Below are 72,089 nucleotides of genomic sequence, written 5' to 3' on the forward strand. Positions count from 1 at the left end.
AGTGTTTTTTAAGATATGGCCATTTTAGTGCAAGGGTGTTGGTTTTGGGCCGAGTTTTAGTGTTTTTCTCATATCTTCTTCATTTTAATCGGAATTGAGCTTATGATATACCTTTGGAAATCTTATTTCAAGACCTATCCAACCAAATAATATTTGGATCAAAATCATAGGGCCACAAAATCAGTTTTGCTCGGTTTTGTGATGTGGACACGCAAAGAGGAAAATAAGTTATGGTTTGGGAAAATGAGCTACGAATTGGATTGGTTTATGAAATGTATTGGATTGAATATGGATTTAAGTACTCCAAAGATTAAATACTTGAACCGACCAATAATGGCAGTGAAAGGTTGTTCATCATCGGGTTTTGGTTTTGGGGAGACTTTTTTAGGTGTTTACAGTAATCAATATACTTTATCCTTCAAATGATGTCTTTGAAATAAGTTAGTTGTAACCAAAATGAGCGCTTGAGGGGATCGATCCCTTGACCACTATGAGTACAGTGTTAGAGTATAGATACCAGATATGGATCATTTGGACAGTACATCGACCGTGTTAAAACTATAATAATAAAGTATTCTTATCCGTAACCATTGAAAAGTTGAAGGTTTTTTTTTTTTTTTTTTTCTATAGCAATTGAAGAATAAAGAAAACCAAAAAAGTTTAGGTACTAGATATTGAATAATATATTTTGATGTTCAATAATGATTTGAAATAAGTACGAGTAGTACCGAAATATATTTTTAATAAGTACTAGTAATGAAATAGATTTAACTAATTTAATCTATTTTTATATTTCATCACATAAATAATTACAAACGATCATTTTTAGTATACATGCAATGACCCGGACCGTCCCTGGTCAAAAACTAGCTTCCATGTGATTACATATCCCAACACATAATTGTTGCGGCAGTTATATAAATTATTTACCATTGAAAAATTGAAAATTTGATAGTCAATAGTAGTCGTATTTTGAATAATACTCGTATTTTTATTCGCAAATACGGGAGTAGGAACGTCTTAAATGATTCGAGGCACACATAAATTAATTAACAAGTAATTGTTGTGGCATTTATTAAATTAATTTGATCATTGAAAATGAATTTAGGATTACTGTAGGCGTCATTCGAAGCGCGCCTACTTAAGCATGTTGTGAATATACTTGGCACTCATAGGAAGTAGGAATTGACATACGATTTGGGACACAATTAGGGACAAAGCAAAGTAGGGAGCCGCCAACAAGTTTTTAAGGAACTTGTAAACCCTTCACAAATCATAAAAGGCAACCACGATTAAGGGACAATGAAAGGCAACAACGATTGATCCGTGAAGGTTATACCCCATTCATAATCCATGAGATTACTAACTCCATATGGTTCAGAACCACAAAAGGAGGATCGGGGATGATGGTACGAAGTGAGTCATGGAGTTACATTCGCCCGTATTGGCCTCTACTCGATTCTTTTTGTGAAAAGTAATTCCTACGATCTCAAGGCATACAAACAAAGATTCAATTTGCTCCAAACTATATTAGCCAAATTGGTTGAATGTTAATGCAACATACAATTCTAAAATATTAGTGATCACTTGATTAAACAACAAAATTAAAAAGGAACCTAAACGGGTCGTCCAAATTATCTTATTACGTGTTATATGCAGTTACATATTCCCTTTAAACATGCAATATGGTGATCAATATATATAATAAAAATCATCATCAACATTGGAAGCAATTTAGCCATAATAACGTTAGTCAAATCAATTCATAATAACTCTAATCATGATACTAGCAATATAAAATAAAATAAGTAATTAAATTAATTAATTACTCATGTTAGGTGCGCTTCTTTAAATTGCTTCATCATGAATAAATTGTTAGTAACTTCAATAAAAATAAATAATAATGGAAATTAAATTAAATAAAAGTAGAGTTGATTTGGGACCAAACCCTCAAACAGTTCTACATTTCACGCCTTGGTTTAAGTATGGAACTTCGGGTGTTGTATGGACTCCTTGGAGTGCTTAGGGAAGGAATGGTGTAATTAGAAGAATAGGTTTAAGGCTTAGAATAAGAGAGAGAGGAATTAGAATATGTGTTGGTGCCCCGAGACTGAGAAATCAACCTCGTATTTATAGAAAAAATATGAGGGGTGAGGTACGGAAATCTGAAATTGAAGCGCCGCGAAAATAAAACCCTAGAAAGTTGTCGTGACGCGGCAGATTTTGCCGTGTTGCGTCAGATAATGCCGTGTCGCACCAGATTTGACGTGTCGCGACAATTGTGTTTTCTGCAATTTCGTCTAGGTTCATCTTTATCTTTTATATTGCATTAAGTACGGGATAATTGTGAGCCGTTTCAGCTGTTCTAGGTTTAATTAGGTTTAGGGTTTTCATGTTTATTAATCGGGCTCAATTAATAAATAATAAGAAATGGATTAAAAAAGGGTTAGGGCTGAAATATGGATTGGACTATGTTTAAATGAATGTTTGGACTGATTTGTTGATTGATTTGCAAGCTATATTTGACTGAATATGGATTTTAAGCACTCTCGAAATTAAATACTCGACCCAACCAATAATGGCGGTGATTGTTCATCATCGGGTTTGGTTTTGGAGACATTTTTAGGTGTCTGCAGAAGCCCCCACTTTGACTTAGTACGTAGGAACGTAAGTTTCGTAAACGATAGTCAAAGTAGTCGATTGGGACGGAGAATGATTTAAGACGTTCTGCGATCCTAAATCACTTTGTATACGTCGATACATGCAGAAAAGTGTTAGTTCCACAGATAAAAGAGTAAGGGTATTGAATGCATATCTGACTCCAGTGTATCGGTGGCAAATATGTTTAATAGTTTTCAACGCCTCGAGAAATTCACTGGATGATAATTTTCCATTCCTCGGGAATTCTGTTGTGAACAACTATGCCTCGAGCGATCCACTAGAATAAAAGGTGACAAGCTTCCACGCCTCGGGAAACATGTCGTAAACACCTACGCCTCGAGCAGCCTACTAAATGATAAATGATCACTGAGTATTTGAAGAATGATGATGGTTCGATTATCCCCGAACGTGGGCCGTAGATGGTTCGCTTATCCCCAAATGTGGGTCGTAGATGGTTCGCTTATCCCCGAACGTGGGTTGTAGATGGTTCGCTTATCCCCGAATGTGGGTCGTAGATGGTTCGCTTATACCCGAACGTGGGTTGTAGATGGTTCGCTTATCCCCGAACGTGAGTTGTAGATGGTTCGATTATCCCCGAACGTGGGCTGTAGATGGTTCGACTATCCCCGAACGTGGGTTGTAGATGGTTCGCTTATCCCCGAACGTGGGTTATTGATGGTTCACTTATCCCCTAACGTGGGCTATCGATGGTTCGCTTATCCCCCAACGTGGGTTATTGATGGTTCGCTTATCCCCGAACGTGGGTTGTACCTGAGACTTGTAAAATGGGATTTTCCAAAGGACTCGCATAAACTGTGATTGACTTGACCAAGCTTGACTTGACACGACATGACATGTGTATGACTTATGATTGTGTGTGTATGTGTATGATTTGAGTGCGTGTACAGACACGAGCAAAATATTTCCGTCATTTTTTTCATGTTTTGTCATGAGTGGAGAGTACCGACTTTTTCTTGAAAAAGAAAGACGTGAAAAAAGGAGTAAGAGTTTTTGAACTTCCCTCAATAAAAATTTTGAAAAAGTTTTTGAATTTCCCCAAAAGAAAAAAAAGATGAAAAATAGAAGAAGTTTTGTACTTTCTTGCTAAGAAAATTTTGAAAAAGTTTTTGAACTTCCCCAAAAGAAAAGACATGAAAAAGGAAGAAGCTTTAAACTTCCTCAATGAACAAAGCGAAATGAATCTCTTGGATTTTCTTCTTATCAAATAATGTATGCATGATGAATGTTCGCAGGCCAGGAGGCTAAGGACAATTACATCACGTGACACGATCAATGAATGAACTTAGGTCATGAAGCTAAGCACAGTATAATCGTAATTTATTGTCGATGTATGTTGCTATCGAATGATGACCACTTTGCTGGATGCTTTTGTGAAAGATAATGAAGTGTACGTGGTGTTGCAACAAGATTTCATGATAAGGGGTTCCTAAGGGAAGGAGGATATGACAATGTATGTGTGAATGAAGTGTGTGAAAGTGATACTAAGGCTGGCTGCAAAGGCTATGATGATGGAAATAGATGTGAGAAGAGTCAATGATGATAACTCTTTAGGCTAGGTAAGCTAAGTGATTTGGGTCCAAGCCCCCAAGTCTAGCTCTAGATGGATAGGGATGAGCATTGGAAATCTCTTAACGCGATCATATGTGAATGTGGCCGTACCTCGATGTGAGGTTGCCTACGTATCCATTAGGAATCAGGTCGAACGTAGCTTTAGCCGAACTTTGCACAAGTGTATGTACACCTCAAAGAGGTCTTTCAAAGGCTGTAATGTGGTTAAGCTAATGGTTTAATAAAGAAAAAGGTAAAAGGCAGACCCGAGAGAAGCCCCCCAAAATGTGTAATTGTGTTTTTGAAATTTGGACTTTGCAAGTTTTATTTTTTCGCATTTTTTTTAGCTTTATTTTTAAGCAATGTGAGCAATCCCAGATCATGCGGTCCATCACTCACTTAGCATTCATGTTTCTCAGGCACGGTACCAAGCACTCAATGAGAGACGCAATTCAAGACATGTTCATATCAAAGACATTGGAACACTTTCCCTTAGACATTGTTTTACTATTGCTTTACTTTTTTTTCTTTCTTTTTTTTTTTATTTTTTTTAACTTGCTTTTGAATGTTTCACAAATCACACACCTTCCCATCCCAAGATTAGGTGGATGTGGGTTGAAGAAATGAAGACCAAACGTTAGACGAGGCTCAAAATGGTTAGTGCAGAAATGAAATATATGTTTGAATGGTTTAAGGGGAATGAATGGGTTGCAAAGATGCCTCAAATCATTGGCATACCTTGTGTTTGGTTCGGCAATTGATATTTTTTTTTATTTTTTTTTGTAAAAAAAAAAGCAAAAATGACATGATCGAGATGTAAAGGAAATATGCTCATTTTATTGATGGAAATGGTGAATAAACTAACAAAATGCTCAAATAACAGAAAGGGAGATCTATGCTAGACTTGAATTGGGGAAAGGGAAATGATAAAAGAGAAAAAAAAAAAACATCATGAAATCTTGCACGAAGGACTCGCCGCGCGCTTTATCTTCACTACTTCTTGTCGCCTGGAGGGACATGAAGTTTGTTGGCATCAGCTAGATCCTGGTTGGCATCTTTTAAGTTCCAACATTGCTCGGTAGAGTGACCCCTTCCTTGGTGGAACTTGCAGTGGGCATTAGGATTCCACCTGGCACTCCTTTGTTCAGGTTTTGGCTCTAAGAATGGTCCAATAGGTGTAATCAAGCCCTGACCGTAAAGGCAATCAAAGGCGGTGTCATACCTCATTCCCAAAGGAGTGTAAGTTCTCCTTTTCTTTTGAAGGGGAGTATCAAGAGCTAGCACTTCATTGATAGCAATTCATTGATATCTCATTCCCAAAGGAGTGTAAGTTCTCCTTACTTTTCTTTTGAAGCACGCCTACTTAAGCATGTTACTTTTCTTTTGAAGCACGCCTACTTAAGCATGTTTTGAATATGCTTGGCACTCGTAGGAAGTGGGAATTGACATACGATTTGGGACATGATTAGGGACAAAGAAAAGTAAGCAGTCGCCAACAAGTTTTTAAGGAACTTGTAAACCCTTCACGAATCATAAAAGGCAACCACGATTAAGGGACAACGAAAGGCAACAACGATTGACCCGTGAAGGTTACACCCCATTCATAATCCATGAGATTACTAACTTTATATGGTTCGGAACCACGAAAGGAGGATCGGGGATGATGATACGAAGTGAGTCATGGAGTCACATTTGCCTGTATTGGCCTCTACTCGATTCTTTTTGTGAAAAGTAATTCCTACGATCTCAAGGCATACAAACAAAGATTCAATTTGCTCCAAACTATATTAGCCAAATTGGTTGAATGTTAATGCAACATACAATTCTAAAATATTAGTGATCACTTGATTAAACAACAAAATTAAAAAGGAACCTAAACGGGTCGTCCAAATTATCTTATTACGTGTTATATGCAGTTACATATTCCCTTTAAACATGCAATATGGTGATCAATATATATAATAAAAATCATCATCAACATTGGAAGCAATTTAGCCATAATAACGTTAGTCAAATCAAATCATAATAACTCTAATCATGATACTAGCAATATAAAATAAAATAAGTAATTAAATTAATTAATTACTCACGTTAGGTGCGCTTCTTTAAATTGCTACATCATGAATAAATTGTTAGTAAGTTCAATAAAAATAAATAATAATGGAAATTAAATTAAATAAAAGTAGAGTTGATTTGAGACCAAACCTCAAAAAGTTCTACCTTTCACGCCTTGGTTTAAGTATGGAACTTCGGGTGTTGTATGGACTCCTTGGAGTGCTTAGGGAAGGAATGGTGTAATTAGAAGAATAGGTTTAAGGCTTAGAATAAGAGAGAGAGGAATTAGAATATGTGTTGGTGCCCCGAGACTGAGAAATCAACCTCGTATTTATAGAGAAAATATGAGGGGTGAGGTACGGAAATCTGAAATTGAAGCGCCGCGAAAATAAAACCCTAGAAAATTACCGTGTCACGACAAAATTGCCGTGATGCGGCAGATTTTGCCGTGACGCGGCAGACTTTGCCGTGTCGTGGCAATAGTGTTTTCTGCAATTTCGTCTAGGTTCATTTTTATCTTTTATATTGCATTAAGTACGGGATGATTGTGCGTCGTTTCATCTATTCCGGGTTTAATTAAGTTTAGGGTTTACATGTTTATTAATCGGGCTCAATTAATAAATAATAAAAAGGGTTTAGGCTGAAATGTGGATTGGACTATGTTTGAATGAATGTTTGGACTGATTTGTTTACTGATTTGTAGGCTATATTTGACTGAATATTGATTTTAAGCACTCCCGAAAAATATTTGACCCGACCAATAATGGCAGTGAAAGATTTTTCATCATCGGGTTTGATTTTGGGGAGAAATTTTTAGGTGTCTACAATTACAATAACATTGGAACATAAAATTAAGTGCGTATTTAACCCACCCAAAAAAAAGTTTAACCAAGTTAGTACTTACTTATAATCGTGGATAAGAGTTAAAGGATGGCGATATTGTTATGGGTTAGTTTATACATTTTGTGGTCCCTATATGGCAATATAAACAAATATCGGGCCACAAATAAGGCTAATCTTAATAAAATCAACCGTAATATATATATATATATATATATATATATATATATATATATATATATATATATATATATATATATATATATATATATATATACGGGGAGGTTCCGGGCTTATGGTGAAAACTAAAAACAGAAAATCTCAACCATCCATTATTACTAACAAGATCTAACGGTTTAAAAGCCAAATGATCTTTACAACTTTTCCTTATACATACTCAATGGTTTAGAGGTAACAACATAAAAAATAACACAATTTTATCCAATTTGACAACGTTTACATAAAGGTAACTATGTATAAAAATAATGTAACTTTATTAATTTTGATCACATTTACATAGAGGTCACTATATACAAAAATAGGGTAACTATATTAAGTGACAGCATTTATATAGAGGTCACTATATACAAAAATAGGGTAACTATTTCAATTTTGACCATATTTACATAAAGGTCACTATATACAAAAATAGGGTAACTATATCAATTTTTACAACATTTAGATTAAGGTCACTATATACAAAAATAAGGTAACTATATCAACTGAGTTTTTGACACCAATTACATAAAGGTCACTATATACAAAATAAAGGTCACTATATATAAAAATAAGGTAACCACATCAATTTTGATAACATATACATAAAGATTGCTATATACAAAAACAAGGCGACTGAAACAAAATTTACAACATTTCCATGATTCTAAGGTCATTATATCGAAAATAAGGTAACTATACATAAACTTCGGGTAATTATAGCAATTTAACACCATTTACCTAGAGGTCACTAAATATAAAAATAAAGGGTATTAAAAAAGTCTATGTAGGATTTGAACCTACATCCTGTGATTACACGGTGCTCGACTGATTGAGCTAATAGGCTTTCAACATGCCAAAAACATAGAGGCTTAAAACCAACACATATTTTAGATTCATATTTTCCACTAAAAAAAATAAGGCTTCTACAAGCTAATTGAAATAGACATATCATGAAGAGGCAACAACAGGTAAACAAACACCATTATTGATTATTCACCTATGTTATTGTAACTTTGTAAGACACCCCCCAAAGCCCCAACTAGCTCCATCTTTCCTAGATACTATATAATTGTAACAAGTTTATAATAATCATTCTTAAAAACAGATATAAGCCTATGAGGCTATGATTCACAAAGCAATACATGTCTAGCTCCATATCAGAGTGCACTTAGATTTTGGTACCATTACTTCAAAAGAAAGTCTATAGTAGGATAACAATACAATTGACCACTTGGTACTAACATTCAACTCTCCAACTCTTTGAGTGGAATAATAACAATAACTCACATGTCTAGACTGTCATGGATGATCTGCACTAATGTTCGAATAAAATCTTAAATGAAAATGTACAAATCTACTGCAGAATTAAGCAAAATATCGTTCACAATCACAAGCAGAACTTAACCAATCACATTCTTTCTTATACACAGCATATAACAACCCATTAATAGGCAAAATCACATATCTGCACATCACAACACACAGGAGTGAAATCAACACGCTCACAATCACAAACAGAACTTTCACCCAATCACACACCTATACACAAACGAACAACTTACTGTCCAATTATAGGTTGTATATATAAACAATTTCTACGGCAATACAAAAGCAAGGAAATCACATTTCTGACAATCAGACTAAATACATCAATAAAATGCAGCAAAATTAGAAAATTATCATAAAAAATAATCGAATAAAATACAAAGTTTAGAAAATTTGATGATGAAATTGAAAATCGAACACAAAGTGATAAACTAAGCCGAAAATCGAGCACAAACTGATAAACTTAAAATTAAAAAATCAAACACAATTGAGAAAAAATAAAGCCGAAAAAATCGAAATCAAATTCAAAAAATTAAGCCGAAAAATCAAACACAAATTGAAAATAAAAAATTAAGTGGTAAAAAATTTAATAAATTGATCAATATACAATGAAAAGATCGATTAACGTAGAAAAATTTGATGATGAAATTGATGAGCTCAGAATGCCAAACGAAGAAATTAAGTTGAATTATAACATAATTAAACTCATATGAAACTCGATTAAGAATGAAATACCTAAAATAAAGTTACGAAACTTACAAAATTTGCCAAAAATTACAAAATTAAACAAAAAAACAGAAGCAAAGTACTCAAAAAATTACACAAATCGGAAACGAAAAACTCAAGAAATTACTCAAAAAACAACGATATGAAGAAATTATGAAAAATGCAAATTAATAACTCAAAAAACAATAAAAAAAATTAGAAACGAAATACTCAAAAATTACACAAATCAGAAACGTAAAACTAAAAAAAAATGCTAAAAAAACATTGATTAAAAGCTAAAATAAAGCAAAATTATAAACGATTTCCTTAGATAGATCGTAGACGATATTAGGAACCAATTTGATGAAGAATCGAATCAATTACAACTATGCATTGGAGAAGTAGTATGAAGTTTGAGGAAGAATGTAGAAATGAGGAGAGAGAAACTAAAAGGTTGGGAAAAAAACCCCTACGGTAGGATAAGATGAGTTTGAATCTATGGTTAAGATTTTGTGTTTTCAGCTTTACTTAAGGGTAGTTTTCACATGATCCAACTCCTATATATATATATATAAAACCGACTTGGGCCAACGGATCTAAATAGAACAAATTGGGCCTACTAATATATTAAAGTAATCAATTCTATAAGGCTATTAAAATGTGGTCGATTATATTTTACATGGTCGATTAATATTAAAGTGTGGTCGATTATATTTTAGGTGGTCGATTATATTATATTAAGCATCTTTCACAGTCGTTAACTTGAATTGCATAGAATACATCATACGATACAACACAGAAAAGTTTATAATCATATTACATATCCAAATTACAAAGCATTATTGACATAAAGCTAAAACAAAGGTAAATATCGAGGTCAACAATACACAACCATCAATACTTAGTATACTAAAAGGAACAACAAAGACACGCCGGGCACGGTTATACTGTGTCCGATATAACAGAACACCAACCAATGTCATTGTAGATAAGCAGGTCATCATTAGGAACAATATCGATTTGATGAGACGGGTCATAATGTTGGTTCGCATCAAGATTTCGTCTTACCTAATAGGAAGGGAAGGTACCTTGTTTTGGCCCTTCTTGGTAGTGCTTGGCTTTTTTAATCCGATTTCAACAAAGTCCTTACTTTTTAGGAAGAGGGTCTTTTAACTCGGTTTCACTACCAGATAGTACTACCAACATTGGTTGACTTAAAAATATTGTTGCTGGATTGACAAGCTTTTTACGGATGGCCGAGTCCCAGAAACTTCGGAACTTGGTTAGACTAATGGACCACTTTCGTTTGGGTAACTTAAGGCTATGGTTTGATCTAGCTTTCTCTTCGTGCATTGCTTAATAACATACCCCAAATTTTCGAGAGTTGTTAACACCTTGTCAACCGTTTCATCGTTTACCATAGCTGCCTCTTCACATATTGGTTCAAATGGATGGATAAATTTGTTGTATCTTATGACCTCGGCTGTCTTATTTGGGTCATGGTACCACACCTTCACCTGTGTGTGCTTTCTTAGTATATCCTTATGCCAACGACTAACAATGTATCTTTCTGGAATGTCAAACACAAGATTCAGATCAAGTATCCTCATTATATACTTACACACACTACTAGAAAACAGCCAATCAACGACGGAAAAAATCCGTCGGAAAACCCTGAAATTCCGTCGGAATGCCCATTTCCGATGGAATTCCGTCGGAAGGCACCATCGCATTACATGTCGTAGGAATTTCGCGATATTCCGAGGGAAATTCCGTCGGAAAGGTCCATTCCGACGGAATAGCTTCTCTCAGAGTCCAGTTTGACTTAAATGGATATTCCGCCGCAAGATTCCGACGGACCATTTTCCGTCGGTACAGGATAGGTTCCGACGGAATTTTCCGTCGGAAGGGGTCCACCTTCCTACGGAAAATTCCGTCGAAAAGTGCTTTAATAAAACCAAAAAAAAGGGGTTTCCACCACACCCACCACCCCAGCACCACCACACCTGCCTTACCCATCCCCTGCCCCCCCTACGCACCCATACCCCCTGCACCCCTTACCCATCCCCTGCCCCCCCTACGCACCCATACCCCCTGTCGCCCAGTCACCACCCACCAAACGCACACCACCTACCACACGCACCCACCACCCCTGTAACCACCCAAACCACCACCGTACCATCCAAAAAACATCAAAAAATTCCGACAAAAACCCGGATCTTCCCACCATGCAACCTCCAACATCCACCACCACCACCATAAATTTTCAAAAAAAATACCGAAAAGAATAGCAAATTAATTTAAAATAAAACAATGTACATACCTTAATTCGACCACACAAAACCTCGAAATTGGGTTTACGAGGTCAAATTCGACCATGAAAACTCTAGATCTAGAGTTTTCATGGTCGATTTTGACTTGAAAACCTTGTGTTCTTGATGTTGTTGATGGCGAAAATGACGGAGTTTGACTTGAAAACCTCGAAATAGCGTTTTTGGTGGCGTTGGTGGTGTTGGTGGTGTTGTTTACCTCAGCGTTGGTGGTTAGTGAAGAAGAACGAGAGAGGAGAAGAGGAGGGAGAAGGAGAACGAGAGGGAGAACGAAAGGGGGGGCGTAGAGGAAGAGAAGAAGGATGGAGAAGGAGAGGAAAAGAAGAACGAGAGGAAGAGAAGAAGGAGAAGGAGAGCGTTAGAGAAGGAGGATGAGAAAAGGTGAAATGAGGAAGTCAGGAAGAAGGAGGAGGAAAGAGAAAAATGAAAATGTGAATGAAAAAGAAGGGGCGGCTGGTAAGTGGTGAGGGTCTCAGGGTTTTATTTTATTTATTTTATTTTATTTAATTATATTTCGACGGAATATTCCGTCGGATATTTAAAGTTCTGACGGAATATTCAATTCCGTAGGAAAATTCCTACGGACTTTATTTCCGTAGGAAGTTTGATGTTCTGACAGAATTTTCCGTCGGAACCTTCCGACGGATTTTATTTCCGTTAGAAGTTTAAAGTTCCGACAGAATATTCCGTGAAAAAGCCTATATTTTTTTACGGAAATATATTCCGTCGGAACTTTCTTACAGAATTCCTATGGAGTAGAAAATCCGTCGGAATATCTGAATTTTCCGACGGAAATACATGTCCGTCGGAAACTGTCCGTCGGAATTTGACCTATTTCTAGTAGCGACATGATACCGTGCGTTTCAAATTTGCGGCAATCACACAAAACCTCCTTGGTGTCCGTGTTGAATGTTGCACTATAAAACCAGCGCCTATCAGTGATTACATCCTCACTCATTCCTTCTGGGACTATCCAAACACGGTCCTCAAGGACATAATGAATTAAATTGGTTGATACCCAAGTCTCCTCACGTGGATAACAATACATCATTCTGGTACACTCCGTTTGGACCTCTTGAAACTTTGTGTCTGTGTATAACTTCTGAAATTCCTTCTCAATCTTAAATCCACTAGCAAGTCTCCTAATATACTTTGAGAACTTTGCATTCGCATCAGTCTCATCTCGTACACGCTTCTCCATAGCTTTTGCAAATTCTGTGGGAATTCAAAAAAATTTGTGTGACGGTTGACAAAACCATCAAAAAAAACTGTTAATACTCTCAACTCTTTGTGTTGTCTTCATTCTAACCCAAAAATATTCCTTCATGAATGCAGGTACCCACATATGTCTTTCCTTGTACAGGCTCTCGAGCTAATCGTTGCTTTCCAACTTATACTCAGTAACAAGTGCACACCATCCATTCTCAAACTCTTCTAAATTAAAGCTTTCATATACAACGACCTTTAGCTCGTTTTTGAATTCTTGATACCTGGATTACAACAAAAGCCTATTAGCATAAAAATCATGAGGTACAAAAAATTAAGCAGGATGTTATGTAATATTTCCAATACATATGCATAAAGTATATCCTTGCACCATACCTTTCACATTTACCAAGTTTTTCCGGTATTTTCCTCATTATGTGCCATATGTACCATCGATGCCGAGTTGTCGACATCACCTGCTCCATGGGTTTCTGCATAGCAGCTGCCTGATCGGTGAGTATTGCGATCGGTGCTTTGTTATTTATACATTCCAACCTCTATTTGAATATCCATAGAAATGTGTCGCAATCCTCGCGAGAAACCAAAGCGCACACCAACAAACTAAAATTGATTATCCGTGATGATTTACCCAAACAAAATTCATAAAAGGAAGATGATACTCATTTGTCAGATGAGTTGCATTGAAACAGACAACGACCTGACTACGAGCATCAACCCACAAAACATCTTTTAATCGACCATCGTCATCTAGACGTTGTGCATGATAAAAATTTTGGTTCTCTGATTGCATTTGTTGAAAATACATCATCATCGCAGCTGAATTTCCACCCACCATCTTCAAACCTTTATTTGTACACATCATGTTAAAGGTCTTTCATGGTCCATGACATGGTATCAGTTCCATTTCCTTCCATAGCCAGACATCCATGAATTTAAGAAACCGGAACCCCGTCATCAAAATAGTTTAACAACTTAGCTTCTTCCTAACCCTTGAAGTACAATGCTTCATGCGATACTCTTTAACCAACTTCACCTTACCCGGTGTCGGTGTGTGGTTCAAATGCTCCAACTCTACCTTCTTCAATACCCACTCGCGTTCACGGTTGATACTAGCATAGATCATTCCTTTCCATTCACATTTTTTAGACCTCCTCTTCCGTCGGCTTAATTCAAAACTACACCACTAACTACTCCACCGGAACCACACATGTCCATCACCTTTACCCTCTTCTTTGCTTCCCTCTAAGCCCTCATGTCAGGTCTCTCCTAACACTCACATTTCCATGTTGTGACAATACAGTCTCTCCCCTCACCCTTAGAGAACACGCCCTGGACTTTGGTTATTCTAAATCCCTTTTGTTGAGCACATTCTTTGTAATAAGCTTCTACATCTTGCCATGTCTTAAATACCATTCTAGTCTTAGGAGACTCCACATATGATATTATACTAATGTGGTTGCTAGCTACAATCGTTTGCATCGTCTCAACTGTTTTAATTGGGGATAAGTATTGCCTTTATTGCAATGGGACGGTCTAGGAGTACTAATCGAAGGTGGTTATTTCTCCACATAAGGAATAATCAAACCACCATGCAAGTCTGCACATTCATCAACATGATCATGTTGATTAGAACTTATCTCTGCACATAATATGTTAATCTTGAATATCAATGGGCCCGGCTAAAAAAAGAGTGTAATCAGGTTTTGTGTTAATTATGAGGTTTTATTTACCAAAAAAAGTATGATGTGTGATCACATGGTGACATGGCAATGTAATAATAAGATTGTGATACAATCGAGCAAAGAAAATGACAAACAAAATTGAGTAAGGGAACAAATAATGAAAAGAAAAGTTGAGTATTTTTGAAATTTCAATTAGTTAATAAGTGAAAAAATATAGATATGTCAGTTTTATCAAAGTGTTCAAAAAGGAAAGAAATGAAATGAAAAACATTTGAGACGCTTGAAAAGGAAAAGGAAAACGAGAATTATAATGAGATGTCCATCTGTTTCAAAATGAATGTCTAAATTTGAATGAAACATTTGCCAACAATATAATATTTTTTTTGGTGTTTAGAGAGCCACAAGGACGGACGATGAGAATCGATCCCAAAACCACTTGCAACTTGGAGGGAAGCTTTAACCACTTGAGCTATCTACCTATCCCTCACTCTCGCCAACAATATAATTTGACCAATAATATTTTTAATTTTCAATAATTATAGTAAGAAGAATTCAAAAGCTAGTGTTGGATTCTAGAATATGTAAGGCTTATGAGAGTGCTCCAGGGATTATGAAATAAAGGATGGAAAGTCAATGTTGTCGGTTAGTTTGAACAAAAAAACTTGCATCTGTGGAGCATGACAAAATATCAGAATTGCCTTGCAAGGATGCAATAAGAGCAATAATGTGTGCTAGAGTCCTAGAGAAGACCCTCACAAGTATACTAGCACCTGGTACTACGGTCCGGCGTACAAGCAGACATACTCTCATACCATCAACACAATACCCAACAATGAGAATTGGCCTTATATTAACATGCCCACTATATTTCCACCGCCACTAAGGAGAGGGGTTGGACGACCATCAAGAAATAAGAGAAGGGAATATGGTGAGAAAGTTAAGAAAAGGGAAAAAAGATCAACAACTATCAAATGCACTAATTGTAAGGAATTTGGTCACAACATAAGAACATTTAAAGGTGGATTGACTGCAAAGGAAAAAGCAGCACAAAAGCAAAGTGTAACAGCAAGTAGTGGGGTTGGAACAAGTTCAGAAGGTGCCAACATGAAGAGAACACATGAAGAAGATGCATTACTAAAGCCTGAATTAATTTTCGAGATATTATCACTAATGTTGACAAATTTCATGCATATTTTATTTAGTTTTGGAGATTTACTTAATTTTAGATATTATGCTGACTGATTTTTTAATTTTTTAATTTTTGAGATTTTTTTTGTTGTCAGATTTTATTTTAGGAAATTTTCACTTTTGCTACCACCAAAACACATGTGTTTCACTTTTGCTACCCCTTAAATTTTTTTTTTTATTTTACTACCACCTAAAAGCACATTTGTTAAAATTTGCTACCAATTTACGGATTCAGTTACTATTTCCATTAGTGAGATCCAGCCACCCTCAATGTCACCTTGCGGCCACCCCTCCCTCCTTAGCCACCCTAACTGCCTCCCTGTCAGCCACCCAAAAAAAAATAAAAAAAAAATGTTGAAAAATCAGCTGGCTCTTCTTCCTCCCTGCCTTCTTCTTCTTCCTCCCTTTCCATTATTTTGGCTGCTCCCATCAGCCATCCCTACCTGCCGGTGGCCGGCGCCCCAAGCTTTGGCCACCAGTCCACCACCCTAACAACCACTTGCCCCCTGAACTACATCTTGCCAACGCCACCTCCACCTCAGTCACGCCAGAAAAACCCTATAACCACCCCCAAAAACCCAACCTCATCCCCGAAAATTCTAAACCCTAACCCTTTCTCTTTCCTTCCTCACTCCTTCCTTTCTCTTTCCCTTCACTCTCCATTAATTCCGATCCCCTCCACCCTCTTTGCTGCTGCTGCTTCACAAGCTGAATTCCAAGGTGGGTTTCGTAGTGTCTCGGGTTCCATGGTCCCTCCTTATTCTCTCTCGTTAAAGGCCAAAATCGGGTGTCCTCTATTTCTCTCTCTTCGTTTTCAATTTCCGGCCGCCGCCTACCCTCTCTAACACCGAATCTCAGCTCGCCCCCCTTTTTCGATTTCTAGGTTTTCGGTGTTTTAGGTTCTGGGTTAGGGGTGGCTGTTTTGGGTGGGGGGGTCGATTCAGGGTGGGGGAAGGGGAGGGGGCCGATTCCGGTGGGGGGGTGGGGAGGGAGGGTTGTTCTCCGATTTCGGGGTGGGGGTTGTGGCAGCGAGAAGGGGATAAGGGAGGGGGTGGGATGCGTAGGTGGAGGAAAGGGAGGTAGATTGGAGCCATCGGCACCGGCAGGGGGAGGGTGGCTGACGAGAGCAGCCAAATAATGGAAAGGGAGGAAGAAGAAGAAGGAAGGGAGGAGGCAGCTGGTTTTTTTTTTTTTTATTGATTTATTTAATATTTTTTTTTTTAAAATAAACTTAACGGAACTCTAACGATTTCTGTTAAGTGGTAGCAAATTTTAACAAAGGTGTTTTTGTGTGGTAGTAAAAATAAAAAAAAAAAAAATTAAAGGGGTAGCAAAAGTGAAACACATGTATTTTGGTGGTAGCAAAAGTGAAAATTTTCTTTATTTTATGCATGCTAGAGATGTAATGTATTTAGTTATATTTGGCATTTGCTTGAAAGTTCATAATAACTAGTATGTCTGACTTTCTTGTGAATTAGGTGCATTGGTTGAACTAGATTGTCCTATATCTAAGACATTTCTTAGTCAATTGGTTTATTAAAATGTACTACTCCTAATTATATTGTTGGTGAAGATTATACTAATTAAGAAGGTGTATAGATTTTCGTGCAAAATAAAATTATAAAACATGGATGAGCCTCGTTTTAAGGCTCTAGTTCCAGACTTGTGACATGCAATGTCATTATGTCATCTAGCATTAATTCCTTACAATTTGTTTAAGGCTTAATGTCATTTAGTTATCTAAAAGGTTGCACAACATCCCCTAAAAGCATAATAAGGCTGCATCCATAGTGTCCTCCGCGGCCAACCTGTGGTCAGCAGCCAAACTCCGCGGCCAACCTGTGGTCAGCAGCCAAACTTGCCTGCCTATACGATCTACGCACTTGCTCCTCCTCGCCACCAATGGCGTTTCCAAGAATTTTTTATTATGGGTTCGAAGTTTTGGAATGTAAGATAATATACTCCCTTCGTTGTTTCTTATTTGACCTAATTTGACTTTTGCACTATTCATACTCACCTTTGATCGCCTTTTGTGATTTATACGTAAGTTGCGTAGGTTTTTATTTAAATCATCTCAATATATCTTATCACAATATCTATTGATTATAATTTAACCTTATTAGGAATTAATATATTGATTATAAGATTTATGTATTGGCAAACATGATGAATGAAGCAGGTCAAATTAAAAAGAATGAAAGAATTAGTTATCAATTACAAGCTACAACCATAATTTGGGGGTGACAACGTGCCATTCATGCAAATTTACAATTAAAATTATTAAATAAATCCAATGACTAAGTAAAACAAGTGAATAACAATAAAATTAAATAAGCTAGCTAAAAAGAATATATATATGAATGATTGAATAGAGTTATATAGTGAAATTTCAAGGTAAAATGATGCGGAAACGGATATGGGTTAAGGTGTTTGGGTGATGGGTTATGCGTTTAGGCTAGGTGTTTCTGTGGGAACTAGGTAAGGAAAGAACGAAGTTCTTGACAACGAGGAACTCGGGGGTTGATTAGCAAGGAACACTCGCAATACTAATCAAGGATAAGTATGGTTAGAGTTGAACACTCACTCTACTAACCATAAACAAGCTAATCCCGAACACTCCGGATTAAACTCACAAACTCGAATCCACGAGTTTAAGCTAAACTTGAATCCACAAGCTTAAAACAAATAAGACATAAAATATCTTGAATTGTTGTATTTCATTAAAATGTTTGATAGATGAATGAATTACAACCTAGCATAAAACTTCCTTTTATAGGCTAAGGAAGTAGCTAGTTACATTAATTAACTATTAACTAACATAATTAAAAAGGAACTTTAAAAGTCACCAACAAAAAACTCAAAAAGTCACCAGGTATACTCAGCCCTCATGTGTAACGTTTCCCTTGGAAATCGTCACATAATAAAGACTAGTAACTGCCGAAGTTCCTTTAGGTGAGTTCCTGAAGGAACTCGTTGTAGCTGCGTCCAGCTTCTTCCTTGTAACAGCTGACTGTTACAGCTTTATTACATCAACTATAAACTTAGCTAATTACTCCTAACAACTGAAAATTAAACATATAATTAACTAGTAATAAAAAGCAATAAAACTAAGGAGTTTTAAGCTCCAAGAGTGGCGTCCAAAAGGGTGTGTAACATCCCTCTTAAATGCCCATCAAAACCGAGCGTAACCTCCTCTTTATTCCCTTGCTTTGGCTGCCTCCTAAACAGCAAGTATCCAAGAAGATCCTTTCCCCAAAGCAAAGAAAGAATCCAAGGCATCCAAGTAAACACCTTCTACGCCTAGTCATCTATCCAAGTCAAGCATGACTTGTATAATGACGAAGCAACATCAAAGCCCATGCGTTGCACTTTGTCTAACTTGGACCCATGAACGAACAACCATGGACAATAGGAACTTGATCTTTTTGGACCCTTGAACGTGTGTTTGGCCCTTTTGAATTGTTAAGTTCATTGGCTTGTATGAGTTCCGGATCATGGATCAATTCCGGATCATAAAATTATATAAATGATAAGTAAAAAGACATAAAGGGAAAGAGGGTTCGAACTCAACCCCTTTGAAATGAATTTGGTTTATTGGACAACTCACCAGCAATGCAACAGAGCAAAGGTTTGATCCCGCGCTAGTGTGTAAGGAGCAAGTCTTGCACGCGGGCCTTCGACCACTGATCTATCTCCGCCTTAATAGATATTATAAGCGCATAAATTAATACTAAATGAAGCCCGTGCGATGCACGATTTATTTGTATTTTTTAAAATAAATATTTTTGTATTATTATTTTATTGGTTGTACGTAGTAAACGTAATATATCATTTAATATTTTTATTTTAAAATAAATTGTGAATTTCCTCTCATTCTTTATGTATTTAGAAATTTCTAATATCAAAAAATAATGTACTATATTTAATTAATTTAAACTTTAAAGTCGTTTGTGTCGAAAAAAAAAAAAAACTTTAAAGTCTCATTCGCCAATTTTGCTTATGTGGCATTTAAATTATTTTATTCTAAAAGAATTTATAAATCTCTTATTTGATTGGCTATAACTAAAATTTATCTCATACATGACGCGTTAAGAAAATTTTATCTCATGGCTCTCTAAAAACTCGGGAAAAACATCCTACTGAACCTACTGAACCCATACTAGAATCGCCACTGCTTGCCACGACCATTGGGCACTTGGTGCTGTCTAAAAGGTTGGATTTTCAGTATCCAACCTTGTTTGGTGTTGTGTTAATCATTGTTGATTTTAATTAGCTTATACCTTTCCAATGTTTTTTATGTGTTGTAGTGGCTGAGAATTCTTCTGATAGGCATTTTCTTTCAAATTTGACGGATATGAGGAATTTAATTGCAAAAAAATATGATGTTCAGGGATAATATGATTGATTTCAAGAGATGGGATATTCATTTGGAGAAATATTTGAGTCGGGTTTGGTCTCGAGATCAAGATCTCAATGCCACCAAGAAAGAAGAGTGAGTTGTGGAGGTGTTGAATGTTTTTTTTTAATTATTGATTTAACTAAGGGGTAGGTTAGTAATTAGATATTTTACCAAAAATAAAATAAAAAATAGATATTTAATGATTTTTTTTACGGTAAGGAAAAGGGTCCTTCCGGGCCAAAACCTTTCACAGGTCCAACCCGACCCGAATTAGCGGGCAAGACAATTTGGAAGTGGGGGGGAAGGGTAAGAGAATCCCCACCACAAATTGCCTCTAGTGAGGTGACAAACTTTACCACTATATATTAATGATGGGTTAGTCATTAAATTAGCTAATTGGGTCACTATGTATATTAATAAAATGTAGGGTGTCACTTTATAGAACAAATGTTTTGCCCTGCCACCATATAGAATTTTTTATATAATTTAATAGTCAGATTTGCAAATTTCACCACAATCTTCCAAATCCCCAATGCTCAAATTCTATTCATTTCACCTTTTTATTTTATTTTATTTTTTTTTTTTAAAAAAACACCAATAACTAACTTTGTAATGTTTTCTTTTGCTTATAATATATCTCGTGCATTAGCACGAGTATGCTCTATTTTTGAAACTTGAGGGATACCGTATACAATTTCCTATAACTTATTTATAAAGTATAAATGACTAGATATTTGATGTTAGATTTCGGGAAAAAAAATCTCAAATTGGAGTGTTTACCATTGATCAATATATATAGAGTTTACAATACTAATTCTATTCAAGTTAGGAAATTTAGTACGATAAGGATACAAAATATACACAAGTATTTTAATTTGCGACATATATATTATCGTAAATATAATTAGGGCTGAGCAAAACTACCCAAAAAACCGAAAACTTGATCCGTAACCGTTTCAAAAATTAGGTTACCCGATCCGATAACAATAACGGTTCGGGTACCCGTTCCGATAATTTGTTATTGGGTATGGTTATTAAGTATCATTTTAAAATTAATGGTTACCTGATTCGATCCGACTAGCAATTTTTGTTTTTTTCCTACTTAAATCTATTTTTCCAAAATCTAAACTCTTACTTTACTTCATAATCACTTTATAATATTAATGATTAGTGATATTATTAATAATTTGGTCAAGATCATGTGGTATTGTTGTTAATTAGTGTTAAACCATATCATAATAACTACATTATTAAGTTTAATTATCATTATTAGATATCTTTTGGATACCCGATAACCGATCCGGAAATTCGGATACCCGAACTTATCGGTTTGGTTTATGGATATTACTTTTAGTGATATTGGTTATTGGTTACCCAAACCGTAAGTACTAACTGTATGGGTACCCGTCCCATGCTCACCCTAAATATAATACTCCCTCTGTGTTTTAATAAATGTAACACTTTGACCGGAACATAGTTTTAGACAATTTAATTCACTTAAATAAAATAAGAGGTAAATGGGGTTGTTGGAGTATTAGAAAATTATAAAAGAAAGGTAGTGAGGTTAATAGTTTATTGAAAAGTAATGAATGTGAGAGGAGATAAATAATAAAAAAAATGTAGTAGTAGTGGGTTTAGGTAAAAACCATGAGAGGAGAGAGATATAATATAAAAATGTAGCTTTTTGCCAAAAAAAAAAAAAAGTAATGTAACACTTATTTAAATACAATCGCATTTAAAAAGTGTAACACTTGTTAAACATGGATGGAGTAAGTAGTATCTAGTTAAGAGTTATCAATTGAATACTCACAATTAAAGTTAAAACCCTGATACCCCAAACGCAAAATCCCTAAAACCCTTGAATTTTACACAAACATTCAATTTGTCAAATTCTGAACATACAACAGAAAAGGGCCGACAAGCAAAGCTCCAACCGAAAAACCCTTTCTTTACTCGCCGGAAAAAATGGTGAAGTCGTACCTTCGCTATGAGCCGGCGGCAACTTTCGGGGTGATTGCTTCATTGGAGTCCAACATCAGCTACGACAGCTCCGGCAAGTTCCTTCTCTCTCCTGCTCTTGAGAAGGTCGGCGTTTGGCAGGTTCGCCAAGGTGTTTGCTCCAAGACACTCTCTCCTTCTGCTTCTTCTCCTGGTCCTTCTCTTGCTGTCACCTCTATTGTCGCCTCGCCGGCTTCCGCATTGGTAATTACCCTCTTTCTTTCTCTTTGTTTGTCATTTAGTTTGTGTTTTTGAATTGGGTTTTGGTGGATTTGAGAGAAATGTTATCTGGGTTGATTTTGTTGGTGATTTGTTGTTCAGTTTGTTTTTCAGTTTGCTGAATGAAATGGTGTTTTATTAGGGAAATGTTGATGCTTTTGATTTGGGTTTGTTGTTGGAAGAAATGGGTATTTTAGTTGAGTTGCTGTAAGATGATATTTTGTTGTTACTTAATCGAATGTAGCGCGTTTCGCCAGTTTATAAAAAATGCCAAGTATGTACGTAGGAGCTATGTCTTGCTAGTATGATATTGATGGCAATTAAGGTATAAGAAGCTTGAATAAAAGGCAGGGAACAGGATGGAATTCGAAATTGTTGATGGGTATTCACCGACTTATATACCCTTTGTGGGAGGGGGAGAAAATGAATGTGTTTAGCTAATCTGATTTGATAGTTTTGTTCTGGGGGTTCTTCATTTTTGCTAATTTTTGTTCCTTCAGGTGGCAGTTGGGCATGCTGATGGCAGTATAAGAATATGGGATTTGAGTAAGGGAACATGTGAAACAACATTGAATGGACATAAAGGAGCTGTGACTGCTCTTCGTTACAATAAGATTGGATCGATGTTAGCGTCTGGTGGAAAAGATAATGATATTATCTTGTGGGATGTGGTTGGCGAGACTGGCCTTTATCGTCTTCGTGGGCACCGTGATCAAGTTTGTACATCACTCTTTTATCTATTTTTCTAAAGAATTGGTACTTCAGTACTTGCTTATGTTTGTTCTTTTGATTTCTTTTGAGAAATGATATGCTTTTAGTAGTTTGATAGTCTATGTAAGCATTGATGTTTATGTATTTACCTTGTTGGTGTGTTACAATGTTTAGGTGACAGATCTTCTTTTTCTTGATTCTGGGAAAAAGCTAGTCAGCTCCTCAAAGGACAAGTTTGTTAGAGTTTGGGACACAGAGACCCAACATTGTATGCAAATAGTTAGTGGTCATCATAGTGAGATTTGGTCTATAGATAGTGATCCAGAGGAGAGATATGTGGTCACAGGCTCGGCAGACCTTGAACTTCGATTTTACACCGTAACCAAGCATGATTTGGGAGATGGAGAAATAGGTAGTTCTGATCATAAGGAGTCTGTAGACAACGATCTTTCATCAGCTCGTAACAAATGGGAAGTCCTGAAGTACTTTGGGGAAATTCCGAGGCAGACTAAAGACCGAGTTGCAAATTTAAGATTTAATAAGCTTGGTAATCTTTTAGCATGTCAAGTGGCAGGTAAGACAGTGGAGATATTCCGTATGTTAGATGAGGCTGAGTCCAAGCGCAAAGCTAAGCGCAGAGTTCATAGAAAGAAGGAGAAGAAAGACAAGAAAGAGAAGAAAGAAAAAGATCCCTCCAAAAATGTGGCTGAGGGTACAGATATTGGAGATGGAAAACACACTTCTCTAGAGGAGAGCAATCCAACTATTGTAGTCTCTGATGTCTTTAAGCTTCTTCAAATTGTAAGGTCTGGAAAGAAGATATGTTCTACCTCTTTCTGTCCAATCAATCCAAAGAACTCCTTGGCCACAATAGCCTTGTCACTGAACAATAATTCTGTAGAAATATATTCCATAGAAAGTGATTCAAGTACACAGACACTGGCTATTGAGCTCCAAGGTCATCGTTCTGATGTTAGAAGTCTTAGTCTCAGCCCGGATAACTCTCTTTTACTGTCAACAAGTCACAATGCAGTGAAGATTTGGAATCCAAGTACCTGTAACTGTCTTCGAACTATTGATTCTGGCTATGGACTGTGCAGCATGTTTGTTTCTGGTGACCAGAACAAGTATGCACTTGTTGGGACTAAAGGTGGAAAGATTGAAATCATAGATGTTCCCAGTGCTACATGTGTGGAGGTAGTGGAGGCTCATGGAGGCTCTATTCATTCAATTGCTAGCATGCCCGACAAAACTGGTTTTGTTACTGGTAGTGCAGACCACGAGGTTAAGTTCTGGGAGTATCGCCGATTGAAGAAGTCTAGTCACGTGAGTCCTCTTTGCTCTTCATCTTTTCCATTCTTACCTTAAAATTTCATCTTGCCCATCATGATTTGTCAGTTGTTATCTTGATAAGGACTTTAGGTGTAATAGCACTTTTGGATAAATATTCTGTATGTTTTACCTTAGTGCTCTTTGTTTTTGCTGTTCTTGCGTATAATTTTATTTGTTATCACAAACATGTGTCTGCGACTGAATAAGTTACCCTGTAGTGTATATATTTGTGCAAACCTAGCTGCCTCTTTTCTTGTTTGAATATAGAAGTTGCTATTCTTACTCACAGGACTTGGAGCGCTTAACAGTGTCTAATGTGAGGACAATGAAAATGAACGATGATGTTTTGAAGATTGCACTGAGCCCAGATGCAAAGTATATTGCTGTTGCGTTGTTAGATTGCACAGTAAAGGTCAGTTTGCCCTGATTCTTTCATCTGCTTGCATTTCTAAGTGCAAGCGTACATAATTATTTTTACATTGCTTATCGGATAGGGTATAGGATGCAATTACATCGTTACCTCTTCTATGCTTTCACGTTATCTATTGACTTCTCATTTGATATTATCACCCTTTTATTTTTATGAGGCCTTCCCTGCCTTATTTAATCATTTGTTATTTTTTCTGATGTGTGTGAAATTTTTTAGGTCTTCTTTGTGGATACACTGAAATTCTTCCTTACACTATATGGTCACAAATTGCCTGTATTATGTATGGATATATCATCTGATGGGGATCTGATAGTTACGGGGTCTGCAGACAAAAATTTGAAGATTTGGGGTTTGGACTTTGGTGACTGCCACAAATCGATCTTTGCTCATGCTGATAGGTACTTATCTTAGCCTTTTTTTTTTTTTTTTTTTTTTTTTGAAGTAACTTATCTTAGCCTATTTTGACAAAACACACAAGGCATTTTATAATTCCCTGGTGGTTTACTTGACTAATAGTCCTCTTTTTCCTGTGGCAGTGTCATGGATGTGAAGTTTGTTCCTAATACTCACTATGTATTTAGTGTTGGGAAGGACCGGCTTTTGAAGTACTGGGATGCTGATAAGTTTGAATTGCTTTTAACTGTTGAAGGACATCATGCAGAGATATGGTGTCTTGCACTCAGCAGTCGTGGTGATTTTATTGTCACGGGATCTCATGATAGGTCCATAAGGCGTTGGGATCGCACTGATGAACCATTTTTCATTGAGGTACTCCTCCATATTGGCCACTTTGTCTGATGACGAGCCTTCTGGAAAGCTTTTAGTTTCTTTTTATTAATTTACTGTCATCAACATCTTTTGCAGGAAGAGAAAGAAATAAGGTTGGAGGAGATGTTTAAGGCTGATCTTGACGGTGCATTTGAAAATAGACATGCCCCGAAGGACGAGCTTCCTGAGGAGGGTGCTGTGGCATCAGCAGGAAAGAAAACTCAGGAAACCTTAACTGCAACTGACTTGATTATTGAAGCACTGGATTTGGCAGAAGCTGAAACGAAGCGTATTGCTGAATATGAGGTAATTGTACTGTCAATGATGTGTTGATTAATTTGCATAGTGATCATTCAAAGTACATAAAATCTTGCGTAGCAAAACATTTGCATGGTTGGTTCACTGGCTATGCCCGTGCTAAAAGGGGATCCACCAGCCATAAGATGAGCTGTATGCCAAAAGTTACAATGTCAAATGGCTTTTTTTTCCTTAGTGAATAGCTTTCTTTGTATTTTCCCTTTCCTATGCGTATCAGTGAGTGATTTTATACAGAATTTCAGGGGAAAAAAAAATTAATAAATTAAGTCATTTGATTTATTAAATTGTGATGTACAGGAGGAGAAAACAAGGGGGGCAATGGCCAAGTTTCAGCCGAACATACTTATGCTTGGACTTTCACCCTCTGATTATGTTCTTCGCTCAATTTCAAATGTCCGACCCAATGATCTGGAGCAGACTTTACTTGTACGAACACATCTGATTAACTTTCAGATCTGCAGTTTATATTCTAATATTCTGATGTTGAATATTTTCACCTTCACCAAAGTTTGCGGTTGTTGGATTCTGCCACTGGGTATATGGCTTTCTTAACCTTCTTTTTGAATTGATTGCAGGCAGTACCATTTTCTGATGCTCTAAAACTTCTTTCATATCTGAAAAATTGGACCTCAAATTCTGAAAAGGTCAGATCTCATTCATACTGATATATTCCTATTAGATTGTTTATATCTCATGTTATTGAATGTTTTTTGTTTCTTGGGTCATTTTTGCCCATTTTGTTTATTTATTTTTGTTGTTTTATTTCAATTTTCCCTGAAATTCCATTAATATTTTAGACTTAAAACAGCAGAACAACTTAAAGAACATTTTTTTGCTAATATTAAAATGTTTATCTGTGGGTTGCCCATTGTTTTTTTGCTAATGTGTATTTTACTGCCTAGTTATATTTTTGTTTTTGCAGTTGTACATGTATATGTCAAACAAGGTTATTGACAATATTTTCTGTTTCTAAGTTTATAAAAATTTTGTACAGATTTTCTTAATTTTTTTTTTCTAGATATGGAGCAACTGATACTATTTCCTTAAATGTTCATTGATTGATTAACCCCATCAAATTCATCATTGTGAAGAAAAGAGGACACCAAAGGTATAAAAGAAGATATTAAGTCTTGTGATCATGTTAAGTGCCCAATAAACAAATATCTATTCTTTTCCTCTTCATACACACACACACACACACACACACACACAAGTACATGCTGAACGTACTTGATGGTACTTGGAATGTAATCATGCATCTTGGAACTTTGGAAGTATTTTTCTCTGTTTGTTAACCTCTTTCTGTGAGGTGGTTCACATTGGAAGTAGTGAGGATCAAGCATTGACGCCACACATTGCAAATGCAGGTTGAGCTCATATGCAGGGTTGCAGTTGTATTGCTGCAGACACATTATCATCAGTTAATTAGCACACCTTCAGCAAGACCAGTCTTGACGGTTCTTAAAGATGTCCTGCATTCAAGAGTGAAGGTATCCTATGATCTAATGCTGTTGATTCCTGCAAGATTTTTTGAATGCGTTATTTTAGTGGGCTCTTAGCTTGCAATTCTTATTTTCATTCTGTTCACATTTTTGTACTCAAGTATGGACACAATATAGTTTAACTACTGATTGGTGATGAATAAACTCAGTCCTGGTTTTATCAATAATTAGGTATCTGATTTGTGGCCACCTAACTTGGGTGGTAAAGGTAATAAAAATTTGCATAGCCGTTGAGTTCCAACCTTCTCGTATATGTGCTGCTTGTAGCCAAGATGAGCAGTATAGTGACTTTTGAGTGTTTTGGGAACTTTTATGATGCCTTTTTCAGGAGGTGAGGCTTCCCCCTTTCCCTCAGGCTTGCATACCACCATCGTTTCCTATGCATCACTGACATAGCAAACCGACCTGACCCCGACCTGAACTTGACCTGAAATCGACCAACTTGACCCGAAAAAAAAGGGATTAAGATTGGTTACTTTTTATGATTTGACTAATTTACTATAGACCTGAATATGACCCAACCCAACGTAACCTGTCTCAGCCCGAACTGAAAGACTCATCACCCAAATAACCCATTTGGCACCTTTGTATATGCAGAGCTATCATCTTTCCATTTCTATGGTATTTGGACATTGAGAGTTTGAGATAATCTGCTTTATCCTCTGGTTATTTGTTTCTTCCAAGTAAATGATGCTGATCAATATTTAATTTATGTATCAGGATTGCAAAGATACTCTTGGCTTTAACCTTGCTGCAATGGACCATCTCAAGGTATGTATACACGCAATCTTATCTGTTGAGGTCATCATTATACAGACAGTTGTGCAACAAGCATGTCAAGCAAGGAAACTAATTCTTTCATGTGCTATTTCAGCAACTAATGGCTATGAAGTCTGATGCACCTTTCCGAGACGCTAAATCAAAGTTGCTGGAAATCCGTTCACGACTTGCAAAACGAAATGCTGGAAAAACAGACACGAGAGAGGAACGGAAGAGAAAAAAGAAGCAGAAACAGGGAAGTGATGGGCATGCTTGGACTGTTGTGCGATAAGAGCAGGGTTAAGTCCGGTAGGAAAGTGGCGAATGCATTTGTGCAAGGTTAATTAACCGTATGCCCCTCTGAACACTCAAGAATTCTTTGGGCTATCCTATGCTGTATGGGGAATGTTATGAACTGAAGACATCTCTTTGCATGATTTTCTGATGTGATGTTAAGGAAGACGGAAAATTGAACTTGGCACTGATGATTTGGTGGGTTTTTGGTCAACATTGAGTTTGATACCATACATATTGTACTGGGAGCTTTAAGCCTTGCATGACAATCGGACTTGTGGGGTTTGTGCTTATAATACACAAATCTATTCACCTGCATTTGTGTTTTAGAGGAAATCACCCTCAAAATGGAGTAATGCGAGTGACACAGAATTGAAGTACTGCATAAGTATATGCACACGCGTATTCTTCTTCAAGCCTGAGTTTTATTTATATTCAGTTTTTGCTTTCTCACTACATGAATTCATGTCATCGTGTATATATTGAGATATTGAAGAGTTTTGGTGCTAAATAGAGCATATATTTTTTTCCCCTTTCCCCTTTTCTTTATTTATTTAAATTTTGCATGCAAAGTTACAGCTTTAGAGCAGATAAACTAGTGATTATATATCAGCATCAAACTTCAGAAGGAATTTGGTGTTAGCTGGTGAAGAGCGTAAGCTTCGAGCAAAATTTATCTGAAGTTCTTGCCTTCGTATGTCTGACCAAACTGCCAAGTGTTTGGGACAACATGCCATGAAGTAGACTTCTTGCCATCGCTGGTTCTGACTCTGAAGGTAATGGACTGCCCTACGTAATTGTCATCGCTCTCCCAGTTTTGGCCCCAGTTGCGCTTCATTGGTTTAAATGGCTTACCCTTATCTCCCTTTATCATTACGCTTTCTACATCCCCTGCACCTGCGACATTCCATATCAACACCAGCAGGTAGTACGGGTTCGAATGCGGAGATATGCTGAAACGGATTCCTCCTGTTCTTATGCATGGAACCCTGCATGTCATGCATAAAACATTCGATTCAGTTACTCTGATTCTCTGATCTGTTAGTTTTGCGATATGGAAGGGGGGGAAAAAAAAAAAAAAAAAAGAAAAAAAAAAAAATTGTGGCAAGTCATGTATCAACTTTTCAGCTTTACTAACTAAATACAGTATATATATATATTTTTGGGGGGCGAAATAAATCCATGTTTGAAAGTTCTCAAGCAGATTGATTTCTCTGAAGTTCTGTAAATCATTTCCTAGCTCATTGCTTCATGACTAGCTGACTTAGAGAAAATGCAGCATTATGAGGAGTTAGGATAGTGTGACATATAGTTCCGAACAAATGGAGTGCTTCATGATTTACATACCTGCGGTATTTAATTGGTACAACGCCAGCCTTGTACTCGGCAATTTGAAGAAAGGCTGGTTGAGTGAGATCAAAATGCTCCTGCGGAGGGCTGCACCACCCTCCGTCAGGGCACCAGTTGTTGCCGGTAATGGTGATGGTAGATGCACCAGCTTTGCAGCCCTTTGCAGGCTCTTCACAACTGAGCTCATAGCAAGAGCCACAAGCTGCTCCATTGTTGAACAATGCTGTGCTTATAGCTGCAGTTTGCACCCCAAACCCCCCTTTGCCTTCTTTGGTTGTTATATCTCCATATCCACATGCTCCTTCTGTTTACATTCAAATCCAACTTTATTCAACTTTGTGCACTTTCATATACTCTATGCAGATGCATTCACCCCTAGAATTGAACTTTTAAATAAGACTAATAGATCTTGTTGGGCCGTATATAAATTATAAACTTGTATTGGAGGAGAGTTTGACCACATACAAGTCCAATATGATTGTTCCAAAAACCAATTTATAATGGGAGTGGTAGCGTGATAATAAATTTTTTCTCTATTTATTTAATGTGAGACAAATAACGTCAACTCATACGTGAGTTATGTTCCTTTTAAAAAAAAAATTACTTGCATTATTAAGAATCGTAGCCTTAATATACAGAGTATATAAGGCACTATAATCTTTTATTTTGAAATATTAAAAATAATTTTATATTGAATTGGTGCTAACTTTCATTTTCCATTTCAAAGAGAGAGACAGAGTCACGCCACACATATATTTTCTTAGGAAAAGGTTGATCATTCTCATATTGCTATTTAAATTCACCATGCATGCGTAATCTATGAACATACATGCATATGTACTCAATGGAATCTAGCTATGTAATTTATTAACAATAACAATAATGGTGACATGACTAAAATAATGCTCCCATCTCTATAAGTTCTTTATGCTTTGTTTTTTTAATACAATTATTGCTCAAATAGGAAACTTTTAGAGATGGATAGAGTAATAATATGGAGAAGTAATTACCAAAAGTTCCCGAGCCATCTGAGCCACCGTAAAAGGTAGCCCTACCGATTCTCCACGGACCAGGCCGGAAGTTTGGCCTCTTGGCATGAACATTAGAGACAAATACCACAAGAAATAACACCGCCAAAATGATGCCAAGAAGAGACGACTTCATGGTTGATGGCATAGGATTTTTTTACCCGTAAATGAGGCAAGGATGGTTGAAATAGCTTCATTTGCTATTTATTTTTCTTGTATTATGGTTTCTTTATATAAACGACACTTAAATTTTGCTATATTAAGCTATATTTAGTTAAAACAACACATTATTGGTAAGGATGTTTTAGATCAGCCTTTGTTTGACCATTATTATTGCTGTCTATCTAAATTTAAGCGTTTTCATGCATTACCGAAGTTTGAATGTAGAAATTGACAATTTATAAAATTCAAAATAGTTTTGAGCAATGCTTGGATGAATTGTAATTATAAATAAGCAAAACTCTAGAAATGAACTGGTTATATAATGATAATATTTTTTTTTTGTTTTGTTTTTTTTTTTTTTTTTTTTTTGGACATAATATAATGATAATAGTTACAACACTGCTTAGATGGCACTTAGACTACCATACAAGTAATGTGCAATAGGTGTTCTACGCAACTACCAAAGATGTACAACAATTGTTCCATACTATTAAATTCTGTAATTTTCGAAAGAAAAAAAATGTGTTAGGTGCAAAGAGATGGAAAAGGAAGGAGCATAATAAAGAAAAAAGGAAGAGAAAAAAAAAGAAGAGAGAGGAACCGCAAAAGAGAGAGAAAAAGACAGTCGAGAATATGTATAACTTGTTGGTAAAAACTACAGTGTAGAAATTTAAAAACAGAAACGAGAAGAGTAAAATATATGTTCCATTAAATTTTTTTATTTGCAAGACTAGAAGATTTAAATAGATCTAATAAATGACAATGTAACATAAGATATTTTGAAAAATTTGTCAGAAAAGACCTTTTGAAGTGGTCATTTTTGCGACGAAGGACCTTTCTATATATGAAAAAAGTGGCTAAGTAGAACCTAAAAAGAATTATTATTATTATTATTATTATTATTATTATTATTATTATTAACAAAAACCTACAAAGTCAAACAATTGTTATTATTATTATTTATTTATGAGGAGGGACATTTTTCTCGGATTCCGACCTTTGACTATTATTTTCCGATGTTGACGTGCCAAGCTTGTGACATAATTTTTTCCTCGGTTTTTGTCCCTTCTCCTCCCTAACCACCATATTGACCAACCCACCATCATTTCACCGCCATTCCACCACCATCCCACTTTTTAGTGAGTGGTTCTTGGTTGCGGGAGGCATGCATCGGTGATTTGTATTAAATAGGAAAAGGTGAGAAAGAGCTGGGGTCAGGGAGGAAGAAGAGGCATGGGTTATGGTCCTCTAGGGTTTTGGTGTGGTGGTGGTGGGTGGTGTAGGAATGATTGTGGGCACGGTGGTTGGAGAGGCAAATGGGCGGAAAATAAAGTGAAAATCAAGTCACGTGCTATACACGTGAGGGTCAACTCCGGGAAAAAAGTAATCAAAGGTCTAGATCCAGGACAAGCTCCCTCACAAAAAAAAAATCTTCATTTAAGGTTCTACTTCCACTTCTTTTATAAAATTTGCAGTCACAAAAAACTACTTTAAACGAATAAAAGGTCATTTATTTCTGACAAATTCTCCCAAAAATTTATTCATAAAAGATTGATTCGTTTAATTTTTGCATTATGTTAAACATTTATATAAAAACTTAGGGCAACGCTTGAAGGAATTACTAGTTTAGAACATGTTTTGATGGATATATCCCATTTCGACCTCACATAAATTAAATGAATTAGAACTTGGCTGAAATAAACTTTCTTATCAAAATATATATAGCTTTATTACGCCATTAAGAATTAAACTCAAATATTGTAGTGACTGAGGTGCATAATTTATTTCGATGAGCGTGCATATTAACTAAATGCATGTATGTGCAACTTGTTATGACTCAAATATGATGTGCATAACTTTTGAACAATTTTGATTTCCCAAAGTAAAAGAAATCATCTAAAAAAAAAAGCACGTTCATTACAGTTTAAAAATACTTCCAAGTTCTATTAAAATAATTTGTATGCGATACTTTCATCCTTCATTCATTTAATACGCTCCTTGTTTTGTAATAATCGCAATAATAGGATATGCACAAAGTTTTAGAGAAGTTATAGGGTGAACACCAAAAGAGAATTTTTTATAATATAAAGTATACGAGTTGTTAGTAGGAGAGAGAGAAATAGTAAAAAAGTAATGTAACTGGTCAGTATTGGTAGGAGAGAGAAATAAAAAAATAATGGGAAATTATCTTGTTTGGTTGATTAAACTATTTTTTAATAATAAAATAATTATTTTTTTTTAAAAAAAAAACCCCTCCCCCACCCCACCTAGTCACCAGTAGCCTCTCCTCCTGCCGGCGGCCAGGCGCCCCACCGCCGACCGCACTAACCACCACGAAAACCGGCCCCCTTACCCGACTAGTAACATCAGAGAAATCAACAAGAGTAACAGTATGATCAGAACTCAACAAATCCTTGCTAGTAGCATTTACGGTTTGATCATCAATACACTTAGCATGAAGATGAAACTCCACCGAGCAATACTCGCACTGGCCGTCATCATCGCAGGTGTCGTAGTCGCTGGAGAAGCGCATTGCCATCGCACGCTCGCTGACGAGAGGGATGAGGCCGAGACAGTGAGCGATGAGCTCGTCGTTGAGAATGGAGGAATTGACTTCGATTTCGACGAGATCGACGGCGACGGTTAGCGACGCTTGAATCGGTTTTTGTGAGCTTGAATTTCGTGAAATCGTCTAGCATTTCTCGGATTTTGATTTGGGGAAGCGCTGGTAGAGATTCCCTCCATGGTTAGGATTTTGGAGGTTTTTGATTGCAGGGGTTTTGTGAGGGAGAGAGAAAGAGAAAGCGGAGCTAAAACCCTTTGTCTCAGCGTTCGGGGTTTGCCAGTGTGAGGGGGGTCGTCGGGGAAGGGGGTCGATTTTCGAGGTGTTAGTGCGGTCGGCGATGGGGCGTTGGGTGGGGGAAATGGGAGGGGTCGGGATTGGGGAAAAAGAGGAGGTGGGGCGGGGGAGGCTGGGTGTCGCTGGCCGGGGGTGGGGGAGGTTGGGCGTCGCCGGCCGAGGGTGGGCCGTCTGGCCGCCGGCAGGGGGAGGAGCTACTGGTGGCTAGTGGGGTGGGGGAGGGGTTGGTTTTTTTTTAAAAAAAAAAAAAATTATAATAATTTAATTATTAAAAAAATAAGAAAAAAACAAGCTATAGTTAAGGATTTTTATTAAAATAACACTTATCATTGGTAATCAATAACATAAGATTACCAAAGAGAATTGAAATTTTTGCAATTTACCAAAGAGAAAATGAAAAAAACTTGAGTGTTGTCAAAGGGAATTTGCCAAAAATAATTGTGAAAGTGGAGTTCTCACCAAATAAGAAAGTGTTACAATTATTATAAAACATACGTAAAAGGAAAGTGTTATGATCATAACAAAGGGGAGAGAGTAATTTCCTTAACATTTACTATTTATCCAAAAAATTAAAACAAATGCATGTGAAAGAGCTTAAAAAAGTGAGTGGAAGTAAAAAAAAAAAAAATGGTGGATAACGTAGGGTAAAATGAGTGAGAATGTGTAAATATTATGAGATATTGAAATAAGAATAGTAGTGTTTGATAAGAAAAATAAGGTTTTTTTTTTTTTTTTTTTTTTTTTTTTTTTTTTTTTTTATCAAAAAAGAAAAATAGGGCAATTAAAGAGGCGTGCTACAAATAAAATGAAATAGGTATGTTAATATTACTTTGAAGTTGACAAAAACTAGAGCGTATTTGTGCTAAAGCACGGTATATATTAATGTTTTTTTTTTAATTACTTCATTTAGTTGAGGATTGAGTCCTTTCCCTAAATATTGTTGGGAAAACACGCAGTTTCCAAAATATAGTCAATCTTTGTTTTATTTCCAAATTACCGTCCACATCAGCTAAGGGAAAAAACCAGCTTTTTTTTTTATCGGTCTAGCAACCAACCGCTACTTAAAGTAGCGGTGTTATGGGAATAAACGCTACTTCAAGTAGCGGTTTCAATTTCATACACCGTTACTTGAAGTAGCGATTTGTCTCATCATTCATCAGTCTCCCCATTTTCATCTTTTTCCCTCTCCTCCAAACCTTCCTGCTTCCTTCAATGGCGTCTCTTGCCATCTCCTTTTCATCTTCCCTCTCCTCCACCACACCCACCTCACCACCAACCATACCAAACCATTGAACCCATCAAAGCAGCCCCAGCCACCAGCAGCGAAAACAACAGCCTAATCCCCGAAAACAACCACAGCTCCCACCAGGCCACCTCAATTGAGCCACCACCATCAAACCACCACCGCGACCCAACCCACGACCATCAGCGTTCGCAAAATCGCACCACCTCCAGGCGTCGGTGGCCGGCGGCGATGACCGTCTGTCAAAGCCGACCTTCAATTGAGATGTTGAGGAAATCAATCGTTTCCTCAAAAAACGCCGACCTTCGATTGAATTTTTTTTATTTACATAAAATGGAAAATCGCTACTTCACGGTGTTTCGAGACAAACCGCTACTTGAAGTAGCGGTGTATGAAATTGAAACCGCTACTTGAAGTAGCGGTTTATTTCTAGAACACCGCTACTTTAAGTAGCGGTTTGTTGCTGGACCGATAAAAAAAAAAAACTGGTTTTTTCCCTTAGCTGACGTGGACGGTAATTAGGGAATTAAAAAAAAGATGGCTGTATTTTTAGAATTAGATAATTTCCCAACATTATTTAGGGTAAGTACTCTTGAGGATTTGGGTTTGGAATGTTGAGGATAAAAGTTGGAAAAGAGATTCTTAATAAATGAGTTTATATGGCAATTATTACATAATGCCCTTTCCACAGGGGCTAATCTTGCTCACCATCATTTTAATGTTTTAATTTTATGTCTTTTTGTCAGCTTTGTACTAAGACTCTAGATCACCTTTTCCATTTCTGAGATGTTTAAACATTCTGGAAACATGAAACTACTATCAACTAGTTGGGGATTTTCCCCTTGATATTGGTTTTTTTTTTTTTTTTTTTTGTTATTTATTTATTTATTTATTTATTTATTTTAAGATATGTATGTTTCTTCCTTGTATACTCTATCCCGAGCTCAGGAAATTTGTTTTGAATGGACAATTAGGACTCGTTTAGACTCTCTTGAAACTACTCCTATCTTTGTCAATCCTTCGATTAATGTCATTCATGTAGCTTGGTCCCCTACCCCCGTTGGTGTTGTTAAAATTAATTTTGATGGATCAGATTGAAATGGGTTAGGTGTTGCAGATATTGTTTAGAGATCACTTTGCCAACAATATCTATTCGGTAGCCGCACGTTTAGTTTAGGAACGACGTCTCCCCTAATTGCCGAAGCTATGGCTCTCTGGAATGGGCTCCTTTTGGCCCATCTCATAATTTCTCAAATGTTTATATTAAAGGTGATAACTTGCTTATTATTGAGATTTAGCAAGTCAAAGCTTAGTGCCCCTAGAAGATTCGACTTTTGATGGAATATGTCAACAAACTTCTTCGTCAATTCTTGTACGTGGAGTTCAATCATATTTATAGATAAGCCAATCGAGTAACAGATTATGTTGTTTTGTTGGATCATTTCATGCAAACCCATTAGGATACAAACCCTTTTTAGATAGTAATTTGTTTTACTTTTTTGACAGAAGGGAAACAATTTTATTAATAATAAACTACCCTTTTCTCTAGCAAAAGGTGCTAGATTTTGGGTAGTTTTTACACTACATATTACAACATTATACCCACTACCTATGGACTGTGGCTACTAGCCAATACATGGATTAGTTTTGAGAGATTACTTTTTTAACTTTATAAGAGAGAGAGAGAGAGAGAGAGAGAGAGAGAGAGAGAGAGAGAGGTTTGTTCTTGTAAGAAAAGGTCAAATGATCAGCACATCCAAGTTGTATATTAAATTTCCAACTTACGTGAAACTTGGCCCAATAAGCCATTATCCAATTTGGGCAACGGTAGGCTTCCCACTACCCATCTCTAAGGGTCATATTTGAATGTGCATAGTTTGCATACTAGCCAAAGTCATTGACCAAGATTAATGAGGCAATTCTAGCACCTAACCGATAAGCATTTTATAAGTGTCTAACATGGTATTTTTGTAATTATTAAAAAATTTGCGGAAGTAGTGGTATTGGGTGGTCAAATAAAACCACTAGATATTTATATGGTATAACCGTATAACTGCTCGTAGTGGTATTAAAGATATTTCAAGTGGTACTTTAAAAATTTTCAATGGTACTCTACAAAGTTTCCAATGGTATTATTAGCTTATTAGAGCATTTTTGTAATGCTCCTTTTTCTTTCATTCAATATACTTTTGCCATTCTTTTTAATACGAGTATGAAACTTAAATACTACCTTCATTTCACATTATATGTGACAATCGAATATTTTATATCTCATAAAAATTACCCAATTATTACACATAGTGTGAAGCGGAGGTAGTGTTAAATTTACTATATAGCCTTGTTAAATGCCTAACGACTTCCTCAAGATTAATTACTAATATGGAAATCAACGAAACTCATTTTGATTACCCTCTCTCTCCAGATGATAGCCCAATTGTATTTTTTAAAGTCAAGTTTAAAGTTTTGACCTCAACCATATTTAATTTTTCATTAACATTTTAAATATGAGATCTTATTGTATTTGTTTTAGTGTATAAATTTTCAATCTCAACTTATTAAAAATTTTATGTGTATGAAACTAAAGATATTTATGATTTAAGGTGCGTCTTAAGAGATCATAAAAGTCAAATGAAATAATCTTTAAAATATGAATAAAGTGTTCCGAGACGACTGAAAATAGAGAAAAGCCGTTGTAATCTCATCAAGAGTTACTACATTGATCGTCTCATAACTACATCATCCACTTCTTTTACGTAAAAGCCCATACCATAATGTCATAAATTAAAGCAGAATTTTGTTGTAGTCATTATGTAATCAATTCCAGTGAAATTCCAATATCAAAATGTTTGTAGTGCAACTGTCACACAAGCTCCTCAAAATGAGTTGTTCGTTCCAAAGACAATTTTAACGCAATCCTCTCAAGATATCTTAAAAAAGTACAGATATATGCAAATCTTTAAGACTTGCAAATCTAGCTTAGGAGTATATATAATACGAAGTAATTAATTTAATATATCTTCTAATTTGGTGTTAATTTAGATAAAGGTAGAAATGTATAATAAAATTGCGTGAAATGGTGTTTAATGTTTGATAATTCTAGGTTAATTTGATGTCAATGGCCGGATTCGACAAAAGGCGGAAAATAAAAAATGATATAAAATTGTTTTGTTTTATGTTTTTCCATAGCTAAGCATTTATACTTTTTGACCCTAATTACCGGATATAATTTTTTTTAAAAAAATAAAAAATAAATAAGTGGAGATTTGAGATAAAAAGGCAAGTAAGAATATTTTGTGTTGGTTCTCCGACAATTAAATATATCATGTAGAAATAATCACAAATATTTAAATTCGTATATATTTCATACTAATTTCACTAAAGATCAAGAATTTATCTCAAGCCAAATTTGATCCAAATAACCTGTTTACAATCGCTAACCCAATCACATAAGTGTGTTTATATATATATAACCACAAAACTTAATTAAAATTTTGCTCTGTTGTCTCTTATTAGCATATCAACATCGAACAAAGAGTGAGATCTAAATGAAGGATAATAAAATAAAGAATGAGTCATAAAAATGAATAGGGAGAGAATAATAGCACGTGGGAGTGCATTAATTCCTTGGATGAAATCCTTAAGAAGGTACTAGGCACAACTAATCATGAGCTAATTATAACTTAGTCCTTTAATATTTTAAATTAAAATCATTGGATTAAAGTCTAAAAGTTGCCTAAAAAAAAAGCTTTTGAATAATTATTTTCTTTTTATAGTATGTTGATGAAAGAAAGAAGTAGACATAAGAAAGCAAAGGGTGCAACTTTTCCGTCACTCAAACGAACAAAAAGACGTGAATACAGAACCTAATTCGTACCACACCATCACTTTTGGTATCTATCTACTTCTCTTTGCTGTTATTCTATAACCAACTCTAACCCAACAAATTCTCCCCACTCTCAACCAACATTAATTTTAACTTTTATTTATAAACAAATATTTTATGTTGTTAAGATTTACTTGAAATTATATGTACATATGTAATTTATTTTGTGATAAATTGAAAATATTAACTTGTATTTTGAATTTAGTATATAAATATATTGAAACATGATTTTGTAAAAATATCAATGTATAGGGAGCACCACGTTTACATAATATTATGTTACGATGGATGCAAGAAAGATAAGAAAAATAACAAAACTTAAGAATATAGACTTACGTGTTTCACTAACGATGAGTTTGTAACATGTACGAACATGCGAGTGACACAAGTGAAAGAAGAGAAGAATCACAAGTTTGTTATTTTTGGCGGGAAAAGTGGTTACACAAGTTGTTTAGCTAATTTGTCGTTTTTGCTTAGTTGTAATAAATGCTTTATTTCTATTATTTACTTGTGGTTGTTAGAAGAGCTATATAAGCTAATCAGTGTAATATTTTCTAATTAAGAAATACACTGAATCTTCCCATTTCTCTCTATCTCTCCTCTTTCTCTCTCTATTCTGTTACAACCTTCTTCTTCTCTTCCCTGCTTCTCATTTCTTCTAGACATTGCCCAAGCTATGTAAGTCAGAGCTCAGATAAGGTTTTTGATCACTGGTATTAGAGCCACCGTTGCTCAACTCTGCTACACCACAATCTGGCACCAACTCTCACTACCCGAGTAATTAGGATGGAAGCTCCGTTGACAGCATTGGAGCAGAAATTTGAAGCTCAAAATGCAGCATCAAACCAGAAGTTTGAAGAACTTATGAGGATGATGCAGCTGGTGAAGGATAGCATGCCTACATTTCAACATGATGAACGAGGATCTCAGCCTAAATTGGGGTATAATCCTAAACTTGAGTTCCCAAAATTTGATGGTAGTAATCCTAGGGTTTGGATTAAGAAGTGTTGTAAATACTTCGATTTATGTAAGATACTAGATGATCAGAAAGTTGATCTGGCATCTCTGAATATGACTGATAAGGCTGAGAACTGGATCACAAGCTATCTAGCTAATAGATCTAATGTAGATTGGAGTGATTTTGTGATTGATGTAAGTGCTAGATTCAAGTATGAGAGAGGACTGAATGTGGTTGAGGAGTTCAATAAATTGCAACAAACTGACAGTATTAAGTCTTATGTTGATGAATTTGAGAACCTGAAATCGATTATGATATAGACTAGTCTTTGTTTACCTGAGAAATATTTGCTGGAAAGCTTTACCTGGGGTCTTAAGCCAGGAGTAAGGCCCTTTGTGAGAGCTTTCAAACCTCAGACTATTGCTGCAACTATGGAGTATGTCAGGCTACAGGATGAGTCAATCAAAGCCAATTCTCCAAAAACCCTTAAACCAAGCACTTATAAAAAACCTTACCAGAATCTTTCCCAAACTAACAAACAACCACCATTACTTCCTACACCTCCTACTCCACCTTTAACTTTAACCAAAACCAATTCTAAACCTTACCTAAAACCTAAATATGTTCCTGCTGATGTTAGAGCTGAAAAAATATCTAAGGGTTTGTGCTATTATTGTGATGCACCTTATGACAGAAATCATAAGTGCCAAATTAAGGAACCTCAATTATTCACTGTTGAGATCCTTAGGTTAGATGAAGTTGATACAACAGCAGTGGAGCTGGAGGAGCAGGACATAACACAAGAACTTGACCCTTACGTCTCTTTGAATGCCTTAACTGGTGGATAGAGCTTTCATACTATGAGAGTTAAAGCTATGGTATGAAGCACACCCTTACACACTCTGATTGACTCAGGAAGCACCCATAACTTTTTAGATGTTCACATAGCTAAAAAGCTGGAATATAAGACTGAGAGGATTGAAGGTCAGTCTATCATGATAGCTAATGGTAACTAGTTGGTGTGTCAATCTGTTTGCAGACAATTGTAATTGGATGATAGGGAGACATAAGTATGTGGCTGATGTTATGTTAATTCCACCAGGCAGTTGTGACATGGTCCTTGGAATACAATGGTTGAGTACCTTGGGTCAATTTCATGGAACTTTAGGCAATTGAATATGAAGTTTCAGATGAATAATGAAGATGAGAAGCTCAAGGGTATCCCAACTAAGAAGCTTAAGGTGTTGTGAGTTGGACCTTCTTAGACGTTACTAGATGAAACAGCTCAGGTTTGTTTAATGCAAGCTATAGATCTTGTCAATCTTGTAACTCATGCTTGCCTGTGCAAGTGCGTGGAGATGAGAATAAGCACTAGGAGTTGCAGAACTTGATGCAACAATTTGCAAATGTGTTTGTAGAACCTGTTGAACTGCCACTAAGCAGAGACATGTATGATCATAGAATTCACCTGGAACAAGGTGCAGGAGCTGTGAACATTAGACCCTACAGATATCCATTGAAGAAGAAGGATATTATAGAGAATTTAGTGCAGGAGATGCTTGGAAAGGGGTATCATACAGTCAAGCACTAGTCCATTTGCTTCAGCTGTTATTTTGGTGGGGAAAAAGAATGGTACCTGGAGGCTATGTGTTGACTACAGTGAATCGAACAAAAGAACAATTAAAAACCAGTTCCCTATTCCAATTTTGGAGGAATTAATTGATGAGTTGTCAAGTGCTAGGTTTTTTTTAGCAAACTTGACTTGAGAGTAGGCTATCACCAACTCAGAATTCACCCTAATGATGTGTTTAAAACTGCTTTTAAAACTCATGAGGGTCATTATGAGTTCCTAGTAATTCCCTTTGGCCTTACTAATGCTCCTTATTCTTTTCAAAGCTGGATGAATGTAGTGTTCAAGCCATTGCTCAGGAAGTGTGTCCTAGTATTCTTTGACGACATCTTGGTCTATAGCAAAACCTTAGAGGATCACTAGCAGCATCTAATTGAGGTATTCACCATCATGACTCAGCATTCTCTCTATGCAAAAGAGTGTAAATGTTCTTTTGTCACTTCAAGAGTTAAATATTTAGGGCATTTCTTTTCTGGAAATGGGGTTGAGACTGACCCAAGCAAAATTGTTACTATCAGCTTATGGCTTATTCCTTCTGCTATGAAAGATTTGAGGAGCTTTCTTGGGCTGGCTGGTTATTACAAAAAGTTCACTAAGGGATATGCAGTCATTAGCAAACCCTTAAATGACTTACTTAAAAAGGGAGCATTTGAGTGGTCTGACTCAGCTCAATATGCTTTTGAGCAATTAAAAAAAGCTCTGTTTACTGCACCTGTATTAGCAATCCCAGACTTTTCTAAGCAGTTCATTGTTGAAACTAATGCTTTAAAGATTGGTGCTGTTCTTATGCAAGAAAGCCATCCCTTAGCTTTTATTAGCAGATCTCTGGGTCCTAAGTGGCAAAAACTTTCTGTTTATGAGAAAGAACTTTTGGCTATGGTCTTTGCATGCAGTGCAAACGTGGGAACAATATTTTATTGGGTCTCATTTTGTAGTCAAAACATATCAAAAAGCTTGAAACGGCTCCTTCAGCAGAAGATATCTACTCCTTTTTAGCAGTTTTGGCTTTTCAAGCTAATGGGATTTATTATGAGATCCAGTTCAAGGCTGGGAAGGAAAATACTATTGCAGATGCCCTATCTAGAGTGCCGGGATCTGAAATATTGCTTCATGCAATTACAATACTTGACTCCAATTTGGTGTAGTGTATTACAGGAAGTTACAACTTGGATGATAATACTAAAGCTATTGTGTGTAAACTTGGCCAGGGTGAGACTGTTGCTGGGTTTTCTTCGCAGGATGGGTTACTCAGAAGATATGGCAAAATACTAGTGGGGCCTGATGACAATCTCAGGAAGAATTTGATCAACTAGCGACATGCTTCCTTGGAAGCAGGACATTCTAGAAGAGGCCAGACACTTAAAAAGAATGCATAATCTTTTTTTATTGGAAGGGTTTGGTAAGGGATGTGAGTCACTTTTTTAGAAAATGCATTGTTTGCCAGGATTCCAAGTATGATACTTCTGCTAAACCAGGTGCATTACAACCTCTTCCAATCCTAGAACAAGTGTGGACAGATATTTCTATGGACTTCGTTACTAGGTAGCCTATGTCCATGCATAGGAATGTGATCTTTGTGGTGGTGGATAGGATGAGTAAGTATGCTCATTTCATTGCTTTGAAACATCCATTCATTGTAGTTGAAGTGGCTCATGCATACTTGGACAATGTCTTCAAACTCCATGGTTAGCCTAGAAGCATTGTCAGTGATAGAGACTCAATTTTTCTCAGCCATTTCTGGAAAGGGTTATTCTCTTGGTATGGCACAAAATTCTTACTCTCATCTGCCTACCATCTTGAATCTGATGGTCAGACAGAGGTGGTGAATCGTTGTCTAAAGGCACACTTGAGGTGTGTTATTAGTGAGAAGCCTATTGAGTGGTGCAAACATCTACCAATGGCAGAGTGGTGGTATAACACTCACTTCCATACCTCTGCAGGCATGACACCTTATGAGGTTGTTTACTGTCAGCCACCACCTGTCCACTTACCTTATTTACCTGGTAAGTCTAGTAATGAGGTGGTGGATAGAAGCATGCAAAAGAGAGAAGAGGTTCTCAAGGTTCTTAAGGACAATTTAACTAAGGCTCAGCATAAAATGAAAATGCAGGCTGACAAGAAGAGATCTGAAAGAAGTTTTGTAGTGAATGATTGGGTGTGGCTCAAGTTGCAAATTATAGGCAACAATTTGTTCATTATAGGGGCTACAACAAGCTGGCTGGTAAGTATTTTGGACCTTTCAAAGTCATTGTTGTGGTAGGAAAGGTGGCTTTCAGGTTACAGCTCCCAAGCTCAGCAAAAATTCACAATGTCTTCCATGTGTCTCAATTAAAAGCTTTTCATGGTGACCTTCCTGCTGTAGCTGTCATTCCTGTTATTTCAGACAATTCACTACCTACACCCCTGCTTCCTGAGGCTATTTTGGAGCACCGTTCAGTTCAATTATCTGGTAAGACTCAAGTTCAGGTTTTGGTGCAGTGGCAGAATAAACCTAGACATGAAGCTACTTGGGTGGAGCGATATGATTTTCTAGCTCAGTTTCCTGGTTCAGCTCATCTCTTGCCTTGAGGACAAGTCTTTTAAAAAGGGAGAGGGTATGATATAGGTGAAAGAAGAGAAGAATCACAAGTTTGTTATTTTTGGCGAGAAAAGTGGTTACACCAGTTGTTTAGCTAATTTGTCGTTTTTGCTTAGCTATAATAGATGCTTTATTTCTGTTATTTACTTGTGGTTGTTAGAAGAACTATATAAGCTAATCAGTGTAATATTTTCTAATTAAGAAATACACTGAATCTTCCCATCTCTCTCTCTATCTCTCCTCTTTCTCTCTATATTCTGTTACAGTCTTCTTCTCATCCTCGCTTCTCATTTCTTCTGGAAATTGCCCAAGCTCTGTAAGTCAGAGCTCAGATAAGGTTTTCGACCTTATCAGCGAGAGGGAAATTTTATCAATCTTAAGGATAACAAATATCAAAATAGTGCATAGATTAAACCCTAAAAAAATTAAATTAGTATTCCTAAAACAGAAAACAAATATTAATTAGAAGGAGGCATATTCCTAGGCTGACATTATCATTAGAGACAACTTCTTAGGCTAACCTTGGTTGTTTTAACTTTGCTATACGAGCAAGATAAAGTGATGATTCTTGGGAGTATCTTTCATACAATCGCACACAGGGTCACTACTAGAAAACAACTATTTTCCGACGGAATCAATCCGTCGGAAATACCCCAAAATCCGTCGGAAACGATTGTCGGAAGACTATTTGTAGGAAAAATGACATCTTCCGAGGGAATTTCCGTCGGAATTTCAGGTGTTGAAAAAGATTTCTCCGGCCCAGAAAGTTCATTGGAAACTTGTGACAGACTATATTTCGCCGGGAATTTCCAACGGAAAATCCATCGAAAAATTCCTACCCAAAAAAAAAAAAAACACCCCCCACCCCACACCACCACCACCCCACACGGCCTCACCTCACACCAGCCCCAACCTCCACCATCGCCCAACACTCCACCAGCCCGCCCGCCAGTCCATCCCCCAACCTTCCACCAGCCTTAAACCCACACTACGACCACCACCAGCCCAAACCTCACAACCACCATCCACCAAAAAATAAATCGAAATACCTCAAATAATACGAAATTAGCACCAAAACAAATCGAAACCAGTAGATCTAATTTCAAATTTAAGGTAAAAAAAATTAAAAAAATTGAAATAGGAAAAAAAATCGAATTACAGTTAAATAAAATAAAAAAGCTAAAAATTAAATTAAATAAATATACAATGATCTCATAAAATTTATAACCTAATATTACAATTACTTTAAAAATTAAACATAATTAGAAATTTATTAAAAATAAAACTAAATCTAAAATCTAACCTAATTAAAACAAGATCTACAATACTTGTGCAGTTGACGATTCTCGCGACGGTGGCTGTGCAATTGATGTTGTTTTGCGTTGCCGGTGTTGTTGTGGTCGCTGTTGTTGTTGCACAGTGGTTGTGGTGTTGTGGTCTGCGTTATTGTTGTTGGTTTGGTTGTTGGTGATGGCAGTGGTGTTGGTGATGTTGGTTGTTGATAGAAGAAAGAGGGGAAAGAAGAGGAGAGATGAAAGAGGTGGACAGAGAAAGATGTAGACAGAGAAGAGAGGAAAGAAGGAGAAGAAAAGAGAGGAAAGAGAAGAGAAGAAAGAAGGAGAAGAGAAGAGGCGGACTAGGAGAGAGAAAAAGAGGAAAGAGAAGAGAGGGAAAAAAGAAAAGGGGCGGAAGAGAAAAGGGGGTTAGGGTTTAAAGAAAAATCCTTTTTTTTTCTTTTTTTTTTTTAATTTATATTCCAACGGAAAATCAGTTGGAAATGACCTTTCTCGACGGAATATTCCGTCGGAAAGTACAAATGTTTCAACGGATTTATATTCCGTTGGAAATTTCCGACGGATTATTTGAATTTGTCGGAAATATTTGACGGAAGAAAAATCGTCGGAAATTTCGAACTTTCCGACGGAATTACGTGTCCATCGGAAATGGGTTGTTTTCCTGTAGTGGGTATTCCTTATATTAAGTGTTCATTTGAAAATGTTAACGATCATTATTGATAGAGTATAAAAATCGATCCTGGCGTGTTCAACCATCAATCTTTTGGTTGAGATGGTCTTGATCAAAGCCCAGAATGGATTTATAAACTCTATTAATAATCAAATTTAGAATGCACAATATAGTAGAACCAATTCATCTAAAAGATTAATCTTATAGTTAGAACCCTAGAATTGGATTTATACTTTATTGCACTTCCTCAAATAAGAGTCATTTTAGCTTAAAATGTTGATACAACATAGGTCACATATCGAGCACTAAATATTCCTGTTAAGTAGAGATGGGTGATATTGAACCCATGACCAACATAGAAATTTATCATTAAGGACTTTGGAAGTGAAATTATATTAGTTTAGGTGTTCACTGATTTATATTAATATGGGCTTTTTGTCGGAAACTATCTATTAAAAGCCTTTTTTTTATGAGAAACTACCTAATAAAAAATATATTGTAAGAAAATACCTATTAATAAAATGAAAATATTGTAAAAGACTACCCTTTCACCGGATTTTCAACGTTGATTAATTTTTACGACGTTGACCACCCACTTGCCAATCACGTGAACTTTTAAAACCTTTTTCCCCATGCCCCACCAACAATGCCACCTATCATGTGATTGGCCGAGGGTGGTTAACGCTAGAGAAATTAGTCAAAGACTAAAATCCGACGAATAATAGTTTTTTTTTACAACATTATTTGTTTTAATAGGTAGTTTCTTACAACGATTTTATTTTAATATGTAGTTTCTTATAACATTTTTTTTATTAGGTAGTTTCTCACAAAAAAATTGCTTTTAAAAGGTAGTTTCTGACAAAAAGTCCTAATATAATTAACATAGGAAAATCTTGTAGAATTCACAAATTATTTTGATAATTGATTTAATGTAGTAGAATTCACTAAGTTTCTAGATAGAACCATATACAAGTATATCTTTGTAAGAACTAGAATGTATCTATGTTAATGCACGGGATATGTCCTTGTCGAAAAAATAATACTAACTATATTTTACGATACATGCTACCCACTTTTTTGATTTTTTTACGCTATTTATTTATTTAACTACATTTTTGTTACATATGTGTAATATTTATATAGAGTTGTTTTGTGCTGCAAATTAGAAGTTTGAAGGTGATGAATTGATGATGCTACGAGATGTGAGATGATATGGTGGTGGAACTTGTGTCAAGTTTTGTGTAAATGATTTCTATGATTTGTATTCCATATCAACAGGGTATATATATACAAGCTAAGATTAACCTAAAGCTCAATTAGGAGTTAAGTACATAAACCACTACTATACAAAATATAGTCCAACACCCCCCCTCAAGTTGGAGCATGAAGATCGTAAATGCCCAACTTGCGAAGAAGATACAAAAATTTCCGCTTGCCTAAAGCCTTGGTAAATATGTCGGCTAGTTGCTCATCTGTCGAAACATGAGTAGGAGATATAATCCCTTCCTGAATAGCATCCCGAACATAATGACAATCAACCTCAATATGCTTAGTACGTTCATGAAACACAGGATTTTGAGCAATATGAAGAGCTGACTTACTATCACAGAAAAGGTCCATTGCACGTGGGTGCGCCACTCCCAAACTAGCAAGTAAGGCTTTCAACCATTTTAACTCTGAAGTTATGGCTGCCATGGACCTATACTCGGCCTCCACGGATGATTTAGATACAATATGTTGTTTCTTGGTTTTCCAAGACACTGGAGAACAACCAAGAAACACGAGCCAACCGGTGAGGGACCGCCGAGTCAAAGGGCAACTAGCCCAATCCGAATCACACCACCCGGACAAGAAAAGAGAACCATAAACACGAAGTATTATGCCTTGACTCGGACACCCCTTCAAGTAGCGCACAACTCGAATGGCAGCATCCCAATGTGCTTGCCTTGGTACTTGCATGAACTGTGCCAAGATGTGCACGATGTAGGCCAGGTCAGGACCAGTGAAAGATAAGTAAATCAAATGACCCACGAGCCACCTGTACCGGTCTGGATCAACAAGGACCTCACCCTTAGCGAGAGCAAGAGTGTGGTTTTGCTCAATAGGAAAACCCGAAGGCTTTAAGGCCAACAGACCTGCCTCTGCAATAATGTCAAGTGTGTACTTTCGATGACATAAATAAATACCCTCAGGGCTCCGGGCCACCTCAACACCAAGAAAGTACTTCAATATTCCCAATTCCTTCATATGAAAACATTCACCCAAATATCGTTTAAAAGATGTAATTGCGGAAGAATCATTACCAGAGATGATTAGATCGTCGACGTACACAAGAACATTAAGCTGAATCTTGCCGTGAGTCAGAGTGAATAAGGAGTAATTTGGATATGACTGAAGGAAACCATACTTCTTCAAGGAAGCAGCTAACTTAGCAAACCAACATCTTGGGGCTTGTTTAAGGCCATACAACGGCTTTTCAAGAGACACACCATCCTTGGTTTAGCCACTATAAATCCAGGAGGTAATGTCATATAAACCTCTTCATCTAGGTCTCCATGTAAGAAGGCATTGTGAACATCCATTTGATGCAATTCCCAATTCTTAGCTGCAGCAACAGCTAGAAACACACGAACATCGACCATTTTTGCAATAGGAGCAAATGTCTCATTGTAGTCTATCCCTTCAACCTGATGATTACCAAAAATAACCAAACGAGCCTTCAACCGCTCAATAGTACCGTCGGCATGATATTTGATTTTATACACCCAACTACAGCCAGAGCCCGTTTGCCGGGAGGTGATTCCTCCATTTCCCATGTTCCATTTGCCTCAAGAGCACCTATCTCCTTTTGAATTGCCTTTCGCCAACCAGCATCCTTCATGGCCTCTTTGAAAGAATGAGGCTCATGACCGTCAAGAATAACTGCAATAAAAGTACGGTGTCGCATAGAAAAATTACTACAATCCACAAAATGTGCAATAGGATAGGGAGTACCTGAAGAGCTAGAAGAAGACGGTGAACTTGGGGATGGACTCATAGTGTGAACAGTGGGTGTGACATAATCTTTCAGTAAAACCGAGGGAACCTTAGGACGTAAACCACGGCCCAACACAACTGTGTCATCAACAACTGCAGGCCGGGGCTGCTGCACCTGATGTGTGGGCTCGGACAACAGCTCGGTAGTGGCCTGGGAAGCAGTGGCAGCCTGCTGTGTTGCTGGGGGAGCTGTTGTTGCGGCTGTGGCAGGCTGCTGTGTTGCTGGTGCGGCATTGGCAGCCTACTCCACAGGCTGACCGTGGCCCTCAACCCCCTGTCGTAACCTACCTGTGGCAGCAACCACATCCTCTAGTGGGGAAGCTTGCAAACACCTCCTCCATGTCATCCAAAAAAACTAACATCAACCTCATCATGCCCGGCACATTAGAGAGTAGGGTCACCTAAAGAGCTATCAATCTCATTCCCAAACGAAAATTCATTCTCATGAAATTTGACATCACGAGAAACAAATATGTCACCCGTATCGAGATCGTACAACTTCCACCCTTTCTTGCCATTAGGATAGCCCACAAACACACATTTCCTACTCTGTGGGGCAAATTTGTTCCCTTTTAATTTTTGATTGTGAGCAAAACAAAGAGAGCCAAAGACTCGCAGATGATCAAAGCTAGGTTCCGTACCACAGAGAACCTCATAAGGGGTTTTATTTTATAGCAATCCCGAAGGAGTCCGACAAATTAAATAAACAGCCCCTAAAATACACTCTCCCCAAAAGGAAATTGGTAAGTTACCCTGAAACATCAAGGCACGACCGACATTGAGTATGTGTTGGTGTTTTCGCTCAACTCTACCATTTTTTTGGGGTGTCCCAACGCAAGAAGTTTGAAAAATAATACCATTCTCAACAAAATAATCAAACATGCATTTAAACTCTGTCCCATTATCACTTCTCACAATTTTGACAGTTGTATCAAATTGACGCTCAATCATAGCAAAAAAGGAACGAAACGCTTCATAAACTTCAGTTTTTGAATGCAACAAATACACCCAAATGACACAAGAAAAATCATCCACAATTGCCATAAAATAATGTGTGCCACTAGAGGACGGTATACTTTTTCGGCCCCATAAATCACAATGTATTAACTCAAAAATTCTACTAGCTTTACTATCACTAACAGGAAAACTATCACGAGTTTGTTTTGCTTGCGGACACACACTACAAGCTTTATTCAATTTCTTTTTAGCAGTACTACTACTTTGTTTAACCGGAGGAACTAACTTTAGAACTCGATCTGATGGATGCCCCAGTCGACGATGCCAAAGCTCGAAAGTAGAGACCTCTGTAACTGTCACCGCACACACTGTAGGAATCCCCTTGAAATAATAGAGTCCATCCTTACGTTCACCGGCTCCAATCAGGCTCCCCGAACGTTGGTCCTGTATTGCACATGAAGAATTAGTGAATTGTAAAATACAATTAGAATTATCGGTCAAGCACAAATTAGTCCCAGTAATGTGATGCGAGGCACCGGTATCTATGATCCAAGAAATAGCCTCACCTATCATCTGATCAAGGCCCTGATTGTTTATCATAGTCAAAAGAGCTTGTTTTGCTTCGGTTGAAGAGAGTCTAAGAATGAGCCACTGCTAGTACCCGCATTAGATTGAGGAACAAAAGGAGTGGTGATATTGTCCGCATGAGCAGGGGCAGTAGCAGGCACAGATTGTGATGTACTGTTTTTAGCACCGTCTTTAGCACGACGACCCCATAACTCCTCATACCAAGGTGGGACATCATGCAGAGTAAAACAGGTGCTAATGTCATGACCACGCTTCTTGCAATGGGTACAAGTGAGCTTCGTTTTGTCAGGTTTGTCAAACCGAGAACGATTGTGGTCAGCTTGCAAGGCAAAGATAGCCTGGGATTGAATCTCCTCCTTCTCTGCCTTCCCACGAGCAATCCCTTTAGAGCGTTCTTCTTGAACAAAGGCAAGATATGCCTCATCCAAAGAAGGAATTGGGACCCTTGACAAGAAGCTGGTCCGAACAACAGAGTATAAGTCATCATCAATGCCAATAAGAAATTGATGAATTGAAAGATTTCTTCATCACGGTCAGTTGCAATTTTCCAAGCCAAATCACATGTGCAATTACCACATTCACACGCATGTAAGGGCTTCCATTGAGCCAAATCAGCATATAGGCTTGTTAATTTAGTATAATAATCATCAATGGACATGGTTTTGGATTGCTTACACTCAACGATTTCCCCACGAAGCTGCTGCAATCGCGGACCGTTGGCAATGCAATACTTCTTTTCTAAATACTCCCATAATTTCTTAGCATTATCATGGAAGGGAATAGAAGAGGCGAGTTTGGGCTCCATGCTATGCAACATCCACGGAACAAGCATCGAGTTTACAGTTTCCCAATCAAGAAGCTTCTTCTTCTCGGTGGGCTTGGTAATTGTTCCATCCACAAACACAAATTTGCGACGGGATTTCAAAGAAAGAGTCATCGCTCTAGACCACGCCACATAGTTTCACCACGCAATAATACATGAGTGATTAAGTTTCCCGGTTGATCTCCCGATCCGAGATAGAACGGAGAAGAAGAATCAAGTTTGTTGTCCATTGGTAATCAAGAACAGGCACACTGGTGTTGTTCGTGAATAACATAATGAAGAAAAGAAGGAGAATTTTTTTTTTTTTGAGATGATATGGGTTGCTAGGCTGCTAGGGCTCCGATACTATGTCAAGTTTTGTGTAAATGATTTCCTTGATTTGTATCCCATATCAACAGGGTTTATGTAATACAAGCTAAGATTAACCTAAAGCCCAATTAGGACTTAAGTACATAAAACACTAATATACAAAATATAGCCCAACAACTTGTGGACGTAATATTTGTTATTGATGGTTTTTTTTTTTTTTTTTTTTTTTTTTTTTTTTTTTTTTTTTGGCCATAATTTAGGTGCTTAAAATATCATTTTAACTCGTAGAAATCGCTATTGTTGAAAAAGACTAAACTTATTTTGCTCATTGACCATGAATAATCTTATCCTTAGTCATTTTAATATACATTCAACTTTGAAACGTTTACGATTAAAGCCTTTTAATTACTATATATAGCTTTGTCATCACTCTTTGTTGTTGCTCTTTGTTGATAAATTGTAGTTAGTTAGTTAATTAATTGGTTTTTAACAAACATAAGTACATAACATATCCTTGATAATAAGCGAGAAATTCAAGAAGATAAACCTAAAAACTAATTAAAACATTTCCTCTTATTGATGTTAAATTATTTTGTCTGTAGGACTTTTGTAATTTTGTTGCAGTAATTAAAAAAAAAAAAAATTAAAGATGTTTTTTTCACTAAAACAATTATTTTTTCCGCGTACTCTTATATTATAAGCTACTTCTTATCAACAAAATGTAATAACTCTAAGCTTTGAAAATATATTTATTAGACTTTCAATTCAATTTGCAAAACTCATGCATTGAAGTGAATTAATTAGATGATATATAATTATGTGAAAATAAGTATTTTCTTTTATAATATAACCTTATTTTGTTTGTCAACAGGTACAAGATTAAAATGATGTAGTGTATTACGTACGTATTACTTAAATGTAAAAAATGGAGTATAATTAATAAAAATTAGCTACATAATGTGACTTAAAATTCTAATACAGATAGTTTACAAATGATATGTCTAATAATGAGTTGCATAGTTGAATAATTCTTGTACATTATGACGTATTATATGTCTAATAATCTTGACAACTAAAATTTGGCAGTTCACTTGTAAAATAAATTAGTAAAGGAAACTAAAAACAAGGGAAAAAAAAACAACTAATTTGCTTGTACTTGCTTCCTACACATTGCTTACAGAATAAATAAGGAATATAAACATTTATACCACTTTTTTGGTTTGTTTTACCAAATTTTGGAGATCGAAATTGATACAAAAGAATAAACTCTTTTTTTTTTTTTCATATAATGTCAGCAATTTGAATAAATACAAAGAATCATATTGAGTTGATCAATGAACAATTATAATGTTGAAGAACAATTGAATTGTGTGTATCTAATGAATTCACAAGTATAAATAAAAAGTTAAAAAAAATTGTCTGGCTAAAGTAAGATTTCCCTTAGTTTGCAATAATGATCAATAATGGCAATCCACCAGCTGCGAAGCCGCGGTGAACACCAATGTTTTCTCATTAGACGAGAACACGAACTTTGAGGATGATTCCCTTTGTTGTTGTTGTTGGTGGTGGTGGTGTTCGTCTTCTGGAGCCGGAAGATTAAGGTCTAAGGACAAGAGATTTCGTGTCATCTTCTCGTCCTTGACATTGTTGTTGCTTGCAATGCTATTGGCTAGTGTAACGCTTCGTGATGGACTAGGGATGGTTGTCGTTGTCGTCGTACCAATCGGCCTGTGCCGTCTCATGTGACCACCTAAGGCTTGTCCTGAGGAAAACTCCGCGCCACATATTCCACATTCGTGCACCTTCGCTTTATTAGTATTATTACTAGTACTACTTGTACAAAGGGAAGAATTGGCAATTTGTAACGAGAGTGTCGTGCCATCGTCATTGAAGTGGTGATCATATTGCTTGAGGCCGTGGTGGTGGTGGTTGTCCTCGTTTATAAGGGAGAAAATAACGGAGGAGGACTTTTTGAGCTCAGATAACGCGACTACGTTACTCGTCTTAGGCTTCTTGTGGCTAGCTCTATGACCTCCTAGTGCTTGAAACGAGGAAAATGTTTTGTTACACGTCTTGCATTCGTAAGATGACGACGTAATTCCATTGCTACCCTTATGGTTGGTGCTTGTATTGTTATTGTTGTTGTTGGACCCTTGAGCGAGAAGGATCAAACAATGAGCCATATCCTCTTCCTCCTCAGACGAAGGGGCGGAAACAGGAGCCGCCCACTCCTCGGACGTAGCAGAATTAGCACCTCCTTCGTCGGTGGTGGTAGCCGAAGACATGGTCAAGGCTAAAGGAGACAACGGCATCGGCCGCTTAGTCCTCTTACCCTTAATCATCATCATCATATTGTTTGTATGCTTATTGAACATAGTATTATCCTTCTCACCGACGACGACGTCGTTGTTGTCTCCAACAATGGCTTCTTGTTGATGGGCAACCATGCTCCACTTAATAAGTAATCAACAAAGTTAGTTAAATTCTCCGCCACCAATTTCAATCCCAAGAACTAGAAATAATTCTTGGGGTTACGTTATAATTGATTAGAAAATGATGGGTTTATTTTAGAGAGAGAAAAAAAAAAAAGAAATAGAAAGAGAAAAGGGTAAGTGAATTAATGGTTAGAAGAAGAGGTGAGTTAGGCTATAAGTAGAGAAACCAAAGGAAAGAAAAAGGGTAGGGTGCAAAAGGCGTTTTGTTTTTGTTTTGAGGATTATAATGTGAACTGATCAATAACCGTGAATTTATGATGTAAGTTTATACTCCAAAATAGAATATTTTTCTTTTCTTTTCTTTCTCGCTTAGAGAGAGAATAATGATGCAGACGGAATTCATTCTGATCGAGTCCAGACAATTGGAGAAAATAATATACGAAGCTTAGGATAGGAGAAGTGTTTATATAAAAATAGCCGGCGTAGTATACAGAATATAATAATGAGAAGAAAGAGAGTACAGTTGGAAATTTGGAGAGAGAAAGAAGAAATGGTAACTGTGAGGAGGGGAGGAAAGGGAGTGAGATTCGGTTGGCTTTCAAGCAAACCCATTACTTCTCCTCAACGACTTCTCGTCTGGAAGTTTAGAGTGCAAGCCTGGAACCCCACGGATTTTGCGCTTCTCCTACTTTTTTCTCAATCAATTTCTCACTATTTTTGTTTTTGTCTTTGTTTTGTTTATTTTAAGTTGTGCCACTTCTCTACTTCCTCTTATCATTAACAAACTGTCAACAACTTTGGGTTCTTACCATTTAAAGGTTTATATATATATATATATATATATATATATATATATATATATATATATATATATATATATATATATATATATAATTTTCAAAGTATTACTGAGCTATAAATAGTTGGTAGTATATATTTTATAATGTGCTTGTATTCTATACATGAGTTGTGTAAATGTTTATTGAGATATACCATCATGGGATTTGAAATTTGTAGTAGCTAAATTTAATCCAATGAAGTAATTTACATTAAGGTTTATGATTCAATGTAGTGTTTTTGATTAATGGTTAAGTGGACTAGCTATTGTACTATACTGAGAAGTAATAATACTCCATTCGATGAAATTTATAATTAAATATTTCATCCATTTGTTTTAATCGACACACATGCATTAACTTTTTATACTATTTGCACTTTTCATTTGACTGTATGTCTTTTATGACTTTTATTACTTGCTATCTTGTTATATATGCCAGGACTGACACCCATCAGACCAATGAATTGCAGTCCAAAAATCCAAGCTGATTTGGATCAATTTTAGAAATATTTTTATTTATACATGAATTTTACTATAATAATATGGAATATAAGAAAAAGTAAAACACTGACGCAAAAACAATTGTTAATGTCAATTTTGAAGGCATAATATAAAATAACTAGAAAAAATTAAAAATTAAACATATTTAATGAGAAATAAATCATTTTATAGGTTTTTATGAATGATTTCACACAAAAAAAAAAGGGATCCGATCTAAGATCAATTATTAAGGGTATTTAACCAAATAATACCATATCGGGGTCGAAAAATTATTTATCGACCTAAACATCGAATCAATTATATATCTCTCCTTTCCATTCCATTTTTCTAGTGTGGACCAATTTAGATTACCCCTATTATGAGTTATATTGATCCAAGTTGTCATGATTTTCATATAACACAGTCAAATATTTATTTAAAATCTTCCAAAACATATGACAATTAAATTTAAATTAGATAGTATATTGTTATCAAGCCATTTTTTTCCAACTTATTTCCTCTTATTGAAAGCAAATTATGTTTAAATAAGAGTTATTAAGTTCAGATAAAATAATTTTAGGTAAAACAAGTTCTACTATTTTTAAGAAAGAAGTTAACATAAGTTCTAATAAATGTTAAAAAGGGTTATCCAAGCTCCATTAAAAGCTAAAATAAGTTTAATTAAGGTTAAATACTTTTAAAAAAAAAAGGTTAAATACTTGAATACACTCAAATTAGTGAAAATCAGGAAACATACCCTTAGTATTTCGTTATTACATGTTTTGTGATGTCAATTATGGTCATATATGTGCAACTTTAATATAATATTACAGATACATACTTCAATATAAAGTGACCAATAATTTGGTGGTTAAGTCTTAAGTAGTATGAAAACAATGTTTATTTCATTTCGTACTCCACATTAAATAGTTTAATAGAGGAGCCAAGAAGTGTGACAGCAATATAACTACGACTTGAGTTTAACAAAGTCCATTCAATTCATACCATACACATATATATGAAATAAATCATTCTAATTGGTTGTATTTACTAACTATATTTGAAAATAACTTCCAATATCACAAATCACAATACGTCAAAATCACAAATATCAAATCTTAAAAAAAAAAAGAAAAAAAATGAATATATAAATGTAGATAAAAGTAGGATTTTACAAAAATCAAAAGTGTCTGTATAAAGTTAACATAAATTAAGAAATAAACACTTACTTTGGTTTAAAATATAATATCATATCATATCACTATCACTAATAAATAAAGCCGTTCTCGCAGCCAGGCTACGAGATAGCGACACTTGACATTTCAGTTTTTCACCAAGTGTCGAGTCACGTAGGCGAAATCTAGGTATTATTGTGACACATATAATGCTAAGTAAGCGAATTTTGGTTAGATTTTTTAAGATAAAATTGTTGTATAGAGTTTTATTGTCGATATACTTCTAATATTTCATATATACAAAATTAATCATAATTTTTAATAAAAATCTAATAACTCGGTTCTATTTCCATCATAAAATTCGTTTTAAAAAGTTATTTAAAATAAGATCCATTATAATATATTTAAAATAATAGAGAATTAGTAAAAATAAGTTTTAATCAGTAAAAATACTTTTAATTTAATAAAAATAATTTAAGTATGATATCGCATGTCTAAATATCCTGCATTATCAAAAGTGATTATATAACTGTATTTAACATTCAAGCCAAAAGGTTTATCCTAAAATTCAATAAATAACTTGGGCATCGCCCGGGGCAAAAACTAGTATATGTATAAAGGGGAGTTTTTTCCCGAGTTTTTAGAGCGTAACGTAGGATTTTAATTTTGTAAAAAATATTAGAGCGCCACGTAGGATTAATATTTTTAAAACGCTACAATCGGATTATGCCACGTAAGATTAGTTTTTTAAAGCGCTACGTAGGATTATAATAAAAAAAAAACGCCACGTAGGATTAATATTTATATAACGCTAGGATTATGCCATGTAAGATTAGTTTTTTAAAGTGCTACGTAGGAATATAATAATAAATAAAAATTTATCAGAGCGTCACATAGAAAAATGTTAGATTTTAGCCAATGAAAAAAAGAATTACTATTTATTTTAGATCTAAAATAAAATCAGCGCGTTTTTTGTGGCTGGCCGTATCGTGTGGCTGGCTAAGACACACCAAAACACTGACCGAGTAATCCTTGACCGTCCGAGTAACCCTTGATCGATTAAGTAACCCTTGACCAACCGAGTAACCCCTGACCAAGTAATCCCGGCCACACAGTATGACCAGTCACATATAAAACTTTGTAAAATAAAATATTATATGTCTATATTAGGAATTTTTATCTAAATATGAAAAACAAAATTAATACTACACCCGTTTCATATTTTTTGCAACTTTGAGATATTATTTGTGAGATATAAAATATTCCATAGTTACAAAAAATATGAAATGGAGGTAGTAATTCTTTTTTATAATTAAAAATTCAAGTAGTAAACAAGCGAATATCACAAAGTTTATAAGATAAATGTATATTTAGTAAAATATTTTGTTTGAAAAAATACAAACAAACCGTATATTGCACGGGCTTCATCTAGTTAACTATAATTATAAAGCACTTTTACCAATTTAATCCGTACCAATTCTTTAAGTTGCACTTAAATCTAAGTTGATTCATTAGTTAAACAAACAAGTCGGCCATGTTGTCTCATCTTTAATTAATTTTAATTAAGCTCGTTTTCTCAAGTCCACTCAACTGCGTAATAATTTGCTATGATTAATGGAGTCTCATGTGAATTATACAAAATGCGTGTCTACTTTAAGTTTAAATTGACCTTCGATTAGTGTATTTTAAGGATACAAATAAAGTCAATGATCATATGTTTGTTAATTTAAAAGGCAACAAATGATAATTGTATAATCAAGATTCAAAACTAAATGGAAGAAAATTCAATGCACCTAAATAACTAAATAAATAATTTGTGAAGTTGAACATTCAATTAACTTTGCATAATGCATGTCATTGTGAATATACTTAGAACAATAAATTTGTTAGTAGATTTGAGTTCACGTAGTTTCTTTCCTTTTTTTCACTAGAATTTGTTCATTTGTAAACGATTATTATTGACCAAATCTCCGTTTCGTATTATCTGCAATATTTTTCAAAGATGGATGCTACACATTATCTGCAACAAACCAAAAATTTCCTCTTTTAGTAAATTTTTTGTGTAAAATTACCACTATATCCTTACTTAATTTTACTTAATTTCAATAAACAACATATTAACTCTTTAACCCAAATTAATTTATCCGTAATTGAAACCCTAACCCATATTCTCTCTCCTCCCTCACAACCACATCCACCACCAACATCACCAATTTTTCTCTTTCCTCCCTCTCAACCACCACCAGCAGCAACACTCTTCTCTCTCTTCTCTCACAACCACCACACCACCACCACCACTTAGACCAAGTCGCCGCCCCTTTAACCTTCACCCTTGCAAGTTCGCTGCCGCCTCTTTTTCCCTTTTCAAAGTCGCTGCCCCTCACAGTATATCAAATTACGACTCACAATTTAGGAAAGGTGAAATTCGATGGTTTTTTTTAACCAATAAGGGGTGACGTATTGGTGGTGCTACGTTTCAGATTTTGGTGGTGGTGAGGTGGGGTTTTAGATGTTTGTGGTGGTGAGGTGGGATTTCGATTCATATCCTTGGTGTTGGTAAGCTGGGGTTTCATATCTAAATTAGTGGTGGTTAGTTGCGGTTCCGGTTCATTGGAGGTGGTAAGGTGGTTGTTTTGGTTCGTTGGTGGTGGTTGGCCTGGTAACGTGGGGTTTCGGTTTGTCGGTAGTCACTAGTGAAGTGAGCTGTTGGGTTTTACGGTATCCGACACCGCGCGGAAACAAAACCCGATAACCGGATCGCATGCAAATAATTACAACATAAATAAAAGCATGCAAATAAACATAAACATAAGAGAAGAGAGAGGAAGAATGCTCACCCTTGTAGCCTTCTTCGCTCAACTGTTGAGCTCGGACTTGAAAGCTTCAAGTTCCGCAAATGCAAAACCTCCAACGGCTCACACACTCGCTACCGAACTGTAACCGGCTCCTACCCCAAAGCTTAGCCGGGGCTAGACCAAAAACAACTTATAGTTTACGAACAAAGGTTTTCTCGCTTTTGGAGATCCCTTAAAGTTCACCAACTCAAGTGAAAATCCCAATATCCCATGATGGGTATTTATAGAGAAATGATCCCAAAAATTCCCATCATCTTTCAATGTGGGATAGTTGGTAAAAAGGCAAAAATAAGATTTAATATAATTCTAAATTAAATTAAAAGGCCAAAACAATCACCAAGCAACAAGTGTCACATGGAGAGCAAGATGTTAGGTGAGGACCACAAGGGGAGGACCTCCTTTCCCTTGCTCCCCAAGCAAACCCACAAAACCGGCTCTCCACACGCTCGGCCTATCGCAGCGCACCAGCTGGCGTGGCCTGCCTTAGGCGCCAAGGCTGCCTCGCTGGCAGCTTGGCCCCTTGGCTAGGCCTGCTACCTAGCCTATGCGCATGTGGCCTTGCATCAGCCCACAATAGCATGCTTCGCTTATGCGGGCTGCTAGGCCCTGCTCTTGCTACCAAGGGCCCAGCGGGCTTTTCTAGGTGCTGGTGCCTTGCTAGCGTGGGCTTGATGATGTCCCTTGCGCGCTACGAGCCAAATGCTACCTTGCGGCAGGCCTGCTAGCCCAATCACGCATTGATGCGTGCTGGTACTAGCGTGTAAGCGGCCAAGTGCACCAGCCTCGCAAGCATGCTCGACCAGCAAACCTAGTACGCGCATGCATGCTGGGCTTGCGGCACAACCATGCCTTGTGGCTGGTGGCCTATGCTAACCTAGCCCTCTCATGGCTAGGCCAATGCCAGGCTACGGCTTCGCAATGACTTGTTGTTTGGATGATTTTTCCGTCTCGTCGATTCCTAAATTCGACTTTACTTACGACCCTCAGCTTCGACGCTCTAAACTCGGAATCCGACGTCTTTGTTCGTAAAATCACTATTGACTCATATAATCCTTCGGATTAATTCGTCGCTTCTGTTTGGTTACACAATTGTGTGTGACCCGAAGGGTTCAATCAAGATTAAACTGTAATATTAATTATTCATTAATATTACTGATCGGAAGCGGCCTCCAGCTAGGCATTCCGATCACTTGACCTCACTGAATAATTAGCTTTTTAATTAATTTCGAACCCTCTATCGGAATAATACACTTGTTCAAAGGACACCATTCCTTTCAGGTTTCGTTCGTTGCTTGTGGCTGATTACATGGGGTTTCGATTCGTTGGTGGTCGCTGGTGACATGGGTCTTCGTTCGTTGGTGGTGGCTGATGACGTGGGGTTTCGATTTGTGGTGGTGCGAGTTGGTTGGGTGGGTTTTGGGTGGTTGTTGGTGGGGTTTCAGATATTAGTGGTGGTGAGAGGGTGGTTACAAGGTGGGTGCTGGTGGTGTTTACTTTCTCTCTCATCCAATTAATCATATGCCCCTTTTTTTTTACTGATCTTTGCTTAAGAAATTTTGTGTTGGGTCTTGTACAAGACATTTTGTTGCAGATAATACGAAACGAATGTAGTATTTACAAAAGTTTCTATAAAATTAAAAGAGAAGTAGATCTAGTTACTTAGAGCCGTTCTTAATAATCTTCCAATAACGAACATTTTTCTTAATACCTACAGCTAAATTGCGTAAGTGACATATGTGTTGTTGAAGTGCACACAAAATTAATTTTATCTTCCATAAATTTTTTACTCTGACACATAGAAAGCAAGTGATAGTCCCACGATTTACGTGGAGCTAGATTAGCAACTATGACAAGCAAACGTTGCGAACAACCCATCTGAATCTTGGGTTATAAAGTGAAACAACCTAACTGAATCTTGGGTTATAAAGTGAAACAACCTAACTGAATCTTGGGTTATAAAGTGAAAGTTCTAAACTTTATTTTCAATGTTGAACACTTAATACTCACACATTTGCCCTTAACAAACTTCCCTACAAACTTCCCATAAACAATGAATCAAGACTTTATATAGCTAGAGCAAAGATCTAAGGAGGCTCTCTAAGGGATGAGTCTTGATTAGGGGATTTTGCTCCCACCAATCGGAATGCGCCACGTGGGCCAATCAGGTCCTGCCAAGTGTCCCCCAGTTGGAACTGTCAGGGCTTGCCACGTGGCACGCGCTTATTCGTCCACCTTGGACCTATTATGTCATGACATGTGGCATACTCCATGCCTAATGGAGAAACCGGCCACCCAGGCCCAACTTCCGAGGGAAGCCCAATCAGCCCTAGGTTAACCTAAACCTAGGATGGGCACGTTTCCCAAGGTTATAAATACCTCCCTTAATCCTCATTAAGGGGAAAACGAAAAAACACATTAATTACACACAGTAATAACCGGCTGATCTCGCTAACAAAGCAGATTACCTACATTAAACACTCTCACCTAGAGAGACCCAATCACTTTAATTTCCGCATTAATTACTCCTTAATCAAGTACTAACTTGACCGTTGGAGGCGGAGCTCCCACCACCAGAAGTCTCCGTTATTTTGCAGGTACAGGCGTCCGGTTCCAGTCTCGGAATTGTAACTCTCCCGCAGGACATCAGAAAACCCCGAAACATTTGGCGCCGTCTGTGGGAAGAGTACTTCTGAGATGGCATCCAAGTCTGTACCGACTCCTGAAGAGAGGCGTCCCCTAGACGACCCTCAAGTTCAGTCGGACCATGATACCGAGAGTGAATTTGAAGTTAAAGCTCACACAGCTTCAGACGGGACCCTAAGGGTCCGACGTACCCGTCATACTGAAAGGAGGGAACGGGAACATCTTCAAACTGGAAGTGAGCCAGCAGGCGCACCGTCTGTTCGGCAACAGCCGACTGATGGGTCTGCTCCCATCACAAGGAACAAACTCATGACCTTCATGAGGGACTTCAAGGGAGAGATTCAAGAGTTGATCAACAAGAAGCCGCCTGCTCCAGTCAAGGAGCAGTCGGCTAAGAAACCCTCCACTTCACTGAAGAGGAAGCCAGTTCAAGGGCGAGAGGCGACTCCTCATCCTAAATTTAGGAAGCGGGAGCCACCTGCCCTTGATTTCACAAAATTCTGTTTTCCTACAGGAAATAGGAAACCTGTTCGTCATATTCAGGCGGACGGGTCGAAGCAAACATTCACAGACGCTTGGCTACTGCTAGAGCAGAAGAAGAGTGACCGATTGTCAGAGTCGACCTCTACTTCAAACTTTCAGGACAGTCTGCGAAATGCCTCGATGAGGCATACTCAGTCGTATCATGAGAGTCAGTCAGGCGGCACCTCCCGTCAGTCCGGCTTTCATAGCGACCAGGCGGTACCAAACTTACCATTTGTGCCGCAACAACAGTATTTTTTGCAGCCACCTCCGTTTGGTGGACCTGCAGCAAAAAACGTCCAACCTATGGACTGGCAGCTACGGTTGCTTAGACTTGGTGAACAGCCGTCGGCCTTCTCCAAGGAAATTACTGAAGCCGCTCAGCCGGCCAAAGTGAAAAATGTACTAGTAGGCGCCTATGACGGCACTACTAACCCAGAAGACCATCTGATGGCATTCACCAACCTGATGTACCTTCAAGGGTTGGATGATCCCACCTGGTGCAAGTATTTCCCAGCGACTCTCAAAGGAATCGCACAACAATGGTTCGGCAACCTGCCGACTGGTTGTGTAAATAGCTTCAGGACGCTTGCTTACCTATTCACCTCCAACTTCGCCATGAACATCCCTGCGAAGAAAACGACCCTTGATTTAGGAACAATTCAGCAGGGCGAGAAGGAGGGGCTTCGTTCTTACATCAGGCGGTTTAACCTGATGAGAATACAGATTCAAGGGTTACCGGATGAGGTAGCCTATACTGACTTTTTCAAAGGTCTCAAAGACGGGTCTACCTTCAAATTTGATTTGGTTCGAAAGAGGGTGGCGACTCTTCAAGAGGCCTTGATTGAAGCAGAAGCCTATATACAGGCGACTGATCTTTGCACGGTAAAACAGTCGGACGGGAAAAGGTTCGACAAAAGAGAAGGACGACAGAAACAGTCGTCAAACAAAGATGAGAAGAGAAAAGAGGTCTGGGCGGCTGATTCCTCTAAACAGCCGACCCAGAAAAAGAAAAAAGAATTCAAACCATACTCCCCAAAGTATGCGTTTAACAAGGATAACCAGTTTATCCTAAAAGAAATCAAGGGACGGATCTCAATTGAGAAGCCGGTCCCCATGAAGGGTTCTGCAAACAACCAGAACCAAGATAAATTCTGTGCTTATCATGATGATGTTGGTCATCACACCAATGACTGCATCAGTCTCATGCGGTATCTGGACCGCCTGGCTGAGCAAGGTGATCTTGACACTTATGTCAAGAAATCTACGGGGAACACTTCCTCAAAAAAGCAGTCGGCCAAAAAGAATCCACAGGCTGACAGCTCCGATACAGATGATGCAGTCGTCTACACCATTGCAGGCGGCTTCTCAGGAGGCGGCCCCACTATTAGGGGCAACAAAGACAATATCAGGCGGTTAGATGTAAATTCCGTTCACCAAGAACGGCCGTCCAAATATTCATTTCCTGAGATTGTCATCACTGAAGAAGATCTAGGAGGGGTAAGAGGGCCGCATGACGACCCTATCGTTATTGAATGTAAAGTGGCCAACCAGAGAGTTGGCCGAATCCTCATAGATACCGGAAGCTTCTCAGATCTCATCAGTAGCAAATGTCTGTCGAAACTAAAATATCAGACTGATTGCATACATCCGGCCTCCCACCCTTTAGTAGGGTTTGGAGGAGGAGTCGTCCACCCCCTGGGACGAGTGGATTTACCCATCCGCCTGGGCGAAAAAGGGGAAGGACGACACATGGTAGTCCGGTTCCTGGTAGTAGAAGAAATCTCGGCCTACAACATGATTCTGGGTCGACCAACCCTGAATAATTCCAAGGCTGTTATAATCCCATCTCTTATGTTGCTCAAGTTTGAGAGGGATAATGGAACAGTCGGCTCCCTAAGGGGAGATCACAGGATGGCCCGAGAGTGATATCTCTCGGATATCAAGCCCACTGTTATGGCCACTGGGTCAAGCGGTGAAAAAACAGACCTTGACAATGTCAAGGACAGTGCGCCTGTTCAAGAAGCAGGCGGCAAGAAGAGAAAGGCATCCCAGACAGGGCCCGCAATAAAAGAAAGAAAATAGCAATCATTGGCAGAGGAGAAGTCGGATGAGTTCCGCCCTCAGCCGGCTGGTGAGCATACGGACCTGATCTTAGACGATTCACGTCCTGACCGAACAGTCAAAGTTGGGACGACTGCTCTGAGAGACCTTGGTGACGACTTTCAGAAACTATTGAAAGAATACAAGGACATCTTTGCATTCGAAGTCCATGAAATGCCAGGCATTAGTCCTGATCTGGCGGTACATAAACTGGCCGTGGATCCGAAAAAGAAGCCGGTACGGCAAAAGAAGCGGAACCATGGCGAAGAAAGAAGTCAGGCGGCAGCCGCCGAAGTTAAAAAATTACTTGATGCAGGGTTCATTCGGCAATGTTACTTCCCAGACTGGGTTGCAAATGTGGTGCTTGTTAAAAAGCCGAATGACACCTGGCGAATGTGTGTAGACTACACAGACTTAAACAAGGCGTTCCCCAAAGACAGTTACCCTCTGCCTAAAATTGATAACCTGGTCGACTCAACAGCCGGCCATGCTTTGATGAGCTTTATGGACGCCTATTCTGGTTTCCATCAAATTCATTTATGGAAGAAAGATCAGGAAAAGACGGCCTTCGTCACTGATCAGGGGTTATACTGTTACACGGTCATGCCGTTTGGTCTTAAGAATGCCCGGCTACCTTCCAGCGAATGATAAACACTGTGTTCTTTGATCATATTGGGAGAAACGTCGAGGCATACATTGATGATATGATTGTCAAGACTAAACTTTAGAAAGATCATCTGTCGGACCTCCGAGAAACTTTCGCCACACTCAGGCGGCACCATGTCATGCTCAATCCCAAGAAATGTGTCTTTGGAGTTGAGTCTGGGAAATTTCTCGGATTCCTTATCAATCAGAGAGGAATAGAGGCGAACCCTGAGAAGGTACAGGCGGTCATTGACATGTAGTCTCCTCGTACCATCCGAGAGGTTCAGAAGTTAACAGGTTGTCTGGCGGCCTTGGGAAGATTTCTAAGCCGATCAGGCGACAAATGCCTATACTTTTTCCAGGCAATTAAGAAAAAGGCAAGGTTTGAATGGGGGCCGGATGCTGAGGCCGCCTTCCAGAAATTGAAAGTTCACTTGCATTCCTTGCGAGGCTGGTCAGCCCTTTGCCCAAAGAAGTACTCTACATGTACCTGGCCGTCTCTGATCATGCGTTAAGCGCTGTTCTCCTTGCTGAAAGAGACGGTTGTCAGCTCCCGGTCTACTTTGTCAGTCACGTACTGAAAAATGCCGAGTTGAGGTATCCCTTAGTGGAGAAATTTGGTCTTTCACTCTTCATGGCTGTTAAAAAATTGAAGCCCTACTTTTTGGCACATGCAGTCGTCGTGTATACAGACCAACCTATCAAGCGGCCACTTACCATCATGGAGTCGTCAGGCCGAATGATCAAATGGGCCATAGAAATACAAAGCCTCGAAGTTACTTTCGAGCCTAGAAAAGCAGTGAAGGGGCAAGCCTTTGCTGACTTTATTGTAGAGATGACTCGTCCTCCTGACTCTCAAGTTCCAGACCAAGTATGGAAGGTATATGTGGACGGAAGCTCTACTTCAAATGGTTGTGGAGCAGGCGTCATATGTCAGTCGCCAGAGGGCGACAGGTACGAGTATGCTCTACGCTTCAGTTTTCAGGCTTCAAACAATGAGGCAGAATATGAAGCTTTACTAGCCGGGATCCGCATGTGCAAGGCGGCAGGGGCAAGAAAAATAGACGCATGTTCCGATTCACAATTGATAGTGAGTCAGTACAATGGCGAATACGAAGCAACCCATCCGGCCATGATCAAGTATTTACAGGCGGTCCGACAAGCAGTCGGCTCCCTTGAGGATTTCCATCTGATCCAAGTGCCGAGATCAGAAAAAAACCAGGCGGATGCACTGTCAAAATTAGCATCATCCGCCTCCTCTGATACTCCTCGAACTGTTTTTTGGGAAGTAATGGAGAAGAGAAGCATCGAGGAAAACCCTATTGGAATCCTAGACAGAAGCTCAACCTGGATGGATTCAATCAGGGCATATCTGACAAACGGTACACTGCCGGATGATCCTCAACAGGCGGCAGCACTGAAAAAACGAGCCACCTGTTTTGAAATGATAAAGGGAGAACTTCACAAAAGGGGGTACCTTCAACCCTTCTTAAAGTGTGTTACTCTAGAAAAGGGACGAGAGATACTAGACGATCTTCACTCTGGTTACTGTGCTTCTCATATAGGCGGTAGGACGCTTGCTCAAAGGGCAAGGCGGCAGGGCTACTTTTGGCCTACTTTGGAAGCAGATGCAATGGAGATGGTGAAAAAATGTGACAAGTGCAAAAGGTTTGGCAAACTAATTCACCGTCCGGCTACTGACCTCACTACCATTCATAGCCCACTACCGTTTGCTAAGTGGGGCATGGACATTCTGGGTCCATATACGCCTGCTACAGGCGGAAGGAGGTACATACTTGTTGCCGTTGACTACTTCACTAAATGGGTAGAGGCGGAGGCTGTAAAGGGAATCAAGACGAAAGATGTAATTTCATTCATTTGGAAAAATGTCATCACTCGGTTCGGGGTTCCCATGTCTATGGTTTTTGATAATGGTCCCCAATTTGAGACGCCTGTTCTCAAAAGCTGGTTGGGTGACCAAGGAATTGCAAACTACTTTGCATCTGTCGGCCGTCCACAAGCAAACGGCCAGGTAGAAGCCTTTAATAAAATCATCTCGGACGGTCTCAAGAAAAAGATTGAACGAGCAGGCGGCCTATGGGCGGATGAACTACCACATGTTCTCTGGGCCATTAGGACGACTGAAAAAGGGGCGACTGGAGAAACTCCATTCCTCCTAACCTACGGTGCGGAAGCTGTTCTTCCAATAGAACACTACGAGCCGACTCTTCGAGTAATGCTATATGACGAAGAGGCAAACTGGGAAGCCATGCGCCTGGCATTAGACTCACTTCCTGAAAAGAGGGGCAATGCTGTCTTGCGCCATGAAATCTATCGCCTGAGAATGACTAGATCATACAACAAAAAAGTACACAGGCGTCCACTCAAAGTAGGGGACTTTGTACTTAGAAAAATGGAAGCAGTTGGTAGGGCTAATGAGTCTGGCAAACTAACTCCCAACTGGGAAGGACCCTACCGAATCTGTGAGGAAGTCAGGGACGGTACCTACCGTCTGGAAACACCAGACGGACAACCGTTGCCTCGAACTTGGAATGTAGATAATCTAAAGAAATATTACTTTTGAATGATGTAAATAGTCAAGAGCTACTTAATAAAAGTTTGCACTTACTATTCAATTTTGTACTAAGAGGGGCACGCCTACTAACAAATAGTCGGCTACTCTCCATGTTTAATTTTTATTCTTACTTAAGAGGGGCATGCCGTCTGTACCTTTACAGTCGGCTACTCTCCATTGAGTATTTTTACTCTCTTCAGAGGGGCATGCCGTCTGTACCTTTACAGTCGGCTACTCTCCATTGAGTTTTTCACTCTATCTTCAGAGGGGCATGCCGTCTGTACCTTTACAGTCGGCTACTCTCCATTGAGTTTTTCACTCTATCTTCAGAGGGGCATGCCGTCTGTACCTTTACAGTCGGCTACTCTCCATTGAGTATTTTACTCACAATAGGGGCATGTCGTCTGGACATATAGTCGGCTACTCTCCATAAGAAGATGGCCGACTGGTTCCAAACACATAGCCACCCCCCTAATACTTAGCTAAAAAGATTAGGGCCTGGCCGACCCAGTGCCTAACAGGCGGCTACCCTCCTTTTACTTAGCACCTACGTTCACCAAGAACTTACCAAGGCCACAGGCCGAATGATCAGACCAGGCGCCAAGCCAACTGATCAAATCTACAAAACTAATACGACCTGTCCCAACATCATAGCAGGCGTCCGGCGGCATTCCTCCGGATGAAATTCGTCGCAGAGAGCAGCTCCCTTTTGGGTGGAACATTGCTCTATAAACTAATTACACGGCACCTATACGACTGTCCCAAGGGCAACCACGTAGCCGTTTTTGAGACAAGGATAACTCTATCACTAACCAAACCAGTGGTAGCAGTTGACATCTGAGTCAAATGACCGCCTGTATTACTTGTGATAAATGCAGGGGGTACCTCTTGAGTTAATAGCCAACAAACATTGGCGAATCAAAAGGTTCAGCCGGCCGACGCCGCCTGGTACCTCTACTTCTCAAGCAGCAGTGACGGCAACTGAGTAACACCAACGTTAACTCATAGTCACTCCCTCAAACTTTGGTATGGAACTCAAACCCCTATTCCTACTAGGTAACCTATTGAGTTAATAGCCAACATACATTGGCGAATCAAGGGGATCAGCCGGCCTCCGCCGCCTGGTACCTCTACTACTCAATCTAGAGTGTGACGGAGACTAAGTAACTCCTATGTTAACTTATAGTCACTCCCTCAAACTTAGTATGGAGCCTAAAAGGTATGAGTCGTCCGCCTGTTTTTAGCAAACAGGGGCTCTCAACCACTACTCCTGCTAGGTTAACAAATTATGAGTTAAAAGCCAACAAACATTGGCGAATAAAGGGAAACAACCGGTACCCACCGCTTGTTATCTCTACTACTCAGTTCCTTGGCGACTAGGTAACACTCATGTTTACTTGGTCATACCACTTTCCTACTTGGTTAAATTAACAAATGACAGGACCGCCTGCCTAAAAAGGATCCAGACCTTAAAAAAGTTCGAATACCGATTGGATAAATGGCCGACTGATCGTCTATCCTGGAAACAGACAACCAGTCGTCCAGGGGCATAGGCGACGTGACTAACTATCCGTACCTGTCTGCAACTATCGGCCATGCAAAACAGTCGGTCTAGTGAACAATTGGATATTAGAATATGGATACTTAGACAAATTTGAGGCAAAACAAAAATTCATTAAAAAGAAGCCGGTCATCAAAGACCGGCAAAATATTCAAAGCCCCGGCCCCCTGGCCGGGTAAATACAAAACAAACGGCACGCAAGCCGTGGAAAGAATACATAAAGCTTAAGAAGGGGGCAGATCTTCAATATTAGCAGCTGCCGCCTGGTCAGCACTCTTCTTGCTAGACTCGGCTTCAGCTGCATCCTTTTTTGATGCCTTACCCCCAAGCGGCACAAGCGCCACTACCGGCTCCTCCTCCTCCAACGCTTCCTCCAACGCCTCTTCCTCAGCAGCCGCCAGGATCTCTTGATTATATGTATCAGAACACTGGCGGTACGTTTTTTCCCAAGAGGCAAAGTCGGCATTGGGGAAGAGGCGGCCCCAGGTCATGCGCTGGATTTGAGCGGAGTCTTCCATCATCTCCCGGACCAGCTCTTTCTTCTCTTGCTCGGCCTTTTCCGAGAGCTCTTGGGTAAGACTCTTCTCCTGGGTCACCAGGCGTTCCTTTACGTTGGCCAAGGATTTCTCCAAGGCTTCGTATGAGTACATCTTTAGGCGAAGAGGTTTCAGCTCGTCCTTGAGATTGGTGATGGTCGCCTCCAGCTCGCCATTCCTCTTCTGGGCCGCCTCTAACTGAGCCCGAACAGCGGCGGTAGCCTGCGCCTGATAATAAAGAATATCAATGGTCAGAACTTCATTTTGGGCAATTTGAAACATTGCCTTATCACAGTCAGAGGCGGCCATAGCTTTTGCAGCCTTTACCTCTTTGTTCTTCCGGTCAAGCGGCTTGCGAAGGCCGTTCACTCGGAGCAGGGCCTAAGTACAAAGGAACAGGCGTCAGTTTCCAAACAAAAAGAAAACAGGCGTCCAGAAATTCAAATACTCAAAAATATGCTAAGTATACCTCAGCAAAGACCCCTACAATCCCGTCTAGGTCAAGGGTGCCGACACCCCTGACCGCCTCCCTTTCAGCTGGAGGAACTGCTCTGATCATAGACTTGGCCATCTCTACCAAGTCAGGCTCCTGAGGGCCGGCTGCATCAAGCATAAACAAACGTATTAGACCTAGTAAAAAAGGGAGCGAGTCTAAAATTTACAAGGACAACTTCTTACTTCTAGGCGGCCCAGTTGGAGTTTTAGAAGAAGTGGCCGGCTGTTTCTCAGCCGCCACATGTTTCCTGGCAGAACCAGGAGAGCTCCCAACAGTCGTCCTCCGGGCCTTGGGGTCCGGCTGTTGGGAAGATGAAGCTCTTGGAGCACCCGTCTAAAAAAGAAGAAAAAAAGTCAGTAAATGCATAAACACAACTCCAAAAAGAGGGTGAAAGGTTCGGAGCTCACCAAGGGTGCCCCCTTCTTGGGGGAGTCGGTTGAAGTTTGTTGCATGATGGAGGCCCGCAACATGGCCGCCGCTGTCTTGGAGGCGGTGATTTTGCTCATGGCGTCAGCTGCAAAAACAAACAGCAAAGTTAATAAAAGATAACAACAAATGTATGGAACAACAGAGTATTCGACAGGCCGACTACCTCTTGAGCACCGACTGCTGAGGCCACAAGCGGCCAAAAAGTACTCGTCGTAGAGCCATTTGAAGCTCGGGACGCAGTGCAGGGGTACTTGCTCTCGTACCCCTGAAGTAGAGTCGACCCTCGACTCTACTTTAAAGAGTCCTTTATCAAGGATCTCTTTCTTAGCCTTGGGGGGAACAGGCGGCATGCTACGGCCGCCTGCAAGAAGGGGCGGATTCCTGTTCCACCTATTGAAGCGCTTGTTCAGCTCAATGTCTGAACTCTCAATGATGAGGAAGGTGCTCCGCCAGTCCTTCCACTTGTTTGCTTTACCTCTCGTCATGAGGTAGCCCCTGTGGCTTGTCAATTGATACCAGCCGGTACCGCCTGTCTTAGGGGTCCGGCTGAGATAGTTCATATGGGCGAAAGCCTCGAAGCTCGGCTCCACCCCGTGCAGTTCGCACCCGGCCACATAGCCGAGTACGTTGACCCAGGAGTTTGGGGCTAACTGCCATAACCCCAACTCATACCCATCCAATATCCGCTGAACAGCCGGATGTAATGGGAAGCGCAGCCCTGCCTTGATAGCCGCCTCGTAGCAGCCAAAGCAGGCGCTATCATAACTGGAACCAGCCGGCCAGACGGCTGTGTCTTCTGGATCCGGCACAAACACTAGAAAGTCGGGGCCCATGGTGTGGTTTGCAATAAAGCTCTCCACTTTCTCTTGCATGGCTGTTATCCGGCCCCGAGGT

General features: G+C 38.1%; 4 protein-coding genes across 4 annotated transcripts; 1 reads left to right on the forward strand and 3 right to left on the reverse strand.

The window, feature by feature from the left end:
* Positions 1-8,709: 8,709 nt before the first annotated feature.
* Positions 8,710-12,906, reverse strand: LOC110738506. Its single transcript, XM_021918918.1, has 4 exons — positions 12,561-12,906; positions 10,744-10,945; positions 8,907-8,984; positions 8,710-8,809 (listed from the first exon to the last, which is right to left on the reverse strand). The coding sequence occupies exons 1-4, from the start codon at positions 12,904-12,906 to the stop codon at positions 8,710-8,712; spliced, it is 726 nt and encodes a 241-aa protein (XP_021774610.1).
* Positions 12,907-22,006: 9,100 nt separating this feature from the next.
* On the forward strand, positions 22,007-29,060 carry LOC110738455 (WD repeat-containing protein 3-like). The gene is made up of 12 exons (XM_021918862.1): positions 22,007-22,403; positions 22,919-23,134; positions 23,304-24,455; positions 24,751-24,873; positions 25,108-25,289; positions 25,428-25,659; positions 25,756-25,965; positions 26,275-26,403; positions 26,553-26,621; positions 27,345-27,467; positions 28,200-28,250; positions 28,354-29,060. The coding sequence occupies exons 1-12, from the start codon at positions 22,167-22,169 to the stop codon at positions 28,528-28,530; spliced, it is 2,901 nt and encodes a 966-aa protein (XP_021774554.1). The 5' UTR covers positions 22,007-22,166; the 3' UTR covers positions 28,531-29,060.
* On the reverse strand, positions 28,941-31,211 carry LOC110738456 (expansin-A32-like). Its single transcript, XM_021918863.1, has 3 exons — positions 30,893-31,211; positions 29,880-30,186; positions 28,941-29,521 (listed from the first exon to the last, which is right to left on the reverse strand). Exons 1-3 carry the CDS (start codon positions 31,056-31,058, stop codon positions 29,206-29,208), a joined length of 789 nt encoding a protein of 262 aa, XP_021774555.1. The 5' UTR covers positions 31,059-31,211; the 3' UTR covers positions 28,941-29,205.
* Positions 31,212-53,173: 21,962 nt separating this feature from the next.
* Positions 53,174-55,154, reverse strand: LOC110738457 (zinc finger protein ZAT5-like). The gene has a single exon (XM_021918865.1). It carries the CDS (start codon positions 54,347-54,349, stop codon positions 53,360-53,362), a length of 990 nt encoding a protein of 329 aa, XP_021774557.1. The 5' UTR covers positions 54,350-55,154; the 3' UTR covers positions 53,174-53,359.
* Between the last annotated feature and the right edge of the window lie 16,935 nt (positions 55,155-72,089).

Source organism: Chenopodium quinoa, unplaced genomic scaffold (genome assembly GCF_001683475.1).
Source record: "Chenopodium quinoa cultivar QQ74 unplaced genomic scaffold, ASM168347v1, whole genome shotgun sequence".
Classification (NCBI taxonomy): domain Eukaryota; kingdom Viridiplantae; phylum Streptophyta; class Magnoliopsida; order Caryophyllales; family Amaranthaceae; genus Chenopodium; species Chenopodium quinoa.

Bases quoted from the DNA above. Each gene is read 5' to 3' on its own strand.
- LOC110738506 (XM_021918918.1), bottom strand. From the start codon at position 12,906: ATGGAGAAGCGTGTACGAGATGAGACTGATGCGAATGCAAAGTTCTCA. The intron at 10,946-12,560 runs GTATCATGTCGC...TTGACATTCCAG, and splicing joins CCGCAAATTTGAAACGCACG to AAAGATACATTGTTAGTCGT. The intron at 8,985-10,743 runs GTATGTTATTAA...TGATGTATTTAG, and splicing joins ACAACTCTCGAAAATTTGGG to TCTGATTGTCAGAAATGTGA.
- LOC110738455 (XM_021918862.1), top strand. From the start codon at position 22,167: ATGGTGAAGTCGTACCTTCGCTATGAGCCGGCGGCAACTTTCGGGGTG. The intron at 22,404-22,918 runs GTAATTACCCTC...TTGTTCCTTCAG, and splicing joins CCTCGCCGGCTTCCGCATTG to GTGGCAGTTGGGCATGCTGA. The intron at 23,135-23,303 runs GTTTGTACATCA...TACAATGTTTAG, and splicing joins TTCGTGGGCACCGTGATCAA to GTGACAGATCTTCTTTTTCT.
- LOC110738456 (XM_021918863.1), bottom strand. From the start codon at position 31,058: ATGCCATCAACCATGAAGTCGTCTCTTCTTGGCATCATTTTGGCGGTG. The intron at 30,187-30,892 runs GTAATTACTTCT...GAATGTAAACAG, and splicing joins AGATGGCTCGGGAACTTTTG to AAGGAGCATGTGGATATGGA. The intron at 29,522-29,879 runs GTATGTAAATCA...CATGACATGCAG, and splicing joins GTACCAATTAAATACCGCAG to GGTTCCATGCATAAGAACAG.
- LOC110738457 (XM_021918865.1), bottom strand. From the start codon at position 54,349: ATGGTTGCCCATCAACAAGAAGCCATTGTTGGAGACAACAACGACGTC.